The sequence below is a fragment of the Triticum aestivum genome, chromosome 6A, assembly GCF_018294505.1.
Source record: "Triticum aestivum cultivar Chinese Spring chromosome 6A, IWGSC CS RefSeq v2.1, whole genome shotgun sequence".
NCBI lineage: Eukaryota > Viridiplantae > Streptophyta > Magnoliopsida > Poales > Poaceae > Triticum > Triticum aestivum.
In genome coordinates, this window is record NC_057809.1 from 560,334,262 (window position 1) to 560,406,350 (window position 72,089).

Consider the following 72,089-nt stretch of genomic DNA (forward strand, 5'->3'; position numbering starts at 1 on the left):
AAAAGTGTACAGAAACATATTTTTTGAAAATGAGAAAAGGCACCCATTTAACAAAGGATGATTTTAGAAGCATCTAGGAATTGGTTTCACTGGATTTGGAGTTGAAATGATTTTCCTATGGATTTGCAAAGTTGACAAATATGAAGAAATAGACCATTATTTGAGGTGATACAGAAAGTATTAGTAAAAATGTTCAAAACTAAGTTTTGAATTTATAGACACCTTGGATTTTGAATCATGGAATTTGGATCAAAAATGGGCTCTCTGTGATTTTCTAAAGTTTTTCACAGAATTAAGAAAATTGGAATTTACTAAATAAGTGTGAAGGAAGGTTCTATGGAAAAATGTGCAAGCTCCTCTAAGAGGTAGAGCATGATTTATAGAGTCACTAGAAATTTGAATCGCTCAATCTTAAGTTAATATGAATATTTGGGAGATTTTACAATTTTCTGGAAAAAGAAAAAGACAAAGGAAGTGGGGGTTATACCTATACCGCGCACCGAGCGCAGCATAGCGCCACAACGCACTGGGCCGGCCCAGCTGCACGGCCACGCGGCTAAGAAGGGTCACGCCGAAGGCGTACTACCTAAGTACGCGTCCCTGCGGGGCAAGCGGCTTCTCTGGTCCCGCTTCCACTTAACCCGACCTGCGGGGCCGGCTCGGTTGCCGCTGCCGCCGACAGGCGGGGCCAGCGAGCTGACGCGGCATCGTCCTCAACCTCCCGCCCGAAGCAGAGGAGGCGAGGCAGAGGGATGTCGACGGCGACTGCCGGCGCTACCGGCCACCGTTTCCGGTGATCCGGCTACCGACGTGCTCGGGGAGACGAGCCACATCCGGGATGCCACACTACGGGCGCCAGCTTCCTCGGAGGGGAGCGGGCCTTCGCCCACGGCGGAGGATGGCATCGGCCATTGCCGGCTTCGAGCGCAGGGGCGTCCTGGGGAAGAATGGAGGCGATGGGGGCTTCGTGGTTGTGGTGAGGGAGTACTGGAGTGGGTAGGGAGAAGAGAGAGAGGCCGTGGTGCCCGAATCCGAGCGGCGGTCGGCGGCGGCACTCCGGCCATGGAGAGGGCAGGAGAGCACTAGGGGGAGAGGGATGTTGTCTGGGAGGTGCACGGGAGAGAGAGGGATCCAGAAGAGTCGAGGGAGTGCTTGGGGGGAGGCTCTATATAGGGGGCACCGGTGCACCATGGGCACGGTCCAGGCCGCGCTCGGGTGAGCTCGAGGAGGGAGAACAAGGGCAAGGGAGGAAGGGGCCGACAGTGTTGCGTGTCGTGGACTCCGAGGCGTCCTCGGGGGACACGATTCCGGAGCCCAAGGTCGACGGGAGGCCTTGGAATGGGCGTGCTACAGTGCCGGATAGCACTGTAGCGTGCTCCAGAGCGCGAGCTCTGCACGCCATGGCATTGTTTATGCGCCAGGGGCGTGTCCACTAGTGTTTGAGACTTTGTGAGGTGAGTAAACAAAGGGGAGGTGGACTTGGATGCCCTGGTGAACCACTAGGAGGGAGGTAGGGTTGAGACAGAGAGAGAAATGTGATGTCCAGAGAGAGAAAGTGGGGTTTTACCCTATTCCATGATTGATCTGAGAGCTGGCAAGACTTACTGGAGGTAGAAGGTGACCTGGGGCAGCTGTGGTAAAAACTTGGGCTCATGGAGATTAGTGGAAGAGGTAAAAATGATGATTTTGGGAAAATGACAGAAGGTGTTTGTTGTTGGTTTGGGCAAGAAAATTAATTCCACTTGCCATGAGAATTAACAGGATCGAGTGTCACACATAATTGAGGTTGATCACCAAGTTTGAGTCCATTTTAAGAAAGTTGCCAATGTAACTTTGGTAAACCCTAGAAATCAACAGAAATAGACTTTCCAAGATTTAGTCATGCAAATCTATTCTCCTTGATGCACCACTTAGTGTAGTGTCATCATTTGAGGTTCTGAACATGTCCAAAAAAGTTGAGATCAAAATGAGAAAGTTTCCAATGTAAACTTGTTCAAATTTGGTTCTGGACAGAGAGGGTTTTGGGGTACTTTGATCAAGATAACATTCTCTCCAACCTGTGCCATTTGGTCTAGATGCATTATTACACCATTTGAGAATGTGCACCAAGTTTGAGAGTATTTGGACATGTTTGACAGTGCAAAGTTGTTCAAACTTGAAAAAGGACAGAAGTGGTTTTGAGAGGGTTTCATGGGGTTATACTATTCTTGATGACATGATACTTGGCAAGATCATCAAAAATGTCATATGTGACATGTTAGAATTTTCTTGGATTTTTATGAAAATATTTCATGTAGAAATATTTCAAATCCTTGAAATGGGCAGAAAATGGTTTTGGGAGGTTTTGTCCAATATTTTGAACATGACCATGTGTTGAAACTCATATATATATGGAAAATATATGTCCACTGAGTTTCCCTGATTTTTGTAAAATATTTTTAAAGTTTTAAAATAATTTTAACCTATTAAAGACCATTTCCGGCCTTAAGAAAAAGCCTTTAAATCAAATAGGAAAATAACTTTTAAAATTATATTTTTATGGTTTCTGGGTATCCTATATCTAATAGGAGTCAAACATAATTTTGGAAAGATTTTTACTGCCCTGAATTAAGTACTTGCAGTACAAATCTTAATTCAGGGGTTTTTGGAAAACTAATTTTTGAAAATACTTTTTGGCCAAATTATTTTTGTAAGAAAATAATATATTTCTCTATACACATGGCATGATCATTGGTTCAAGAGTTTGGAGCAAGGAGATGAAGTATAGGAGTTGGAGGATTTATTTGATTTTTAGAGCACTTGCAAACAATAGACAAAATCCAAACAAGGCAAGGTCCAAAACACTCAAAAGTTTTTGTCAAACTACATTTTATCATGATTTATTAGCTTAAGTGTTGTGGCATGAAAATCAGGGTGTGACAGACCTACCCCCCTTGGATTTGGGGTAGTCTTCACGTCCTCATACTGCTTCTGCTTCCGTTTGGTGCTCCATTGAACCTTGAAGTACTCGATGGAATGGCTTCGTGTTTGTCGTCCTGCTTGATCCAGATTGCAATTGGGGTCTCTCTCGTAGGTCATATTGGGCTGGAGGTCGATGGCTCGTGGTCGATGTCCTTGTAGAGACCGGGCTAGTTAGGAAGTTGGAAACGTTTCCGGAGTGGTGTCGTGTGGAAAAATGTTGTGCACAGTGGGTGACTCAAGTGATAACTCTAGCTGGTAGCCGTCTATTCTTCGTCTTGCAGTGATCTCGAAGAGGGCCGATGAATCTTGGTGTGGGTTTCCTTGTCATGGGAATGCTTGGTTCCTTTGAGAGAAGTGGCTTGCAGATATGCCTGGTCTTCAATGCGGAGGTTTACTTCTTGACGATGGTGGTTGGTGTAGTTCTTCCTCCTGGACATGGCGATCTTCAGATGTGCCTTGACCAGCTCAGTGATTCTTCTTCCGTCTTCGGGTAGACAAGTATGTTACCAAAATAAAGATGACAACCAACTTGTCCAAGTACTCCATGAAGACTTTGTTCATGAGGTACATAAAGTAGGATGGGGGTATTGGTGGTGGTCACGGTTGAGTATGGTCCAAGGTATTCTCGATCTAGAGTCAAGACCCACGGTCATGGTCCGACCATGTTGTAGCTTGGTAGGGCTTAAGGGTTTCAAGGATTCTAGGGTGCGAGTGAACGTTTATCCTTGAGCACAATTCCTGAGATGCCAATTGTTCTATCTAGTCCTCCAAACAGATCACCTTATACCGCTGAAAGCATCATTTCGTATAGGTCAACTCCAATCATCACTCATGCTATTCATATCCTCATGACTCCCAAGAGGAGGTCACAAAATCGTATATGTCTACGATCCCCAAACTCATATGTGTGGCTACCCCTAAGAATCCATGGGTAGAGCACACAAGCTTCCAAGCTGGAATAAAATAGGACAATCCAAGTGCTCAGTCTATTGATCCAAGGTCCATGATAAAGCATCTCTATCCTAAGGAAACACGTCGTAAGCCACTCCAAGATCTTGTTTCCTTCCTATGAATCAACTCCAATAGCCCATTAACTTCCATTAATCACTACATAATCCATTAATTCTACAAATCCAATGTCTATGGTGTCTCACACGAATCTTCTAATGTCCTATAGTCCCCAAATACTTGAAAGGGCTATCTTTACCATAGTAAGTCCACCAATTTCCATTATCATGGTCAAGTAAACTCCAAGGTCAAGCTTATATCAACTCCGACAATTAATCCAATCTCCTAGTTTATTGTCCTCCAAGAAACATGGTATCGTGATCGAGATCATCAGTCTAAATCCGATTTACTCCGAACCATGTAGAATTACTCAACATCTATACTCAACTAGGATCACCTACTTAAATCCAAATCTCATGTCCAACGATAATTCCTACATGTTTCCACCAAGTCATTATCATAATGTCAACTATCTCCTATCAATATCCCCTGGCTAATTCAAATCCTCATACTTCCAAGAATTGAGCTTGCGATCTTAATTGTCCCACTAAATCCAATTTATCCAGGGGTAATGAAAGCTATGCTACTCTATATTAATGATCCCACCAAGTTCATCTACCAACATGAAAGCCTCATAATCCACCAAATAATCTCATATAATTTCTCAAAGTCATTGATGTAAACTCATCAAGTCATTTGTCCTCTATTCCTATATCCTCAAACTGGTCTTCCCTATGGCATCGTCAGTTCTAAACCTTATCCTACAAGCGAGTTAGTGACTCAATGCCCTTTTGATTTAGTTCATTCCGATGTGTGGGGACCGGCTCCCTTTTCTTCCAAAGGGGGCCATCGCTACTATATTATTTTTATAGATGATTTCTCTCGCTACACTTGGCTTTACTTCATGTCTTCTCGTAGCGAGGTTCTATCTATTTATAAGCGTTTTGCCGCCATGGTCCACACTCAGTTCTCTACACCTATACGTGTGTTTCGTGCTGATTCTGCTGGCGTTGTTGAGAGGAGAACAACTTGTATTATTAGGAGGTCAAAGCCAACATATATACACATACATGAGGATGCCAAAAGGCTACAAGAGGATGTCAATAGACTAGAATGCAAAAGGCCAAAAGACAATATTAATATAACTCTAACACAGCTGCCCAAGTGCAGTGATTAACTATGACCAGCGAACCTGTTTAGGTTGAGCGCTCTCATTTGTGTTTATATTATTCTTGCAACTTTCCACGTACATGCAATCCAAGTTTCTCTGTTTTTGTAACTTCGAGTGCCGTTGGTAGAGTATTTACAGAACATGACGTATTCTTTGCTAAATTTTCCTGTTATTTTCATCTTATTTTCCATGTAAAAGTCTGAAGTACGTAGTGCTGCTTGTTGCATCAATCGGCCAGTCTCGTCTTTGAAAAATTCAAACACGTCAAGCAATTGATATTTCCGTATATTTTCATCTGCCTTGTAGACTTAACCTTGGGGTGTCAGCTATTACACTTTTTCCTTTTTCATTTGTGTACTACTCCATTTTTAGTTTGCATATAAGTTTTGTCAAAAGTTCAAGTATCTCTACTTTGACCAAACATATAGAAAAAAGTAACAACATTCACAATGTCAAATCAATATTGCTTGATTCGTGATGAAATGTAGTTTCATAGTATATATATTTGGTATTGTAGATGTTGATATTTTTTAATAAAAAATTGGTCAAACTTTGCAATGTTTGACTAGTCAAAAATCTAATACGTGGAGTAAAAAGGACTGGAGGGAGTAGCACAACGCCGGTGCTTCGCGACAGAGTAAATCTCCACACGTAGTGTTAGGGCATCTCGCGGACCCCTAAATCTCCGGAACGCGTTGTCCGGGCCGTGAAAGCCATCCAACACCGACTTGTATCTATTTGCGGGGTGGTTCGGACGCGATTTTTCCCGCAAATGGGAGACAAAAGTGTGGGAGCTTTGCGGGAGTCCGGACACCCAAAACGTAGGTGTAAGTGCATCTAGTGCCACCCCTAGTTGGTTTTGGAGTATTGACGACAAACCTAGTTGAGGGACTAATGTGTTTGTGATAATTGCAGGATAACACAGGTAGAAGTCCCTCATTGATTCGGTTTTCCTACCAGAGATGACCCCTAAAAATGTATGAAGACATTGAAGTCAGAGGTGGTATGTGAAGACATTCACATTGAAGACTATGATAAGAGAAGACATCGCGTGAAGACTATGGAGCGCGAAGACTTAGCAGTTTCGTCGTTCTGTGTGTTTCTTTGTTGAGTCATAGGAACCACCGTACTATTAAGTGGGGTCCAAGAGAACCAGTCAGAATGAATGAAGTGATGCTTAACCAAAATCCTATGTCTTCGAGTGAAGATTATGAGAGAAAATCTTGTCCAGAGTTGGATAAGTCAGCTTTGCTTGTAGCCCAAGTAAAGTTGCTGTGTGTGTTTGAAATCTGACCGTTGGAACACGTGTCAGTTCCTTAGTGGCCAAGGGTCATTTCGGACAAATCAGGTCGGGTTGCCCAGTGGCTATAAATAGCCCACCCCCTACAACCATAAACGGTTGGCTGCTCAGAGTTAGAGTATGGTTTTTGTCGTTTGAGAGCAACCCACCTCGAAGCCTTTGAGAGAGAATTCCTTGCGAGGATAAAGCCCTAACCACCTAGAGCCAAAGAGTGTTAAGCATCACTGAAGTCTTCCTGTCTGTGTGATCTGAAGACTTATTACACTTGAGGACTGTGAATCCTCCAGCCGGTTAGGCGTCGCGTTCTGAGCATCCAAGAGTCATTGTGGATCGCCGGTGAACAAAGTCTGTGAAGGTTTGGAAGTCTACCTTGAAGACTTACCAGAGTGATTGGGTGAGGTCTGTGTGACCTTAGCTCAAGGGGAATACGGTGAGGACTAAGTGTTCTGAGCTGCGTGTTCAGGACTGGGTGTCCAGGACTGTGTGTCCTCAGGTTTAAATACCTAGCCGCCCTAACCATACGTACAACTGTCACAGCAGTTGGAACTGGTCTATCAAATCTTTGTCTTCACCAAGCTCACTGGTTCTATCCTTCCCATCTCTTTATTTATAGTTGGTCCTTGTGAAGTCATTGCCTATTTACATTGTCCATTTGTCTTCACTGTGTGACTGTTTGTTCAGATTGGTTTCATATTATCTTCCATCCTGATCCGTACTGCCTAACTGATGTTAGTCTTTGTGCTTTCACTTCATTGAATACTTGACTATGGCTTGTTTAGGGTAGTCTACCTGTCGCTGCATGGTTATAGGTTCATTTCTATCGTTTGTCTTCAAAACTCCCATGTTTTGAAGACTTTCATAAAAATCGCCTATTCACCCCCCTCTACTCGATATAACGCACTTTCAATTGGTATCAGAGCAAGGTACTCCCTTGTTCTATGTGATTCGATTTAACCACCTGGAGTTTTAGCTATGTCGACTGCAGGGATAATTAAAGTCTCCTCTACATGCCCCATCTTTGATGGAACTGAATATCCCTACTGGAAGAATAAGATGTGCATGCATCTTGAAGCCATTGTTGTCGACCTATGGTATGTCGTCAAGAATGGCGTAACCAAGGCTGGTGAAGGTGTCACCGCTGCTGATGTCAAGAAATTCATTCAACTAGACTCCACTGCCAAGAACATCATCTGTGGTCATCTGACCAAAGGACAGTATGGCCGCGTGAGTGCTTTGGAAAAAGCTAAGCTAGTCTGGGACTGGCTCTCCAAGGTCAATGAAGGCGTCTCAACCCAGAGAGATCAGAGAATCAGTGTCCTTCGCAACCTCTTCAACCGCTTCAAGACAAATGACAATGAGAATGTCCAGCTCATGTTTGATCGACTCACTAACATCACAAATGAGCTTCAAGCTCTCGGCGCCACTGAGATCACCAAGCATGAAGTCGTCAAGACACTCTTGAGATCACTTGACAACTCGTTTGACACCCTAGCCCTGATGATTCAAGAACGTCCTGACTTCAAGACACTCGATCCGTCTGACATACTGAAAGTGCAACTATCCCTAGGTGGTTTTGGTAATTCATAACAACATATAGCTCATTGAGGTAATGCTATTCCAAGATGACTATTTCAGGAAAGCTCAATGATTGGCATGGCATGGATGTGAAAGTGGAACCCTCAAAATGCTAAGGACAAAGGATTGGCTCAAGCTCAAAAGCTCAAGACTCTTCATTTTATATTTTAGTGATCCAAGATCACATTGAGTCTTTAGGAAAAGCCAATACTATCAAGGAGGGATGAGGTGTTGCTTAATGAGCCTCTTGCTTCATGTGCTTAGTGATATGCTCCAAAACCCTCAACTACTTTCCCATATCCACATATGACCTAAACCCTAAGCCAAACTCGGTCCTACCGATTCTTTCTATCCGGCGCCACCGAGTTTCACTTGTCATAAGCCACTGCCAAACCCTAGCAATTCGGTTCTACCGATAGGGATCTCGGTCTCACCGAGATGGGATTGCAAACTCTCTGTTTCCCTTTCGTAACTTTTCGGTCTCACCGAAAGAGCGAATCGGTCCCACCGAGATTGCAGTGTAAACTCTTTGTTTCCTTTTTGTAACTTTTCGGTCTCACCGAAAGAGCAAATCGGTCCCATCGAGTTTACCTGAGCAACTCTCTGGTTAGCTTATTACCAAACTCGGTCTCACCGAGTTTGTGTAATCGGTCTCACCGAGATTATGTTATGCCCAAACCCTAACCATATCGGTCCTACCGAGTTGCATGTCAGTCCCACCAAAAATCTCTAACGGTCACTAGGTTTACCTTTTCGGTCCGACCGAGTTTGTTGATTCGGTCCCACCGAGATTGGAAAACTGTGTGTAACGGTTGGATTTTGTGTGGAGGCTATATATACCCCTCCACCTCCTCTTCATTCGTGGAGAGAGCCATCAGAACACATACACAATTCCAACTCATATGTTCTAAGAGAGAACCACCTACTCATGTGTTGAGACCAAGATATTCCATTCCTACCATATGAATCTTGATCTCTAGCCTTCCCCAAGTTGCTTTCCACTCAAATCTTCTTTCCACAAAATCCAAATCCTATGAGAGAGAGTTGAGTGTTGGGGAGACTATCATTTGAAGCACAAGAGCAAGGAGTTCATTACCTACACACCATTTGTTACTTCTTGGAGAGTGGTGTCTCCTAGATTGGCTAGGTGTTACTTGGGAGCCACCGACAAGATTGTGGAGTTGAACCAAGGAGTTTGTAAGGGCAAGGAGATCGCCTACTTCGTGAAGATCTACCGCTAGTGAGGCAAGTCCTTCGTGGGCGATGGCCATGGTGGGATAGACAAGGTTGCTACTTCGTGGACCCTTTGTGGGTGGTTGCTTCTTCGTGGACCCTTTGTGGGTGGTTGCTTCTTCGTGGACCCTTCGTGGGTGGAGCCCTCCGTGGACTCGCGCAACCATTACTCTTCGTGGGTGGAGCCCTCCGTGGACTCGCGCAACCGTTACCCTTCGTGGGTGGAGCCCTCCGTGGACTCGCGCAACCGTTACCCTTCGTGGGTTGAAGTCTCCATCAACGTGGATGTAGGATAGCACCACCTATCCGAACCACGGGAAAAACATCCGTGTCTCCAATTGCGTTTGAATTCTCCAAACCCTTCCCTTTACATTCTTGCAAGTTGCATGCTTTACTTTCCGCTGCCAATATACTCTTTGCATGCTTGCTTGAATTGTGTGATGATTGCTTGACTTGTCCTACAATAGCTAAAATCTGCCAAGAACTAAAATTGGGAAAAGGTTAAGCTTTTATTTGGTCAAGTAGTCTAATCCCCCCCCCTCTAGACATACTTTCGATCCTACAAGTGGTATCAGAGCTTTGGTCTCCATTTGCTTTGATCTCCATAGCTTTTGGTGGTCATAGCCTTGGTTTCACAACCTAGGAGAGTATGGCGTCTAGCGAGGGAAATTATCACCGTAGAGGTCCTTACTTTGATGGTACTAATTTTGCTAGTTGGAAGCATAAAATGAAAATGCATATTCTTGGACATAACCCCGCCGTTTGGGCTATTGTGTGTGTTGGTTTGCAAGGTGACTTCTTTGATGGGAAAGAACCAAACCGTGAAGCTACCGCGGATGAGTTGAAGATGTTGCAATACAATGCTCAGGCTTGTGATATTCTCTTCAACGGATTGTGCCCCGAAGAATTCAACAAAATCAGCCGTCTTGAGAATGCAAAGGAAATTTGGGACACTTTGATTGATATGCACGAAGGTACCGACTCCATCAAGGAATCCAAGTTGGATGTGCTTCAAAGTCAACTTGACAAGTTCAAAATGAAGGATGGTGAAGGTGTCGCTGAAATGTATTCTAGGCTTGCTCTCATCACAAATGAGATTGCCGGCTTAGGAAGTGAAGAGATGACCGATAGATTCATCATCAAGAAGATTCTAAGAGCCTTGGATGGAAAATATGATACCGTGTGCACATTGATCCAAATGATGCCCAATTACAAAGATCTCAAGCCAACGGAGGTGATTGGAAGAATTGTTGCTCATGAGATGTCACTTAAGGATAAAGAGGAACTTCACAACAAATCAAGTGGTGCCTACAAAGCCTCATGTGAAGCCCCTACATCATCAAGTGAGAAACAAAACTTCAATGAAGAATTGAGCTTAATGGTGAAGAACTTCAACAAGTTCTACAAGAGTAGAAGCAAAGATAGAAGCTTCAAGTCAAGGTCCTACAATGACAAAAGATCTTCTAGTCGAAAGCGAAACTGCTACAGTTGTGGAAGACCCGGACACTATTCCAATGAGTGTACGGCTCCCTACAAGAGAAGAGAAGATTCTCCAAAACGAAGAAGCAAAGAATCACCACCAAGAGAGAGAAGGAGTAGAGATGATCGTTATGAACGAAGATACTCACGGAGAAGCAAGGATTCGGAAAGGAAGGAAAAATCATCAAGGAGCTACACAAAACGAAGACATCAAGCTCATGTTGGTGAATGGGTATCCGGCTCCGACTCCGACAGCCACTCCGAGAGAAGTTATCACTCCGACTCCGAAGATACTCAAGATGAAGGTGTTGCCGGTCTAGCACTTGTGTCAACCAACTCCTACGACATCATTGACTCACCAAATGAAGGAATTGGAAGATGCTTCATGACCAAAGGTCCTAAGGTAACACACCCCGAGTATGTTGATTTCAATAGTGATGAAGATGACTTGTTAGGTGATGATTTGCTTGTTGACAACTCTAGTGATGAATACTATGATGAAACGTCAATTAATCATGCTAATCAAGATAAAACGAATGACAATGATAAGGAGAAGATTGAGGCTCTAACTAAAGAACTAGACACTCTTAAGTTAGCTCATGAAACTATCTTCGAAGATCATCGAGAACTTTTAAGAGCTCATGAGAAATTACGCTTTGAAAAGATCAATCTTGAGCAAGAGCATGAGTTCTTAAAAGCAATCAATGATGATCTCCGCAATAAAAGTTCTCCTTACATTGCCAAGCGTTTACTCTTATCCACTTACATGCCTCAAGTCAAGTCTAGTAACAAGAACAAGAAAGATTCTTCCTCTAGCAGTAACAATGATCATGCTAAATCCAATATTGTTGCTTCTAGTAGTTCTCTTGATTCCACTAATGATTCTCTTAGCCAAGTTACACTTGAGCAAGAAAATAGCTTATTGAAGGGAATTATAGAGAAAGGAGTGTACAAAAGCCTTGCCGGGAGTAAGCAATTCGAGGAAATTGTGCGCAAGCAAGGAATGCACCGGAAGAATCAAGGTATTGGTTTTGAACGAAAGTTCAATGCCAATGGAGTTGAGTGGGAAGAAGATCAATACCCCAAGACAAAGTTTGTTCCTCAACAAGAAAAGTATGATACTTCTTTCAAGGGGACACAAGCTCAAGATGATCTTCCACCACAAGACTACAAGCAAAAAGGCAAGGACAAGCTTCAAGAGGAAATTGATGCATTTGAAGAAGCTCCTAAGACCTTAGTCAAGTGGATTCCCAAGACTACTTCAAGTTCCACTTCATCAAGTACAACTACAACTCCAAGGATTCCCATCAAGATGGTGTGGATCCAAAAGAAGAAGAACTAGAGAGTTCTTGAGGGTGACTCCGCCAACATACTTCACTCTTATCATTTTGGCAAGAACAAGTGCGATCAACTTCCACATCTTGCACTAGTTCAAGGAGTCACAAACCCTCTTGTTGGTAAGACAAGGGACAAGGTAACCTAAAAGTTTTCATGGACATCATCTTGTGTGTGCATCACTCTATGTCTATGGATATCCTTGTTTGTTCCTTGCGGGACTAACCCATGTAGGTATTGAAAGTGCAATTCACTCAAAGGGATAGCTCCAAGTGATCTACATCAACATTGAGCATCCACATCTTCAACATCTACATGAAGTCATCATCGACAAAACCCAAGGTTAGTTCATCCCTCTAAGGGGGGATATCACATCTAGGGGGAGCTTTACTCTAAGACTTGAGCTAAAGCAACTCTAAAGATGTGAACACAACAATGCTTTATGTAAAAGTGGTAACCCCACTTGAGCTTAAACGATGAGTATGACCTATGATCAAGTGTTCTCACTTGACTCCTAAGTCAATATACTCATATATAGATGACCTTGTCATCGCAAATTGCTTGGTAGATGCTAGAATTGGTTGTGCATGCCTTGTCACATATTTCATTTGCCATCTTATTGTGTGAGCATGCTGGTTGCATATTTTACTCATTCGAGGACATCCACTTGTTGTTTTGATTGTTCGGTTTTATTTCCTTTTGCCAAGTGGATGGACAAGAATGCCTAAGAACCTCCTCTAGCTATCTATGCTTTTCTTGTCTCAAACTCTATTCATGCTACATCACAAAATTTGATCAAGTCAGATTCGAACCACTCTGTGTGAGGAGCGCTTGGAGTCCCCGATTCGTCATAGACTTAAACTTCCAAAACCTCTTTATGATTCTCGGTCTGACCGATACCCTACTTTCGGTCCTACCGAGATCATTAAGTTGATCTATGTTTTCGATCTCGGTGCAACCGATTTGAACCATTCGGTCACACCGAGTTGCAATAACTGTGTACAGTTTTGCATCTCGGTGCCACCGAGTCTGTCGGTGTACTAGAGTAGGGGTACCCCAGTATCCCGAACTTGTGCACGGGCAGTCGCAGCATCCCGCGGCAAGGCTTACCGGGTGACCGCCAAGGTCCTCCGTGGTTCCTTTGGAGCCATTCAAGAACAAAGTATCCAAGCCAAGGAGACAAGACCCCGGCAAGAGGAGCTTGCTGGGAAGGCCAACAAAGGCATCTCAAGACCCCGGCAAGAGGAGCTTGCCGAGAAGGCCACCCGAGGCATCTCAAGGAACTTGCCGCGACGCATCGCACGTCCCGGCAAGGCCCGGTGAGCGACAAGCTCCCGGATGCGACAAGACAACGACCGCGGCAAGGCGCTTGCCGCGGGAAGCCACCACTCTGTGCCCGCGCTCCAGCACATCCACCAACGTGTCGCTCTGGGACCCTTCCAGGCGTGCGTGGCGGGAGGCTGTGCAGCCAGCGGTGCGTGGTGGCAAGCGGTGCTGACAAGATTGCCATCGTGGCAAGCGGTGGCGTCCCTAACGGTCCCTTTTACACTGTTTAGGCGATGCAGACGGGCATTTAATGCCCTTGTCCCCTGCCATCAGGGTTAGGTATGATACACTGTAGTAGGTAGCTGTACCTACCGCGGCACCTTTCCATTTTTACCCTTGTCTACGTTGCCACCTATCGGTGACCCCTTGAGCATATAAAAGGAGGCCCATGCGCAATGTAGAGGAGGAGGAGCTAGTCAGGAGAGAGAACACTCACGCTCGGTCTCGTTAGCTGCTGGGGTGTACTGTAGCACTCCGTGCTCCTGAGCAAGAACTCAATACAAACCACAAAGCAGGAGTAGGGTTTTACGCATCCGTGCGGCCCGAACCTGGGTAAATCGCTCGTGTGTTTCGCCTCGATCCGCTCTTTGTGCGACCTCCGCCCCCGCCGAACCGAAAGGGACTCGGTCCGCCGGTCCCATAGGTGCTCGTGGATTTAGAACCCCGGCAGAGTCGTTCCACTCGGTCACACCGACAGGGTCGGGCTATATATAGTCACGGGCAAAAAAAAATTTGGAAATTTCTCCGAACCCCTTCGCTCGCGCGATAGCCTGCTCTGCCAACTTGGTCTCCGGATCGTCTCCTCTCCGCCAGCCGCCTCCAGTCGCTGGTCTCCATCGCCGTCAATGGAATTCTACCCCGCCGTTGCTGCCGTAGCGAGTCTCCGCCGAACTAGGGTATGGACTCGATCTTTGTGCTATTCCCCAATCTGATTCTTAGCACATTGTGATCATCATGATTCTTGCCACGATTGAAACACTCCTGTCCAGTCAATGCGTTCGTAGATTAGTTTTGGTTCGAAAATTTTAGCGTTAGGTTTCCGCCGAAACCATCTCGGACCCATCGAGTTGAAAAACTCGGTCCCACCGATTTGGCTTATGCCATTGCACAAGTGAGACTCGGTCTGACCGAGAATTACTTATCGGTGTGACCGATTTTGGAACTCTGTGAAACCCTAGCAGTCTCGGTGCCACCGAACTGTGACTCGGTCTGACCGAGTTCACTAGTTTAGGTTCCAAAACTGCTTCGGTATCACCGAGTTTAGAAATCGGTAGATCCGAGATGCTTTCAGTGGGAAACTAAAACTAAGTTTTTGAATTATTCTTTTGCAAAAATCTCTGCATTTTGTGATGCTTATCCACTCTATCTCATCTATAACCTATTCACAGGGTCAGCAGTCAGAGTTTGCATCATGTCAGACCAAAGTGATAGCCAGAACTTGTCAGAGCAGCAAGTGCAAATGAGTAAGGGCACTAGTCCCTCAAGTTCCTCAGATGATGGCAGCAGGAGCACCCCTAGCAATCTGCCTAAAGCTGCCACAAGACAGAGAAAGAAGAGAACCCCAGACTCAGAAGATGAGGATTATGTGGCAGAAGAGGAAGCAACTTCCATGAGAGTTGAGCCAGCACAGGGCATAAAACCAGGGATGAAGATCAAAAGGCCAGCAGGCAGGCAGCCTATGTCAAAGGCTAGAGCTTCAACTGAGAAGCCCACTCCCATTGAGCCAGTTGCTGCTGAAGGCAAGAAGAGGAAAGAAAGGGTGAAGAAAACTGTAGCCAGAGTGCTTGGCAAGGCTTCCATCATGGAAGATGAGGAGGAAGAAGAAGAGGTAGCTGCACCAGTACCTAAGGCACCCAAGCTGATGGGTGATGCCATAAGAACAGGGGCAGCTGCTTCCAAGGCCAAGCCAGCTCCAAAGCCAAAGCCAAAGAGGAACACAAGAAGCATCCCAGCTACTGAGAAGAACAAGGCCCTAGTGCCTGAAGCTGCAGAAGAAGAAGAAGAGAATGTTCTTAGAAAGCTCAAGCCCAAGATCCCAGACCACAACGATGCTCATCCTGTGGCTGAGGATATGAAACTCAAGAGAGATTCAGGGCTCCGGAAGTGGAGAGAAGCAGACCCGTATGCTTCAAGGAGAAGGACTTCAGTGGAGCAGCTCCAGGATGACATGCAGGAGAGGAGAGGCAAGACTACAACTGATGCATTTGCTAGAGCGCCAAGAGCTCAGAGATCATATGTAGTGCCAGTTGCTGACACCAGATCCACCACTTCTGCACCAGCTACAGCCTCAGTTCCACCAGCTCCAGCGTCCACTTCAGCCTCAACTCCAACCACGTCTACAGAAGGCTTCGTCCTTGGAGTGCTCCGGACTTCACCACCACCTGAAGATCAAGCCTGAGTGTCGACTTAGCACTATGCATTTTCTAGGAACTTTTTGGTAACTTGTTGCCAAAGGGGGAGAAAATGTATAGATCATAGGCTTCGAGAGAGAGAGAGTGTTGTTTTTTCTCTCTTGCTTTATTTGGTGGTTTTTCGAACTTTGTTTGCTTTTGAGTGCTTGAGATACTATGTCATTGCTCGTGAGACATTGATGATCATGTGTTTGATCATAAGCTACACTTATGCATGCTTGATATATCTTATCTATCTTATGTGATCATTCACTATTCTTGGTGATGAGTGCATGTATTTCATTCTTATCATTTTAAGCGCTCCACCAAGATGTATGTGACATGGAAGAGTAACCCATGACTCTAACTCTTTGTGCATTTGTAGTCCAAAGCAAATTTTAAATATGCACAAATTTAGGGGGAGCTCTTACTTGTCACATACTTCTCAAAGCGACGATATATTTCATGCTTATTATCATTTGTCGAAGCTTTGATCTATATGTTGTCATCAATTACCAAAAAGGGGGAGATTCAAAGTGCAACTATCCCTAGGTGGTTTTGGTAATTCATAACAACATATAGCTCATTGAGCTAATGCTATTCCAAGATAACTATTTCAGGAAAGCTCAATGATTGGCATGGCATGGATGTGAAAGTGGAACCCTCAAAATGCTAAGGACAAAGGATTGGCTCAAGCTCAAAAGCTCAAGACTCTTCATTTTATATTTTAGTGATCCAAGATCACATTGAGTCTTTAGGAAAAGCCAATACTATCAAGGAGGGATGAGGTGTTGCTTAATGAGCCTCTTGCTTCATGTGCTTAGTGATATGCTCCAAAACCCTCAACTACTTTCCCATATCCACATATGACCTAAACCCTAAGCTAAACTCGGTCCTACCGATTCTTTCTATCCAGCGCCACCGAGTTTCACTTGTCATCAGCCACTGCCAAACCCTAGCAATTCGGTTCTACCGATAGGGATCTCGGTCTCACCGAGATGGGATTGCAAACTCTCTATTTCCCTTTCGTAACTTTTCGGTCTCATCGAAAGAGCGAATCGGTCCCACCAAGATTGCAGTGTAAACTCTTTGTTTCCTTTTTGTAACTTTTCGGTCTCACCGAAAGAGCAAATCGGTCCCACCGAGTTTACCTGAGCAACTCTCTGGTTAGCTTATTACCAAACTCGGTCTCACCGAGTTTGTGTAATCGGTCTCACCGAGATTATGTTATGCCCAAACCCTAACCATATCGGTCCTACCGAGTTGCATGTCAGTCCCACCAAAAATCTCTAACGGTCACTAGGTTTACCTTTTCGGTCCGACCGAGTTTGTTGATTCGGTCCCACCGAGATTGGAAAACTGTGTGTAACGGTTGGATTTTGTGTGGAGGCTATATATACCCCTCCACCTCCTCTTCATTCGTGGAGAGAGCCATCAGAACACATACACAATTCCAACTCATATGTTCTAAGAGAGAACCACCTACTCATGTGTTGAGACCAAGATATTCCATTCCTACCATATGAATCTTGATCTCTAGCCTTCCCCAAGTTGCTTTCCACTCAAATCTTCTTTCCACAAAATCCAAATCCTATGAGAGAGAGTTGAGTGTTGGGGAGACTATCATTTGAAGCACAAGAGCAAGGAGTTCATTACCTACACACCATTTGTTACTTCTTGGAGAGTGGTGTCTCCTAGATTGGCTAGGTGTTACTTGGGAGCCACCGACAAGATTGTGGAGTTGAACCAAGGAGTTTGTAAGGGCAAGGAGATCGCCTACTTCGTGAAGATCTACCGCTAGTGAGGCAAGTCCTTCGTGGGCGATGGCCATGGTGGGATAGACAAGGTTGCTACTTCGTGGACCCTTTGTGGGTGGTTGCTTCTTCGTGGACCCTTTGTGGATGGTTGCTTCTTCATGGACCCTTCGTGGGTGGAGCCCTCCGTGGACTCGCGCAACCGTTACCCTTCGTGGGTGGAGCCCTCTGTGGACTCGCGCAACCGTTACCCTTCGTGGGTTGAAGTCTCCATCAACGTGGATGTAGGATAGCACCACCTATCCGAACCACGAGAAAAACATCCGTGTCTCCAATTGCGTTTGAATTCTCCAAACCCTTCCCTTTACATTCTTGAAAGTTGCATGCTTTACTTTCCGCTGCCAATATACTCTTTGCATGCTTGCTTGAATTGTGTGATGATTGCTTCACTTGTCCTACAATAGCTAAAATCTGCCAAGAACTAAAATTGGGAAAAGGTTAAGCTTTTATTTGGTCAAGTAGTCTAATCCCCCCCTCTAGACATACTTTCGATCCTACACATACTTGAGAGGCTCAACACACACGAGTTTCAGCTTTCTGAGAAAAGAGACATCTACAGTCCCAACTATGGGCGAACTCATGCCTTGAAGGCAAAAGCTGTCTCCTCATCTGAAGAAGAATCTGACAGCAGTTCTGATGATCCTGAAGACATTGGAAAGTGTTGGAAATATGCCCTAGAGGCAATAATAAATTAGTTATAATTATTATATTTCATTGTTCATGATAATCGTTTATTATCCATGCTAGAATTGTATTGATAGGAAACTCAGATACATGTGTGGATACATAGACAATACCATGTCCCTAGTAAGCCTCTAGTTGACTAGCTCGTTGATCAATAGATGGTTACGGTTTCCTGACCATGGACATTGGATGTCATTGATAATGGGATCACATCATTAGGAGAATGATGTGATGGACAAGACCCAATCCTAAGCCTAGCACAAAGATCGTATAGTTCGTTTGCTGAAGCTTTTCTAATGTCAAGTATCATTTCCTTAGACCATGAGATTGTGCAACTCCCGGATACCGTAGGAGTGCTTTGGGTGTACCAAATGTCACAACGTAACTGGGTGGCTATAAAGGTACAGTACAGGTATCTCCGAAAGTGTCTGTTGGGTTGGCACGAATCGAGACTGGGATTTGTCACTCCGTGTAAACGGAGAGGTATCTCTGGGCCCACTGGGTACGACATCATCATAATGTGCACAATGTGACCAAGGAGTTGATCACGAGATGATGTGTTACGGAACAAGTAAAGAGACTTGCCGGTAACGAGATTGAACAAGGTATCGGATACGGACGATCGAATCTCGAGCAAGTACAATACCGCTGGACAAAGGGAATTGTATACGGGATTGATTGAATCCTTGACATCGTGGTTCATCCGATGAGATCATCGTGGAGCATGTGGGAGCCAACATGGGTATCCAGATCCTGGTGTTGGTTATTGACCAGAGAGTTGTCTCGGCCATGTCTGCATGACTCCTGAGCCCGTAGGGTCTACACACTTAAGGTTCGATGACGCTAGGGTTATAGGGAAAGTATGTACGCGGTTACCAAATGTTGTTCGGAGTCCCGGATGAGATCTCGGACGTCACGAGGAGTTCCGAAATAGTCCGGAGGTAAATATTAATATATAGGAAGTATGGTTTTGGCCACCGGAAGTGTTCTGGGCATCACCAGGACCACCGGAGGGGTCCGGGGGTCCACTGGGAGGGGCCACAGGCCCCGGAGGCATACATGGGCCAAGTGGGAGAAGGGACCAGCCCCTAGGTGGGCTGGGGCGCCTCCCCACCAAGGCCCATGCGCCTAAGGGGAAGAGGGGGCAAACCCTAAGGGCAGATGGGCTCTAAGGCCCATGCCTGGTGCGCCTCCCTCTCCCCCTCCACTTGGCCGCCACCCCAGATGGGGATTGGGGCTGCCGCCACCCCTAGGGTGGAAACCCTAGGTGGGGGAGCAGCCCTCCCTCTTCGCCTATATATAGTGGAGGCAAAGGGGCAGCCCAACACATGAAGTTCCTCCCCTGTTGGCGCAGCCCTACCCCTCTCCCTCCTCGTCTCTCGTAGTGCTTGGCGAAGCCCTGCTGGAGTCCCGCGCTCCTCCACCACCACCATGCCGTTGTGCTACTGCTGGATGGAGTCTTCCCCAACCTGTCCTTCTCCACTTGCTGGATCAAGGCGTAGGAGACGTCACCGGGCTGTACGTGTGTTGAACGCGGAGGTGCCGTCCGTTCGGCACTAGGATCATCGATGATTTGGATCACGACGAGTACGACTCCATCGACCCCGTTCACTTGAACGCTTCCGCTTAGCGATCTACAAGGGTATGTAGATGCAGTCTCCTTCCCCTCGTTGCTAGATTACTCCATAGATTGATCTTGGTGATGTGTAGAAAATTTTAAATTTCTGCTACGTTCCCCAACAGTGGTATCAGAGCTAGGTCTATGCGTAGTTTCTATGCATGAGTAGAACACAAAGCAGTTGTGGGCGTCGATATTGCCAATTTACTTGCCGTTACTAGTCTTATCTTGATTCGGCGGCATCGTGGGATGAAGCGGCCCGGACCGACCTTACACGTACTCTTACGTGAGACTGGTTCCACCGACTAACATGCACTAGTTGCATAAGGTGGCTAGCGGGTGTCTGTCTCTCCCACTTTAGTTGGATCGGATTCGATGAACAGGGTCCTTATGAAGGGTAAATAGAAATTGGCAATTCACGTTGTGGTTTTGGCGTAGGTAAGAAACGTTCTTGCTAGAAACCTGCAGCCACGTAAAAACTTGCAACAACAATTAGAGGACGTCTAACTTGTTTTTGCAGCAAGTGTTTTGTGATGTGATATGGCCAAAGGATGTGATGAAAGATATATGTGATGTATGAGATGATCATGTTCTTGTAATAGGAATCACGACTTGCATGTCGATGAGTATGACAACCGGCAGGAGCCATATGAGTTGTCTTAATTTATTTATGACCTGTGTGTCAACATAAACGTCATGTAATTACTTTACTTTATTGCTAAAGCGTTAGCCATAGTAGTAGAAGTAATAGATGATGAGACAACTTCAAGAAGACACAATGATGGAGATCATGATGATGGAGATCATGGTGTCATGCCGGTGACAACGATGATCATGGAGCCCCGAAGATGGAGATCAAAAGGAGCAAAATGATATTGGCCATATCATGTCACTATTTGATTGCATGTGATGTTTATAATGTTTTACATCTTATTTGCTTAGAACGACGGTAGCTTAAATAAGATGATCCCTCGCAATAATTTCAAGAAAGTATTCCCCCTAACTGTGCACCGTTGTTCGTTGTTTCGAAGCACCACGTGATGATCGGGTGTGATAGATTCTAACGTTTGAATACAACGGGTGTAAGCCAGATTTACACAGCAAAAACACTTAGGTTGACTTGACGAGCCTAGCATGTACAGACATGGCCTTGGAACACAAGAGACCGAAAGGTCGAACATGAGTCATATAGTAGATATGATCAACATGAGATGTTCACCGTTGATGACTAGTCCGTCTCACGTGATGATCGGACACGGCCTAGTCGATTCGGATCATGTTTCACTTAGATGACTAGAGGGATGTCTATCTGAGTGGGAGTTCATTAAATTAATTTGATTAGATGAACTCAATTATCATGAACATAGTCTAAATTGTCTTCGCAAATATGTTGTAGATAAATAGCTCACGTTGTAGCTCCCTGTTTTAATACGTTCCTAGAGAAAGATTAAGTTGAAAGATATTGTAAGCAATGATGCGGACTAGGTCTGTAGTACGAGGAGTGTCCTCACTACTACACAGAAGGTTTACGTCTTTGATACACCGCTCGATGTGCAAATCCCTACAACGTCGTCTATGGATGTTGTGAACACCTGACAGACACATCCTGATGACTACTTGATAGTTTAGTGCACCATACTTTACGGCTTAGAATCGGGATTCCAATGACGTTTTGAACGCCATAGAACATATGAGATGTTCCAAGAGCTGAAATTGGGATTTCAGGCTCATGCCCGTGTTGAGAGGTGTCAGACCTCTGACAAGTTCTTTTGCCAACAAGATGGAGGAGAATAGCTCAGCTAGTGAGCATGTGCTCAGAATGTCTGGGTGCTACAATCACTTAAAGTAGTGGGAGTTAAACTTCCAGATAAGATAGTGATTGATAGAGTTCTCTAGCCACTATCACTAAGCTACTAGATCTTCGTGATGAACTATGACATGCAAGGGATGGAGTTGGTCCCGGAGCTGTTCGCAGTGCTTAAGACCACAAAAGGTAGAAATCAAGAAGGAGCATCAAGTGTTGATGGTTTAACAAGACCACTGGTTTCAAGAAGGGCAAGGGCTAGAAGGGAAACTTCATGGATGGGAAACCAATTGTCGCTCCAGTGAAGGAACCCAAGGTTAAACCCAAACCCGAGACTAAGTGCTTCTATTGTAAGGAGAACGGTCACTGGTAGCGGAATTACCCCAAATGCATGGTAGATAAGAAGGCTGACAACTTCAACAAAGTATATACGTGTTATTAATGTGTACCTCACTAGTACTCCTGGTAGCACCTGGGTATTGGATACCGGTTCAGTTACTATTATTGGTGACTTGAAGCAAAAGCTACGGACTAAACGGAGACTGGCTAAGGGCGAGGTGACGATGTGTGTTGGAAGTGTTTCCAAAGTTGATGAGATCACCATCGCATGCTCCATCTGCCTCCGGGATTAGTATTGAACCTAGATAAATGTTATCAGGTGTCTACGTTGAGCATGAATATGATTAGATCATGTTCATTGCAATACGGTCATTCATTTAAGTTAGAGAATAATGGTTATTCTGTTTACATGAATGATACCTTTCATGGTCATGCACCCTATGTGAATGGTTCATTGAATCTCGGTCGTGGTAATACACATGTTCATGCCAAAAGATGTAGAGTTAATAATGATAGTACCACTTTCTTGTGGCACTGCCGCTTAGGTCATATTGGCGTAAGATGCATGAAGAAACTCCATGTCGATGGATGTTTAGAGTCACTTGATTTTGAATCACTTGACACATGCGAGCCATGCCTCATGGGCAGGATGACTAAGACCCCGTTTTCAGATACAATGAAACGGGCAAGTGACTTGTTGGAAATCATACATGCAGATGTGTGTGATCCAATGAGAATTGGAGCGTGCGGTGGATATCGCTATTTTCTCATCTTCACTGACGATTTGAGTAGATATAGGTATATTTACTTAATGAAGCACAAGTCTGAAACGTTTGAAAAGTTCAAGCGATTTCAGAGTGAAGTTAAGAATCATCATAACAATAAGATCATGTTCCTACGGGGATTTTCTGAGTTATGAGTTTGGCAATCACTTAAGACATTGTGGAATTGTTTCACAGTTGAAGCCACCTGGAACACCACTGGGTTATGGTGTGTCCGGACGTCTTAATCGAACCTTATGAGATATGGTGCGATCTATGATGTCTCTTACCGATCTACCGCTATTATTTCGAGGTTATGCATAAGAGACAACTGCATTCACTTTAGATAGGACACCATATAAGTCCGTTGAGACGACGCCGTGTGAACATTGGTTTGGCAAGAAACCAAAGTTGTCGTTTCATAATGTTTGGGGCTGCGATGCTTAAGGCTTCAGCCGGAGAAGCTCGAACCCAAAGCGGACAAACACATCTTCATAGAATACCCAAAGGTGACAGTTGGGTATACCTTCTATCTCAGATCCGAGGGCAAATTGCTTGTCGCTAAGAACGGGTCCTTTGTCGAGAAGGAGTTTCTCTCGAAAGAATTGAGTGGGAGGAAGATAGAACTTGATGAGGTTGTCGAACCTTTACTTCAACCAGAGAGTGATGCAACACAGAAAGATGTTTTCTGTGGCGCCTATGTCTGTTGAATAGGAAGTTAATGATAGTGATCATGAAGCTTCAGATCAAGTTGCTATCGAACCTTGTAGGTCGACAAGGATATGTACTACTCCTAAGTGGTATGGTAATCCTGTCTTAGATATCATGTTGTTAGACAACAATAAACCTACAAGCTATGGAGAAGCGATGGTGGGCCCATATTCCGACAAATGGTTAGAAGCCATGAAACCCGAGATAGGATCCATATATCAGAACAAAGTATGGACTTTGGTGGACTTGCCCGATGATCGGCAAGCCATTGAGATAAATGGATCTTTAAGAAGAAGACGGACGTGGGCGGTAATTGTTACCGTCTATGAAGCTCGACTTGTGGGAAAGAGTCTTTTCACAAGTTCAAGGAGTTGACTACGATGAGAATTTCTCACCCGTAGCGATGCTTAAGTCCGTCGGAATCATGATAGCATTAGCTGTTTTTTTCGATTATGAAATCTTACAAATGGATGTCAAAACAAGTTTTCTTACCAGTTTTCGTAAGAAAAGTTGCATGTGATACAATAAAAGGTTTTGTCGATCCTAAGGATGCTAAAAGATATGCTGGCTCCAGCAATCCTTCTATGGACTAGAGCAAGCATCTCGGAGTCGGAATATATGCTTTGATGGAGTGATCAAAGCTTTTAGGTTTATACAATGTTTGCTAGAAACTTGTATTTACAAGAAAGTGAGTGGGAGCACTACAACATTTCTGATAAGTATATGTGGATGACATATTGTTGATCCAAAATAATGTAGAATTTCTGGAAAGCATAAACGGTTGTTTGAAGAGTGTTTTTCAAAGGAAGACCTGGATAAAGCTGCTTACAAATTGGGCATCAAGATCTATAGAGATAGATCAAGACGCCTGATGATACTTTCAAAGAATGCACACCTTGACATGTTTTTGAAGGAGTTCAAAATAGATCAGTCAAATAAGGGGTTCTTACCTAAGTTGTAAGGTGTGAAGTTGAGTAAGACTCAAAGCTTGACCACGGCAGAAGAAAGAGGAAGGACGAAGGTCGTCCCCTATGCTCTTGTCATAGGCTCTATACGGTATGCCATGCTGAGTACCGCACCTGATGTGTGCCTTGCCACATGTCTGGCAAGAGGGTACAAAGGCGATCTAGGACTGGATCACCAGATAGTGGTCGAAATTATCCTTAGAGGAATAAGGAAATGTTTCTCGGTTATGGAGGTGATAAAGAGTTCGACGTAAAGAGTTATGTCGATGCAAGCTTAACACCTATCCGGATAGCTCTGAGTAGAGATACCGGATACGTATAATGGAGCAATAATTTGGAATAGCTCCAAGTGGAACGTGGTAGCAGCATCTACGATATAAAGTTTTGCGAAATACATAGGGATCTGAATATGGCAGGACCCGATGACTACAACCTCTCTCACAAGCATAACATGATCAAACCCAGAACTCTTTGAGTGTTTATCACATAGTGATATGAAGTAGACTCTTGGATGTTGGTCACATGGCGATGTGACCTGTGAGTGTTAATCACATGGCGATGTGAACTAGATCATTGAGTCTAGTAGACTCTTGGATGTTGGTCACATGGCGATGTGACCTGTGAGTGTTAATCACATGGCGATGTGAACTAGATTATTGACTCTAGTGCAAGTGGGAGACTATTGGAAATATGCCCTAGAGGCAATAATAAATTAGTTATTATTATTATATTTCATTGTTCATGATAATCTTTTATTATCCATGCTAGAATTGTATTGATAGGAAACTCAGATACATGTGTGGATACATAGACAACACCATGTCCCTAGTAAGCCTCTAGTTGACTAGCTCGTTGATCAATAGATGGTTACGGTTTCCTGACCATGGACATTGGATGTCGTTGATAACAGGATACATCATTAGGAGAATGATGTGATGGACAAGACCCAATCCTAAGCCTAGCACAAAGATCGTATAGTTCGTTTGCTGAAGCTTTTCTAATGTCAAGTATCATTTCCTTAGACCATGAGATTGTGCAACTCCCCGATACCGTAGGAGTGCTTTGGGTGTACCAAACGTCACAACGTAACTGGGTGGCTATAAAGGTACACTACAGGTATCTCCGAAAGTGTCTGTTGGGTTGGCACGAATCGAGACTGGGATTTGTCACTTCGTGTAAATGGAGAGGTATCTCTAGGCCCACTCGGTAGGACATCATCATAATGTGCACAATGTGACCAAGGAGTTGATCACAGGATGATGTGTTACGGAACGAGTAAAGAGACTTGCCGGTAACAAGATTGAACAAGGTATCGGATATCGACAATGAATCTCGGGCAAGTACAATACCGCTGGACAAAGGGAATTGTATACGGAATTGATTGAATCCTTGACATCGTGGTTCATCCGATGAGATCATCATGTAGCATGTGGGAGCCAACATGGGTATCCAGATCCCGCTGTTGGTTATTGACCAGAGAGTTGTCTCGGCCATGTCTGCATGACTCCCGAGCCCGTAGGGTCTACACACTTAAGGTTCGATGACGCTAGGGTTATAGGGAAAGTATGTATGCGGTTACTGAATGTTGTTCGGAGTCCCGGATGAGATCTCAGACGTCACTAGAAGTTCCGGAATGGTTCGGAGGTAAAGATTAATATATTGGAAGTATGGTTTTGGCCACCGGAAGTGTTCCGGGCATCACCGGTAGTGTACCGGGACCACCGAAGGGGTCCGGGGGTCCACCGGGAGGCATACATGGGCCAAGTGTGAGAAGGGACCAGCCCCTAGGTGGGCTGGGGCGCCTCCCCACCAAGGCCCATGCGCCTAAGGGGAAGAGGGGGCAAACCCTAAGGGCAGATGGGCTCTAAGGCCCATGCCTGGTGGGCCTCCCTCCCCCCCTCCACTTGGCCGCCACCCCAGATGGGGATTGGGGCTGCCGCCACCCCTAGGGTGGAAACCCTAGGTGGGTGCACAACCCTCCCTCTTCACCTATATATAGTGGAGGCAAAGGGGCAGCCCAACACATGAAGTTCCTCCCCTGTTGGCGCAACCCTACCCCTCTCCCTCCTCGTCTCTCGTAGTGCTTGGCGAAGCCCTGCTGGAGTCCCGCGCTCCTCCACCACCACCACGCCGTCGTGCTGCTGCTGGATGGAGTCTTCCCCAACCTCTCCTTCTCCCCTTGCTAGATCAAGGCGTAGGAGACGTCACCGGGCTGTACGTGTGTTGAACGCGGAGGTGTCGTCCGTTCGGCACTAGGATCATCGGTGATTTGGATCACGACGAGTATGACTCCATCAACCCCGTTCACTTGAACGCTTCCGCTTAGCAATCTACAAGGGTATGTAGATGCACTCTCCTTCCCCTCGTTGCTATATTACTCCATAGATTGATCTTGGTGATGCGTAGAAAATTTTAAATTTCTGCTACATTCCTCAACAGAAAGGAGCTTGCTATGCTTGTGAAGAAGTTCCAAAAATTCACCAAGAAGAAAGGCTTCAGAAAGTCTTCACAATCAAGCTCAAGGAATGATGAAGCTTCTGCTCATGACTACAAGAAGAAAACATGCCACAAGTGCAAGAAACCTGGCCACTACATCTCTGAGTGTCCGAAGTGGGACAATGAGAACAAGAAGAAGAAGAGCAAGGAGTATGACTCTGACGACAAGAAGAAGAAGAAATACTCAAAGTCTTCTTCCAAGTCTTCCTCAAAGTCTTCATCACACAAGAACAGCTCATCTGGCAAGGCACGTGCGTTTGTTGGCAAGGAAATGGATTCAGAGGAGGAGTCCGCTTCTGAGGAGGCGGAGGTGGAGTCTGAGGAGGAGTCTGATTTTGCCGTTGCGAGTCTGGCTACAGCATACGTTGCCAAGTCCATCTTCAACACTAAAGACAATGACTTCATCACCGACACCGATGCAAATGACAAGGACTACTCTGCTCCTACCTACTGCTTCATGGCACGCGGTGCCAAGGTAAACACACGCACTACTCACTATCAAACATCTAGTGAAGATGACTCTGATTGTGGTTCCAAACCCAGCTACAAAACACTTGCTAAAATTGCAACTGAACAACAGAAAGCTATGGAACATATTCAAAAACTGTTAGACAAAAGCGATGATCTGTTAGACGCTGAAATGACTCAATCTCAGTCCTTAATTGAAGACATAAAAAATCTTCACGTTAAGTATGAGGAACTTGAAAGTCGTCATGAAACGCTCTCAACAACTCATGAAAAGCTTTCCTATGATTATCTTCAAAGGAAGCAAGATCTTGAGAAATTGAGAGCAACTCATGAAGATCTTCAAAAGGAAAATGAGTCACTTTGTGCCGAACAGATCAGTTCAGCCCAGGAAGGATTTGAACCACCATGTCTTAAATGCATCGAGCGTGACAACGCTACTTCTGTTGTTGGGTGTTCTACTGCTGCTACTATTGCAATATCTTCAACTGTTGATGTGGTAACTAATCCCTCTACTGAGGATACCACTGCTATTGCTGATGAGAATGCTAGGTTGAAGACATTGCTTGAAACAGGGATGTGCAAAAATCTCAAAGGGCATCAGACACTATGTGATGTCCTCAAAAGGCAGATCCTGAACCAAAACCCTAGGAAAGAGGGTGTTGGGTTCGAAAGGAAAATGAATGCTGATGGCTCTTACTGGAAACCTGAGCAGTACCCCAAAACCACATGGGTTGCTGCAAAGGAACCTTCAGCGGATCCATCCACCCTATCTGGCTTCACTTGCGCTAATCCCATTGTTATTGATGAATCCTTTGATGCAAACTATAAACTGTTTAAGAATCAGAATGGTGAAGTGTTTGCCAGGTATATTGGTACTAACTGCAGGAATGGGCCGCCTATGAAGAAAGTCTGGGTGCCGAAAAGGTGTTTGGAGAATCTTCCTGTGAATGTCGTCATGACACCACAAGTGAAGAAGACAAACCCCAGACCATAGGCTTCATATGGTCCAAAGGCTTCATACAGACAGAGGACTCACCTGACTCGCACTAACGCAAATGTTTTGCAGGGAAACCTTACTCAGTCCTATGAATATGAGCGTGTGTCATCAAACCGCCATGTTCATAAGACCAAAAACTATTCTGCTTATCCTTATGAGTACTATTGTCCACCTGCAAGACTTTTTGCTAGGGCTCCAAAGCCAAAGTTCTCAGATGATGCACTTAGACTCATTGCTTCGAAGCCACCCTTGAAGATGTGGGTGGCTAAGAAAGCTTAACTCTCTTTTGCAGGGAAAGGTCTCCAGCCGAAAACCAAAATCGTCTGAAGCTATTGCTGGGGACCTTAAACATCTTGTAGGGCGCAAGATCAAATGCCCAAATGGTATTATTATGTATTTTGTTCCTGAGTCGCTTGCTACTTGCCCTATCAGTCCTAACCTTGATCTAAGCTTTCATAATCCACTTGCTCGTCAAATGTTTATGCTTCACAATTCTCTTCGTGAAGCCTATCCCCCTAACTGCACTGTAGGGTACGACACCAGCTGCTTCAGAATGGATTATTGATAGTGGGTGTACTAATCACATGACTAGCAAGCGAAGCCTTCTCATGCACTCAACCTTACGTCCATCTGACAAAAGTCACATCACATTTGCTGACACTGGTAAAAGCAAGGTATTGGGTCTAGGTAGAGTTGCAATCTCAAAGGATCAACACATGGATAAAGTCATGCTTGTTGAATCCCTTGGTTTCAACTTAATGTCTGTCTCAATGCTTTGCGATTTAAACATGATTGTGATGTTTGGAGAATATCGTTGCCTTGTTCTAATGGAATCTGACAAGTCTCTAGTGTTTGAAGGGTATCGGAAAGATGATTTGTACGTGGTAGATTTCTCAGCAGGACCACAACTTGCCGTATGTCTTCTAGCAAAAGCTTCTGAATGTTGGCTTTGGCATCGGAGGCTAGGGCATGCTGGCATGAGGAACCTCCACACCCTTGCAAGGAAGAAGCATGTCATAGGCATCGAGGGCGTCAAGTTTAAGAAGAATCACTTATGCGGTGCCTGTGAAGCAGGAAAGATGACGAGGGCCAAGCATCCCTCGAAGACAATCATGACAACGACTCAACCCTTCGAACTGCTCCACATGGACCTTTTCGGTCCCACTCATTACTCAACTCTTACTACTACTACTTGTCTCTATGGCTTTGTCATTGTTGATGATTATTCAAGATATACCTGGGAGCATATAATCCTCTACAAGACTGAAGTGCAGGATGTCTTCAGACGCTTCGCCAATCGAGCCATGAACAACTATGGCGTCAAGATCAAGCACATCAGAAGTGACAATGGCACTGAATTCAAGAACACTAGTCTATACACTTATCTTGATACTTTGGGCATTACACATGAATTCTCAGCTCTATACACACTGCAGCAGAATGGCGTCATGGAACGCAAGAACAGAACACTTATTGAGATGGCCCGGACGATGCTTGATGAATACAAGACTCCAAGAAAGTTCTGGCTTGAAGCCATTGATACTGCATGCCATATCATCAACCGTGTTTATCTTCACAAGCTTATCAACAAGACATCCTATGAGCTCCTTACTGGCAAGAAGCCAAATGTCAGTTACTTCAGAGTATTTGGTGCCAGGTGCTGGATCAAGGATCCACATCACACTTCAAAATTTGCACCAAAAGCACATGAAGGTTTTATGCTTGGATATGGAAAGGATTCGCACTCCTACAGAGTCTTCAACCTTTTTCACTATAAAGTGGTTGAAATAGTGGATGTGCAGTTCGATGAGACTAACGGCTCACAAAGAGAGCACCTGCCAAACGTGCTAGATGAAGTTCCATCCAGTGAATCAATCAAACTTATGGGAACTGGAGAAATCATACCATCCAGCCTGAAGAGGAACTTATCATCTCCGCACCTGATCAAACTGAAGACAATGCTTAGCCTGAAGACAATCCTTCTAATGATGACAATGATCAGCAAGAGCAAAATCTTCGTCCTGTACATCCTCGTGTTGCAAATGAAGTACAGATTGAGAGAATAATTGATAGCATCAATGCACCAGGTCCACTCACTCGTTCGAGGGCAACACAGCTAGCAAATTTTTGTGGGCACTTCGCATTCGTCTCAATATCTGAACCCAAGAAAGTTGAAGAAGCCTTCATGGAATCTGAATGGATTCAAGCTATGCAAGAAGAGCTTCAACAGTTTGAGCTGAATAATATATGGGAACTGGTTAAGCGTCCTGATCCTCGCAAGCACAATATAATAGGCACCAAATGGATATATCGCAACAAGCAAGATGAGCATGGTCAAGTTGTCAGAAACAAAGCTCGTCTCGTTGCTCAAGGGTACACTCAAGTTGAAGGGATTGACTTCGATGAAACATTTTCTCCTGTGGCTAGACTTGAAGCCATACACATACTGCTGGCCTATGCAAATCATCATAACATTTTTCTGTATCAAATGGATGTGAAGAGCGCTTTTCTCAATGGCAAGATTGAAGAAGAAGTATATGTTGCACAACCGCCTAGCTTTGAAGATCCAAAACATCCTGACATGGTGTACAAGCTCAACAAGGCACTGTATGGCCTCAAACAAGCCCCTCGGGCTTGGTATGACACACTCAAAGACTTCCTGAAGAGCAAAGGCTTCAAACCTGGTTCCCTCGACCCCACTCTCTTCATGAAGACATATGATGGTGAACTGTTTGTGTGCCAAATATATGTGGATGACATTATCTTCGATTGCACCAATCAGAAATACAGTGAAGAGTTTGGATATATGATGCAAGAGTAATATCAGATGTCCATGATGGGTGAGCTGAAGTTCTTCCTTGGTCTTCAAATACGTCAGCAACGCAACGGCATCTTCATATCTCAAGAAAAGTACCTCAAAGATTGCCTGAAGAAATTTGGGATGCAAGACTGCAAAGGCTTCATGACGCCAATGCCAGCCAAACATCATCTGGGTCCTGACGACAATGGTAAAGAGTTCGATCAAAAGGTATACCGCTCCATGATTGGTTCTTTACTTTATCTATGTGCATCTAGGCTAGATATTATGCTTAGTGTTTGCATGTGTGCTCGATTCCAAGCGGCACCAAAGGAATCGCATCACTTAGCTGTGAAGCGAATTCTTCGATATTTGGCTTACACCCCAACATTAGGATTATGGTATCCAAAGGGCTCAGAGTTTGATCTGGTTGGATTCTCGGATGCTGATTATGCTGGTGACAAGGTGGATCGCAAGTCTACATCAGGCACTTGTCATTTTCTGGGACGATCACTTGTATGTTGGTCTTCAAAGAAGCAGAACTGTGTATCTCTCTCCACTGCTGAATCTGAATACATTGCTGCTAGATCTTGCTGCGCTCAGCTTCTATGGATGAAGCAAACACTCAAAGACTATGGCATTCATCTGAAGCAAGTGCCACTCTACTGCGACAACGAAAGCTCCATCAAGATTGCCAACAACCCAGTTCAGCACTCGAAGACAAAGCACATTGAAATTCGGCATCACTTTCTCAGAGATCATGTTGTGAAGGAAGATATTAATATTATACACGTCAACACTGAAGAGCAATTGGCAGATATCTTCACCAAGCCCTTGGATGAGAAGAGGTTTTGCAAGTTACGGTGTGAGCTAAATATCTTGGAATTCTCAAATGTCCTGTGATCAGGCACACATCCTAACACTTATGCATGTTGATGACTTAGATGTGCAACACACGAAGTAAAGTATATCTTCAATCAATGAAGACTTACATTCTGAGTGTGAATACATTAACATGGAATTTGACTTCGGAGCGCCATGATAATTGTGCGCCGTGTCTGGGTCTAATACTTCCTATACGGTGGGTAACGCCACCACCAAATTTTTATGTTTGAAGTGTTTCACTCATGGCGTTACGTTTGGTATGTCTTCACATTTGATTTGGCTTCAATCTCAACTTGTCTTCATGATTATCTTCACTATGTTGATTTGATTGTCTTTCTCATATATATATATATATATATATATATATATATATATATATATATACTAGTGTTCTGTCCTCTACAGCATTCACTTATAGCTATGTCTTCTTGTTGAATCTTTTGAACTAAGTGAATGTGATCGGACCTTAACCTCTCTATGCTTTCTATCTCAAACTCTATCTCTCCAAATCATATGCATTCTATTGAAACTGTCGAATATCTTCTCTGCGTCCTTGTCAGCAGAAGATACAGAGACAAACATTAAGTCTGTTTTCAATGCTAAATCATTTCACCTGAAACCCGGAGAAGTGGGAACGACCACCCGGCAATCCAGGCGTGCGTGGGAACATGGAACAACCTCCGATATGTTGCATGATAGCCACGTGCCCTTCAGATATGAATCGCCAGGGGCACCTATGTAATAACACTGTGTCGTCCCTGTCCCTATAAATACACACCTCACCACAGTCATTGTCCTTTTTTCCACTCTCGCACAAACCCTAGTGCCACCGCTAGCCCTCGATGACGCCGGCGACGAAGCGCTTAGCTGCCGCGACCTCACCGACGCCGCCTTCACGCCGGCCGCGGACATCGTCTTCTCCGCCGTCGCCGTAGGTGTCCTCCGTCGTCAAGTTAGGGCACGAACGATCGAACTGCTCGGACTCCTCTCCCACTCCATCTAGCAGTTCTTCGTGTGGTAAATAAAACTTCCTTTTTACGGCCCCTTTGATCCTATAGATTCATCACTTTCTACCACAAGCAGTTTCTGTTCACACAAGTTGGATCTATTTCATACTGCATCTCATAATATGCCTAGTATGTTCACTTATGCTTCACAAAGTAGTTAGATTCCTCACTTGTACTTATTCGTGGATTCGTACAAATCTGGAACCAACTCTCTATCTATGAGTGAATGTCTTCGCACTATGAGGTCAATGTCTTCTAAACTGATTTATCTTCAACATCTTCTGAGAATGCATATGACCTCTTCCCCTTCCCTCGCACCTTAATGCTGTCACAGGTACATGTCCGTGGGAGAATTCCTTGGTTCTCATAGTCTGCATTCATTTGCAGAATTCCTACAACATCATATAAATTCTCCCGAAGCCAGTTCCTGTTTGACCCGCAGACGGAAGCCTTTGAAACCTTTGAACATGTTGAAGCCATTCAGTTTGAAGTTCATGGCTACAGAGAAATCTACAAGGAAGGGAGGCAGACAGCGCTGTGGAAACACTGCTAAGGACCTGCCACCAGATCTCTATGAGCTATACAAGTCAGATCCAGAAGAAACCTATGGAGAACGTAAGAACTGAATCCAATGAATTCGAAGACATTGGGCAGAGGAATGGTTCAAGTACAGATTCGTCGCCGACGAATATGCTGAGAAGAGTGCCATCAAGGGCCCATGGGGAGATATCATATACAAAGGTCTTCATCCCAAATCACAGTCCGACGCTATTGCTCAAGGCTTTTACCCCTGCATGCTTCGTGGACCTTAGCCTGCTAATGCCGACCCATCCTCTCTGTTATGGTGTCGAGAAGACAATCTCTTCAAGCGCAACTATCAGTTTGCACAGAACTCTGCCAAGGAAAACAAGAAGTCATTGGGATTAGACTTTAACCCAGGCCCCTCTGCGCCACGTGCTGATGGCACACGAGAAGCGGAACCCAATCTGGTTGGGCCCTTCTACAACCTAGAAGGTCTCATCACTCATATTATGGTTCAAGGGGCAGTCGTGGATCAACCTGCAGATGATGCTGAATCTGACGAAGCACCTGCACCACCGAAGCCAACGAAGCTGAAGAAGCCTAAAGCTTCAAAGTCTGCCTCAGCACCAAAGGTCTTACAGGCGAAGCCTCTGGCCACTGCACCTCCTGAACACAGTGTGCAGTCTAAAAGTTTGTCACGCATCTCCAAGCCCTCGAGAGTAAAGATGCCCTTGCAACCCACCAGCCAAGAACTGACTACTGCTGCTATTCTGCGCAACGACGCCATTGATCTGTCCAGCAATGAAGATCTTGCAGATGACGCTCTTGAGCAACTGATTAAGAGCAAGGAAGAAGCAGAAATCTTCAATGATTTGCCTCTCTTTGACGTGGCAATCATCCACAACTTCATTGATGAGTGGTTTGAAACCCCCAATCTCAGCTTTGAAGATCTGCAACTTCCAATTGGCCTCAATATCGCCTTCACTGGCGCCATTGCTTCTAAACTAGCTCTAGCTTAGCGCATCGTTGAACTGAAGCAAAATATCGACTATGAGAAAGCTCAGTTCAAGAAGCACATGGCCAAGCTCAGCGTGCAAGATGTGAAAAACTTCAAGATTATGCTGCACGAGCTCAAGGAAGCCTTTCTCAAGAAGCGTGAAGAAGCTAAAGGTTCACGTGAGCGCATGAAGAGCCTGGCTGACAAGTGTGTACAAGCCTACAATGAGGCTGAGAAGCACAAGGCTCTTGGTCGTCCTGGCATCGACCCCAGAATGGCTGCAAAGAAGAAGAAGCCCTCAACTGACCAATCTGCACCTTCAAGGCAGGAAGAACCTCGCATAGTCTTCCCAAGCAGCATGACTAGCTCGAAGCCAAAGGTTAGGTCAACTGCTTCAGAACTGAAGAAGACGAGGACTGCCGAGGTTGAAGCCAGAAAAAGGAAACATCCTGAAGCTTCTGATGTCGCTCCCTCTAAGAAGAAGCACAAAACCAAGAAGGATCGGGCTGCTCCCACAAAGCCCTTAGTTGTTGAACCTATCTCAATGGTTCGCCCTGCATCTGAACACCACGAGCGCCAACTGATTGTTCATGAGCCTGCTTCCATAGAGGCTCGTGAAGCTGAAGACATTCCAGCAGTTGATCCCACCGCTGCTAAAGACATTGGTCACCATGACAATGTTGAAGATGATGTAGTTCTTTCTCAGATCGAGCACAACTTGGTATCATCGCCTGTTCTCACGAATAGCGAACTCATCAGCATTGGTCGTCCTCTGACGCCAATTGCTCAGGATGCATCATGGGCTGATCACCCACAACAACAAGACACCCCGAGTACTCCCCAACAGCAAGTCACACCACTCATGCAAGAAGAAGAAGATGACTTTGAGGCCCAGCCAACTCCATCTCCAAAGGCGTCGCCAGCGTTACGCAGACTTCGCAAAGGACCAAGGCCTCAAGTCCCCCTTTCGAGTGTTCCAGAAGGAGAAGTGCCCCAATATGTTGCACGTCAAGTGTTCCCGGAAGCCACTCCGACTATGAATGTCTCTGTGTCTGAAGCCAAAGGTGCTGAAGACAATCCGACTGCATCAGTCGATGACAAACAAGAAGAAGATCGTGTCCCTACACCCGCAATCTCTGAAGAAACTGTTCCTGAAGTGAACGTGTCTGTGCTCGACCCTCCAGCTCATCAAGTGGAGGTTGAGAATCTTGAGGCTGCCACCACCAACACAAATGAAGCCAATGACGTAGTCATGGCTGAAGCAAATGTGGAGCCTGCACCAACCAATGTGCCAGAAGCTAATGAAGCCAATGATGCACCTGCAACAGATGTGCAGCCTGGCGCCTCTGTTGATGCCACTGCTCATGTTCCGCCACCAAGGCCACACACTATCGAGCAAGCATTCAACTATGGCCAACTTATCACTGTCAAATGGCCTTTTCTGACTCCTCCGCTGCTGCTGGTCCTCAGTTTGACTATTACGTTGAGCACAGGCCTCAGGTTCAGAAGCCAATGCCAAGGTTGCCTAGGTTTCCAGGTACTGCATCTGCACCCGGATCTTTTAATATCAATGGCTTCAAGGCACACAACACCTTCTTTGATAGCGCAAAGAACCCCTACACTAAGGCAAGAATATCTTCTGATCGGTTCTGTAGCTATCAGCAGCGCAGTTATTACTCATGCATTCTGTACAATCAAGGTTGCATTTTCCCACATATGCGTCTTGACACTGAAGCCATAACTGGTCTGCCTTGTTTGGAAGAAGCTCTGGATTGCTTCAGAGAGTCTGGATTGTTGTCGTTCGTCACTGACAAGGAGCACTGGAACGAAGAATTGCTGCTCCAATTCTATGGCACTCTTCATATTCGTGGCTACAATAGAGATCCGAAGATTTGGGTATTTGAGTGGATGACAGGCAATGTTCATCAAGAAGCCAAAGCCTTTGATATCATTGAGCTCACTGGTCTGCCCACTCCAGGAGATCTTTATGAACCTGGTTGTCAGCTTCACAGTGCAGCTATGGAGAGCATTTTTCACAAGCCTGAACCAAACATGAGTCAGATGCTTAGCATGATGAAGCCTTTGCCTCCAGATGCCGCATATCCTAAGGAGTTCTTTGTTAAAGACCTTGAGTATCTGCCACACACTATCTATCACATTATAAGGCGAACTCTCTGGCCCATCAAAGGACATTCTCCACATGCAAAGCTGGAAGGTGCAATGAAGACTTTGGTCTTCCATATTCTTCACGGCAAATGCTTCAATGCACAAGACTTCTTCATCCGCCAACTTGCTGCATCAGGATCTGATCTCTTTGGCTTGAAGTTTTACGCTCCATGGATTATGCGGCTGATCAAACTACACTCAGCTGTCACCTATCAGCCCTCTGCTCGCAATCATCGGATCTTTCTGCCTGACGTCGATATGTCAGTTGAAGCCATCTATCCAGAGCCTGCCAAGGAGCCCCTTAGTCTTCAGAATGCTGATAAGCAAAGTTTCTCTCAACACATTGAAGGCGACCCAGCAGTCACTCGTGTTTATCCTCTGGCTAGTACTACCCGTGCACCTCATCATGCCCTCACTGAAGCCACTGAAAGCACCATTGCACAACGGCCCAAGAAGCGATCCCGTGTTCTCAATGACCGAGAGCTTCTGGTTGCCCTTCATCAGAAACAGGATAAGCATCATGATTGGCTAAAGCGCCAAATGCAAAGCCTCTTGGTGGACGTAAATAGGATTCGCAACCTTGCCACCAAGAATGCCTTTGTTGCCCATGAAACCTGTCGACGTACATGGAAAGGGCTGACGCTTATGTGTTCTGAAGATGATCTTCAAGAGGATGGCTTCTCTGAATGCTTCAAGTTTGACTCAACACCTCCAAGAAGGATTGTGCTGCGGCGTACTCCGTCTCTTGAAGACTCTGAGTTCTCCTCCTCTGCTGCAACAGTGAATGCACGTGTCATCGATGATGAAGACGATGCTACTTCACCACCTTCAGCGCGAATCAACACTGCGCCGAGTTCGTCTGCACCGCCAACCAACACCGAAGACCCTGCTGCTTCACCAACTCCTCATGGGGACGAGTAGGTGCTCTATGTCTTCAAACCTTTTTGGTCCTTACTGGCAACAGGGGGAGAAGCATATGAGTTTGATAGTCTTCAAGCGGGTTCATATGGGCGGTGGTTTTATATTTTGCCTAGTGTTTACAACTCTCGCGTTTTGATACATTTGGTTCTTTGAGTTGTAACACTCAAACTCGATGGTCGTCTGCTACTTATTTGCTTTTTGTGATGCGATGATAAATTCTGCATGTGCGACGATAAATTCCACACTTAGATCATTTTGCAGACGTCCATTTTTCATTATGCATGTCATTATCTTCACATACTTTTCATGCATGATGAATTGTCATCATAAGTTGAAGAGGATCTCCAGAAGTACAACCTGCCATGTGCATTTGCATACCAAAAGCAAATTACTTATATGCACATCTTCAGGGGGAGCCCTTGCAACTTATGAAGACAATCCCCTATCCTTTACAATTTCACATATTATATTCCCCAGTTGAAAACTTCAACTAGTTTGTCATCAATCACCAAAAAGGGGGAGATTGTAAGTGCATCTAGTGCCAGCCCTAGTTGGTTTTGGAGTATTGACGACAAACCTAGTTGAGGGGCTAATGTGTTTGTGAGAACTGCAGGATAACACAGGTAGAAGTCCCTCATTGATTCGGTTTTCCTACCAGAGATGACCCCTAAAAATGTATGAAGACATTGAAGTCAGAGGTGGTATGTGAAGACATTCACATTAAAGACTATGATAAGAGAAGACATCGCGTGAAGACTATGGAGCACGAAGACTTAGCAGTTTCGTCGTTCTGTGTTTTTCTTTGTTGAGTCATAGGAACCACCGTACTGTTAAGTGGGGTCCAAGAGAACTAGTCAGAATGACTGAAGTGATGCTTAACCAAAATCCTATGTCTTCGAGTGGAGATTATGAGAGCAAATCTTGTCGAGAGTTGGATAAGTCAGCTTTGCTTGTAGCCCAAGTAAAGTTGCCGTGTGTGTTTGAAATCTGACCCGTTGGAACACGTGTCAGTTCCTTAGTGACCAAGGGTCATTTCGGAGAAATCAGATTGGGTTGCCCAGTGGCTATAAATAGCCCCCCCTCAACCATAAACGGTTGGCTGCTCAGAGTTAGAGTACGGCTTTTGTCGTTTGAGAGCAACCCACCTCGAAGTCTTTGAGAGAGAATTCCTTGCGAGGATAAAGCCCTAACCACCCAGAGCCAAAGGGTGTTAGGCATCACTGAAGTCTTCCTGTCTGTGTGATCTGAAGACTTATTACACTTGAGGACTGTGAATCCTCCAGCCGGTTAGGCGTCGCGTTCTGAGCATCCAAGAGTCATTGTGGATCGCTGGTGAACGAAGTCTATGAAGGTTTGGAAGTCTACCTTGAAGACTTACCAGAGTGATTGGGTGAGGTCTGTGTGACCTTAGCTCAAGGGGAATACGGTGAGGACTGAGTGTCTGAGCTGCGTGTTCAGGACTGGGTGTCCGGGACTGTGTGTCCTCAGGTTTAAATACCTAGCCGCCCTAACCAGATGTACAACTGTCACAGCAGTTGGAACTGGTCTACCAAATCTTTGTCTTCACCAAGCTCACTGGTTCTATTCTTCCCATCTCTTTATTTACAGTTGGTCCTTGTGAAGTCATTGCCTATTTGCATTGTCCATTTGTCTTCACTGTGTGACTGTTTGTTCAGATTGGTTTCATATTATCTTCCATCCTGATCCGTACTGCCTAGCTGTTGTTAGTCTTTGTGCTTTCACTTCATTGAATACTTGACTATGGCTTGTCTAGGGTAGTCTACCTTCCGCTGCATGGTTATAGGTTCATTTCTATCGTTTGTCTTCAAAACTCCCATGTTTTGAAGACTTTCATAAAAATTGCCTATTCACCCCCCCTCTAGTCGATATAACACACTTTCAGTAGGACTCCGACACCCCGGCCCACCCAATCCCCCTTCCCGGTCCCATTTTCTTCCACTTCGCCCCTTCTCCCCCTTACTTTGCATCCGCACCCTCCACCTCCGTAGCCGCTGTTGTTTGTCTCCGGCCGCCAAGGCATTGTCGGACATCCGCAACCAGCACCGACGTGCCCGCCTGCTGTTCCGACGGAGATTTCAGCCCTAGAGCCGTTTGTACCCAGGTACACTCCGTCCCCTATCGACGACCTCCATGACTGACACCACGCTTGGCAGGTTTTCAATCAAATGTCATTGAGCTTATTTTCAAATGTTATATCATTTTTTAGAGTATGAAGGATGGTGAGCTACTCGACCATGGAGGATGAGTGTTGTGCGATGTGTGGCTGGTCGTATCCACGTATTTCATAGGCAGGACTAGAGGGCCGCCTTTTTGGGAGCAAATGCATGAAAAGTTTCATGCAGGAAAGCACATTGCGTCCTATGACGTGTACATTATCTGACCACGCAACGTGAGGTCATTGTCGTATCGCTGACACGCTATCCAGGTCAGCGTCATCAAGTACTATCACTGACACGCTATCCAGGTCAGCGTCATCAAGTACTGCAACTTGGCAAGTCAGCTCGAGGCAAGGTGACCATTGCACGCGGGCATGAAGGAGATGGTAAGTTTGACTTCCTCTTGCTAAACTTGTTGATTGATTCGTTCACTCAATGTTGGTCTACACATTATTTGCAGCCCGCACGCGCCGCCGTGATGTACTACAGATCAGCAAGACACCCATTTACAGGCACACACTATTGGATGAAGCTCAAGGGCAAGAATGTGTGGGAGGACATGATCAGTTCCTGAAAAATTTATTGGACATTCGGGATCTAGTAGAATTTTAGACTTTGTTGTACTGGACTTAATTTGCATGCTATGTGTGGATGATTTGTGCTATTCTCTATTCGAACTTTGATGAATATCGGCCGGTTTGCATTAATTTCGTTCGGTTTGTTAAAATGCGGTTTGAAATGTATGCGGGTAGCGTTGGATGGCTACCTCCCGCATCCGTGTCCACGGACTGATCCTTCCCTGCACGCAGACACGGATGTGGAAGGTTTTTTGTAGGTTGCCCTTGGATATGCCCTTACCAACGCATGCTCCCCTGTTGCAACGAATGTGATCATTTTGGGCTGTTGGAATACTTGGATGCAGCGAAGTGGCAAAATTGGCCTCCCCTTCTTTGCATTATAGAAGCGTCAGTTTAAAGAGGATTTGATCCAGCTAATACTGTAGTAGTATGTAATAGTACTATCATGTTGGGTGCATGCCGACCAAAAAACTATTAATGATTGAACCGTGAAGAGGCATACGGTCGCATTGACTGACAATCACTACTTATAACCGAGCAGTCAAGGTCATACACTCACATTGGCTGTCAACATCACATAAGTGCATCAGAATTCTCCAAAGGAAATGGTCAGGTCAGGAGGTCAGCCCAAGTCATCCCTGGGAAGTAACTTTCACTGAATATTCTTTGGCAAGTGCAAACCAAGCACAACTGCGCAAGTGTACTGTTTAACTATGGCCAGCGAACTTGTCTAGGTTGAGCTCGTTTTTGTGACTATTCATGTTCTTTTCCAGGTATACCTGCAATCCAAGTTTGTCTCCTTTTGTGACTTGGAGTGCCGTAAGCAGAGTATTCACAGAACATGCCTTGTTCTTCGCTGAATATTCCTGTGGTTTTCATGTTCTTTTCCTAGTAAAAGTCAGGGTAGGAACACTAGTTATCCAAACACAGTCGCTTGTGCGAGTGTGAGTGAGTGTGTGGCCTCTATAAACCTGCCCTTGGTAGTTCTGCCTATTGCATCAATCGGCCATGTTCCCAGTAATTTCCCGGTTCATTAGAAATAAATTTTATACAGATCATGGCTAAACGGTTAAGCATAGGAGTTCACAACTGAAGTTTAGTTTGCATAATGATAAACCTGTCCCGGAGCCAAATGTAGTTTTTGTTGGACATCCACGACTCGTTCTGTACATGCAAGGTACAGTAGTATACGGAGTAGGTCACATGCTAATTAAGCTAATGGCTGACAAATGTCACTGAAGTTTCTGCTACTGAACAACTTTTCAAGTTCAAGTTCTGGAATCGTTCAGTCAGTCTTCGCTGAATATTCGTCTTGTGCCTCACTAACTTTTCCTTGTGATATCAGTGTCTCTCCTTGCTCACAACGAAATTGCTGCTTGCCGAAGGGCGCAAGGCCTATAAATGGACCAGCATGTCTGTCTTCAGTTCTGCACCAGAGCACGGAGCTTGTCTAGCTGAATTTTAGAGTTGTTCCTTTTCAGGTATGCTACTAGGTTTCATTCCGAAGTTGTCAGGATGCACCGCTGTCCGAGGTTTCTGCCTATGATTTCTCATACAATCTACTCCTCTTATTTTCAGGGTCATCTTGGTGGAACATTTCAGCTTGCAGCCTTCAGCGATCTCTGGAAGAAGATGGGGCGTAACGGTGTCAAGAAGAGCATCTGGGAGCTCCTCTGCGGCTGTTCCTCGCCTAAGACCAACAAATGATTAAGACAGAAATGCGAGAGGTTAAGTGTGTTATGGTTCCTAATAGGTGAAATTCTTTCGAATAGGTCTCTATAAAGTTGGTTTATGTTAAATTTAAAAAGGTGTATGTGGTCGATATTGCTATGTTCTTTGGTTAAATTGGTTTTTAGTCTTTCGGTTGTGTTGGGCTAGCTTCTTCCGCGGCAAGGAGCATGTAAAAGAGTGTTATGTGTAACCATATTCGTAAATAAATCTCTCTCGCACATTTGTCCCTCAACTTGGGCGTCTTTCACGTAAAACTACTGATGTTCATCTTTGCTGATTTTCTGCTGCTATTCTGTGTATTTTCGCTTGACACCAGACACTCTGAGATGGATGTCTGATATGCAGCCCGTGCTGGAGAAACTTACAGAAAGAGCTTAAGTTTTGGCTGGCAAAAAAATACTCTATTTCGTCGTAAGGTTTGGCTTCCTTGACCAAGCAACGATTCGTGAGTTAGTTGCATTGCATAGAGATGATACTGTATATAGTATACTTAATCATGTAACGTGCAAGCCGGCAAAAAAACGGTTGACTGATTGAGACTTGAAGAGGCAAGAAACCTCAAAGTCTGTTAAAATTGGATTACAACCTAGCAGTCAAGGTCATACGCTCACCCTGACTGACAGCCTCACATAAGAACATCAGAATTCTCAAAACGAAAGGGTCATGTCAGCCCAAGTCATTCGAGAGCCATTTCCCTTCATTGCAAGCAACCTTTATTTGACCCGCAAAAAAAGAAAAGCAACCTTTATTTATTTACTTGTCACCGAACGTTCTATGACAAGTGCAAACCAAGCACAACTGCCCAAGTGCAGTGATTTACTATGACCAGCAAACCTGTCTATGTTGAGCTCTCATTTGTGATTATGTTATTCTTGCAGCTTTCCAGGTACGTGCAATCCAAGTTTCTCTGTTTCTGTGACTTGGAGTGCCGTAGGCAGAGTATTTACAGAACATGACGTATTCTTCGCTGAATTTTCCTGTGATTTTCATGTTATTTTCCTAGTAAAAGCCTGATGTACGTACGCCTACAGGGCACGAACACTAATTAACTAAACACAGTCAACTGCTTGTTCGAGTGTGAGTGAGTGTTTGTCCTCCATAAATCTGCTCGGTAGTGCTGCTTGTTGCATCAATCGGCCAGTCTCGTCTTTGCATAATTCTCTCACATCAAGTAATTGCTATTTCCGGGACGTGGAGTATCTACACCCGAGCTCAAATGAGCTCGGGTGAACAGTAAAATCAAAAGACATTTTACAAATGTTCAAAAAATTCTGAATTTTTTTGTGATAAATTTTGACAAATGTTCTAACTGCTTGCAAAATTTCATCTTCAGATCACATTCGTAGAAGGCGTGACAAAAAAAACAAAATCGATGCTCTGAAAATGCTACTTTCAAAGCATGTCAGAGCACTGATTTTGTTTTTTTGCCACGCCTTGTACGAATGTGATATGAAGAGGAAATTTTGCAAGTAGTTAGAATATTTGTCAATGTTTACCACAAAAAAATTTCAGAATTTTTTGAGCATTTTTAAAATACTTTTTGATTTTACTGTTCATCCGAGCTCATTTGAGCTCGGGCTGAGAAAGGACTTTCCGCTATTTCCGTTTATTTTTCTCTGCCTTGTGGACTTAACCGCGGGGGTGTCAGCTGTCACATTTTCTTCTTTTTCATTTGTATACTAGCACAGTGCCCGTGCTTCGTTACGGAGTGAATCTCCGACGCGTAGAGTTACCAGCACATGCTCCTTTGTCTGCGTACAAGCCAGCGGGCGGCCGCTGGACGATGAAAAAGGAGGTACGTGAACAGGAATTGGTCGAGTCGAACAAGCTAATTGTCGATGATCGACATTCAGTTCATGTCATGTGCATGAGAGATCCTGGCAGATTTGATTGACCGGAGGCTCACTGATTTAAACATATTCCCCAGCAATAGCATCTAGTGGAGTACATAAACCCTATAATATTTCTCTGCATTTTCAATTCGTTACAAGATAATTATTTGGTAGTTTTACACGCAGCTCCCGTATCATCTAGACACTTGTTTACAGCCCATATACATACACCGCACCGTGATAATATATGAGGTCAGCAATCCAGCGACCCACGTCCACAGATATGCATCTTCCAGTCAATCAATCTAGGAGTTGACGACGTTGCACTTGTTCCTGATCTGGCCGCTGGCGCCGGTGAGGACGCCGATCTGGCCCATGCGCTTGATGGAGTTCTTGAAGTGGTCGAAGAAGACGCCGTTGTCCTGCAGCTTGTCGACGAGCGCGGCGGCGCGGCCGTTGGTGAGCAGCGTGGCGTCGGAGGTGAACATCCCCTGCCGCGCCTTGAGGTTGACGAAGTAGTGGCTGTCGAAGGAGGTGCTGCTGGCGGGGTCCATGGGCACCACCGTCGTGTTGTCGTTCGGGTCCTGCTGGTTACGCCTGCACTGCCCCTGCAGCCCGCACACATAAAATGTCATGTAATGATGATATGATTACTTACTTAGGATGGTAGGTGCTGATTAGTAGGAGTAGTACGTACCTGGAGGAACTTGGCGTAGGGTGGGTTGAGGGAGGGGTCGGTGTCGGTGGGGTTGTTCTTGCCCGTGAAGTTGAAGAGCCTGGAGCTGAAGAGGTTGCAGTTGCCTATTCCGATGGTGTGTCCGCCTAGAGTGGTCACATGTTAAAAAAGGGTTAAATTATGCAGCATAAAAATACAAGCACTCCGAAAGGGGAATTAGTATATTTAGTCTACTACTCTCTTCGATCCAAATTTATTGACCTAACTTTAGTACAACTTTAGATCAAAAGGATTATATAAACACATTTAAGCTATGCAGTAGTAGATCTTTTCTACCACGCCATGTTTTTCTCTCCGCTGCTGCACTGGTCGCCACCTTTTGCGCGTGACCGTTCATTCCCAAACGGCCTCACTGGATTCAACTGTGCCAACTACCAGGAAAGTACCTCCAACTAATTTTTTTTGGAGCAACCCTCCCAATATGGATCGTCCCCAGATCAGTAGCCCGGTTTTGTTGTTAACGAACTTTGTGGTCTTGTCACCTTCAGGAATCATTTCAGCCCAGCTAAGCAGAGTTCTGGCTCGATTTCTTCACTTTACCATTTTTGAAAGAAAAATATCGACCATAAGATGATAAGGTAGAGGTACACACTCACATGTCGTCCATAGAAGACTAGAGTCACGGAACTTCAAGACTAGAGTCGTGGAGTTCAAGATTAATGAAGTCATCATTGGCATTATTCCACTATCGGTGGAACATCATCCACGCTAAGATCGGGCTAGACCAAGAACTTCCTGAAGGTTAGGCAAACCGGCAGCAAGTCGAATATGTTTAGGATGACAACTTTTCATGAAAGAAAAATCACATGAGGTAAGGCGTCGAATGACCAACAACTCCATGCAGCTGCGGGAGAAAGCGGGATGCGATTTGCCCATGACCGAAAGAGAAATCCAATTTAATGAGGCACATTTTTTTTTGAATGAAAATTTAATTTAATGAGGCACACGATGTTAAATCAGGGGTTTGATCTCTAGTGGATTTGTAGGTGCAACCGCTCTGGTAATCATTCTATTATTCACTTAATTTCCATTTACTTCATGTCTGAATGTGACTTTTCTACCCTATCCGTTAGGATTCTTTTAGTCCCTCCGTCACGGTTTAGAAGACGCGTTTGAAAATTCTCTATGACCTAGGTGGTTATCTATTGGTTGTGGGATGAGCTAAAAAATAGTATTCACACTACGCATGCATATAGAAATACTATACGGAGTACTAATTAGCTACTAGAAATAAATGCAATGCGCCCTAAACCTTGTCTATTATGAAAACACACGCAAATTTAATTGTGCCTTCTAAACTGTGACGGAGGAAGTACTACTCCTAGATAGCACGAAGTAGGATACACCATCATAAGCATGCATGTACATGACACTAATGGACTTTCCGCTGATAAAAATCCACCAAGTCACCACAAGCTTCTTATCATGGACAAGCACTCCACAGCCACACAAGCAACACCGTGATGCTTTAAAACTCTATACTTGAAGTGTGAGAATCTCACGTTGGCACGGTTACTTTTGGACATTCCCACAGTTACACGTCATAACGTAAACTCACGATGCTCCAACGACCTCGTCTAGCAACGGTAACACCTCTACTACTTGTCAACATAGGTCTACAAATAGGGACGTGCATTGCTAGCACCACACACCTATCATCATTAAGGAATCCGTGATTTATGGCGAGGGGCAAGCCGACGTGTTTCGCAGTTGCAATCAATCAATCGAATTTGATTGTAGAGCTACGCTGCCTGCAACACAAGCACAACTGACCATCGATGGTACGTACGAGAGGTATGGGAGAAAGAAAAAGGAATCAATTCCGGGAGAAACGGATCGGCCACCGACGGCTTCGTCCGCTTTCCAGCGGAGCTAGCAAGCAGTCGTTCTCAAACACTGTGGTGATATTAATTAGTCGTCGTGTTGCATGCAACTGCACATGATGTGTCACGAGGCATGTCCTCTTTTTGGCGCAATAGCAAAATTTCAGTAATAAACACTAAGCTTAGCACTATACGTACATTCTTATTCTATAAAAAACACTATACGTACTTTCGTGAATAACAACAAGAGGTGGGCAGTAGCAAAAGAAAAATCAAGAGATGGACAGTACTTCCTCATTATACGTACCACTACATGAATGACTTATTCACCTAGACAGAGGTAGATCGAGCAAGCAAATGCATGCATGATCATTTATGGCCAGCAGCTGCATGTGCCAACGCATGGTCGTCATCGCAAAATAGTGTTGTGCGTACGTACGTGTACCTCTCCAGCATAACTGTATGCACGCATGAACTCTGCATCTACGTACGTTAACGACCATGCCACGTGGATGTGGTACGCACCTGAGAGGACGACGAGGTCCTGGAGGCCGAGGCCCTTGCCGGAGAAGTTGGTGAGGAGAATGTCGAAGGTGGAGGACGGCGCCGGGATCTCGTTCAACGCCTGCGTGTCGCTGGACACGGTGCCGTCCCGCCGCCCCGTCTCCACCTCCCACAGCTTCTTCCCGTACTGGAACGACACCGAGTCCCGCGCCGCCAGCGCCACGATGTCGGCGCACGAGACCACCCCCGGGCACGCCCGCTCCAGCGCCGCCTTCACCTCGTCGATGACCTCGAACCCGGCCAGCGACAGGTTCGGCGGCGCGTCCTTCTCCGCCGTGTTGGTCGGCGAGTCCAGAAGCACCGACGCATCGCACCCCTATACACCAGAAAACAACGTGTAATTAAATTGGTCGCATCAACTTGCCAAACAAACATAGACATGCACTGACTACTGCGCCTACCCTGACGAAGCAGTCGTGGAAGAACATGCGGAGGAACTTGGCGGCGAGCTCGCGGTTGCCGGCGACGTGCTTCCACACCACCTTCTGCGCGATGTCCTCCGCCTGCGGGCAGCTCTTCTTGTAGAAGCCCTTCTTCAGCCCGGCCGCCTGCGCCGCCGCAATGCTGACGCTGCCGGCGAGGACCAGTGCCACGGCCACCAGGCACACCATGCCCTTCATCATGTTATTACCTAGGCTACCTCCGAACAAATGGTCTTTGGTGTGAGTTGACGAACGAGACCTCTAGATAGCAAGCTCTATATATAGCTCCCCTCTCTCTAGCTAACTTTATGTGAATCGGTGAAGACGTGCACATCACACATGACACACATGCATCTACCTGTATTACTTAGTATAGTACCATCGCTGATACGACAACTATATACTTGCCTAAGCGCATCTCCAACGGCAACCCATAAATTTCCTCCCGAATCTGTCCGCGGATAATGAAGACCAATCCACAGACATAGATGCAGGAGAACGTCATTCAACCGTAGCCGCATATATTTCAAACTCTTTTTCAACAAACATGATGAAATTCATGCAAACAAGGCCGGATTACATATAAATATGACGGATTTAATACAAATCGGGTGAAAATGATTCAACTAAAAAGCAAAAACTATATGCACATACAGCTTCACTCCCACGACACGGATACTCTACGGCCGGCCGCGGCGGATCCCTTTGTCTTCCCACTGTACAGCAGCCCGCTAACCGGACTGCTGGGAGTCCCGGATGCATATTCTTTATGTCAATTTGGTGAAGACATACGCATCACACATGACACATGCATATACCTGTATTACTTAGTATAGTACCATCGCTTACACGGCAACTACATACTTGCCTAATTAAGATAGCAAACACACCTCATTAATAGATGTACTAGAAGAACGCCCGTGCGTTGCAACGGGGCCACATTAACTTTAAGAGTTCAATATTACGACATTGGCGACCTTTTTTTACCATCAAATCGTCACACACACACAGACACACACTCTCCCTCCGTCTTCCTCACTCTCTATCCCCCTCTCCCTCTCTCTCTAACACACACATATCCATCTTATTGGGTACGGGACCATAATCCATCTATTTCACACATACACGCTAGTGCATAACAATATGGATTATGTGTATTATATTTGCCACCAGAACTGAGGGAATTAATTTCATGTAAATCGACCAGCCACAGCTCCAAGAATACGCGGACGAGGTGGCTCGGGTCGGCGTCGGCACCGTCCAGCGCGGGCCACGGGCCCGCTTCCAAGTGCACGTGCAATGCATGTCTTCACAAATATTATAACCAGATGTGAGAAATCACATGCATAGAAAAGACATTCTGATAGCAATCCAAATACCATACTCAATTGAATACCTAACCTGGACAATACTCTTATTTCTATGCGCCAAAAAAAATGGAATAGCAAAGCTAAGTATGCCTACATACGCTCAGATTATATATAAGAATCTTGCGTGAACAATTGCAACAAAGCACTAAGCAGCGATAAATTTAAATAAAAAATCCATTAACTATGCAGGCAACAGGCTTGTTACAACATAGAGAGATAGGAAAATGTCACCTCCAGTAATGTAGCGCAAAGGAGTGGAACGAAGCATGAATGAGCGGTTGTCTGTTCTTCTCCATGTACATGGATCAGCAGTAGAGGCCAAGTATATAAGTACTTGACCGAACTCCACACTCCACTCTTCGTGTACGGAGAGCCATGTCACCTTCTCGCCGCTGCAGCATGGGAGGACGGCTGGTTCACGTGACCCTCCAGCTGGGGGATCCATGGTGGCTGACCGTCGAGCTCGAGGCAGAGAAGTTGAGGGCAGTAGTGGCGAGATCCATGCCGGCCAACCGGGCGAAGAGGAGGTCGTCGGGGAGGGACACATCGGCAAGATCCGGTCACCACGCGACCTGAAGAGCAACAGTGATCTCCACAAGCTGTAGGCCGACGGCGTGCTCCATCCCCTGCGATGGGGTGACCATGGCGGTGGCCACAGCTCCTCATGCTCGCCTCGATCTTGGCGACACACCCTGAGTGTAGGAGGCAGCAACGACCTCGACGAAATCATGGCCTCCATCCCGGAACGCAATCATGTCGCTCTAAATAAATGGATTCAATCATGTGACTCTAATTACTTCGGATTGTTATGTGCACACTAAGCGGGGTGCAGTTAGGAAAGAAAATATTCTCTAATTAAAGTGATTGAGTGATTTAAGGTAAGATTAATTAATTTAGATTTGATTTTTAGTGATTGTTAGTAAAGTACGATGCGTCTTTAAAATCTTTTATTTGTTTTCTTAAAATATATTATTTGTTTCCTAAAGAAATTTGCAATAATGGAAGATATCGGTTGATTTGGATAAGTTAGTAAATTTAAATCCGTGATTGCGTGCACGTTTGGAAAGTGCTGATCTCCACAAGCTGTAGGCCGACGGCGTGCTCCATCCCCTGCGATGAGGTTACCATGGCGGTGGCCACAGCTCCTCATGCTCGCCTCGATCTTGGCGACACACCCTGAGTGTAGGAGGCAGCAACGACCTCGACGAAATCATGGCCTCCATCCCGGAACGCAATCATGTCGCTCTAAATAAATGGATTCAATCATGTGACTCTAATTACTTCGGATTGTTATGTGCACACTAAGCGAGGTGCAGTTAGAAAAGAAAATGTTTTCTAATTAAAGTGATTGAGTGATTTAAGGTAAGGTTAATTAATTTAGATTTGATTTTTAGTGATTGTTAGTAAAGTACGATGCGTCTTTAAAATCTTTTATTTGTTTCCTTAAAATATATTATTTGTTTCCTAAAGAAATTTGCAATAATGGAAGATGTCGGTTGATTTGGATAAGTTAGTAAATTTAAATCCGTGATTGCATGCACGTTTGGAAAGTGCTGATCTCCACAAGCTGTAGGTCGACGGCGTGCTCCATCCCCTGCGATGAGGTGACCATGGCGGTGGCCACAGCTCCTCATGCTCGCCTCGATCTCGGCGACACACCCTGAGTGTAGGAGGCAGCAACGACCTCGACGAAATCATGGCCTCCATCCCGGAACGCAATCATGTCGCTCTAAATAAATGGATTCAATCATGTGACTCTAATTACTTCGGATTGTTATGTGCACACTAAGCAAGGTGCAGTTAGGAAAGAAAATGTTTTCTAATTAAAGTGATTGAGTGATTTAAGGTAAGGTAATTAATTTAGATTTGATTTTTAGTGATTATTAGTAAAGTATGATGTGTCTTTAAAATCTTTTATTTGTTTCCTTAAAATCTATTATATGTTTCCTAAAGAAATTTACAATAATGGAAGGTATCGGTTGATTTGGATAAGTTAGTAAATTTAGATCCGTGATTGCGTGCACGTTTGGAAAGTCCTGATTTGCAAGGAAAGAGCTGAGGGGTAAATAAACCGGTGAATAAGAAACCATCATCGAAAAAAATCTACGACGGTTAACCTACGAAAAAACCGGACGAAAGTGGTGGAACGAAAAAAAACCTGAAAGCGAGACTACCAACTGCTCCATTAGGAGTAGAGATTGTTATGTTTGATTGGGTTTATGTTACATACTTCGGTATGCATGGGCATGCTTTAGGTCTAAGTCTCTCTCTCCAATGGAGAATACTTTATAGGTACGTACTGCGTACCTATGTGTGTGTGTGATTGTTGAGCGTTTGACCCCCTTGTCGTGGGATTAATGTGGGCTTTATTAGTTTCTCAACCACCACCCGTTATCGGAGGCGATCATGATATGACGTGAACATTTCAACGTCGATCTCTAGCTAGCTACTCTAGTACTACGTGCCTACACCAGCTTCATCACTTTATTTCTCGATTACGTTGCAAATTTACATCCATTTTATCACCTCTTCTGTGCTTGCCCACATTATCGGTGCCATCAACATATCCGAGGCAAGCTGTTGTGCGTAACGTGCATGTCACAAAATTGGTCAACAAGTGATTTGATCGAGCAGTGCAGGACAATCGATCGTTGCCGCTCCCCAGCATGCATTAAACTTTGTTGTTAGAGGTTGTGAGCGTAGTACAGAGAATAAAAATAATAGTATGGTGTGATGTTACGTGGACCCGCTAAGAGATACTAATAGTTAATTGGCCCATGCACGAGACTTGTATGACTTGTGGTTGAAGCATGGCAAGGACACGAGGCCTAGCTAGAGGTTGGTTTCATGCATGTCCATGGCCAACCACCTGGTAGCCGTGCAGCATCTCTAGCCACAGCCCACAGCTAGCACGCCCTCGTTAGAGGCCGCCAGGCCGGACATATGTGTTAACCCAGGTGCAATGTGCTTTAAGACACAGATGGTAGATTAGCAGTGTCGGCGAGCGTACGGTCATAGTGCACTGTTGAGATGAACAGACAGATCTGAGCGAGGCTCGTCTTGTTCGCGACGGTACATGGCCGCCCTGATCCAAAATTTCACGGGTACTGTACATCACTGGACGTGTTGCAAAATACTCCATTGACTGAACCACAATGAGTATTATGAATCAGATAGAGTAGTAGTCAGCTCAAGCATACTGTACATAGCTCTTCACGGCTCCTACAGAAGACTTGAGGTCATGTACAACGCTAGCTGCTTACGAAGGTGCTTATACCAAAATAAATTGGTTTTTTCTTAAGCATCAGTGCTTAATTTTACAAGAGAGACGCCTAATTAAACATCTACTCTCTACAAATAAGCACTGGGTGCTTAAAGAAACACTGATTTGTTTTCCTAAGCACCGATGTTCACTTTCATGAGCTCCTTCGTGTCCGTTGATTTTGGCTTCCATGGATGGATCCTTTTTGGCTACACTCCTAGCGACCCCAAGGCCCCATCCTATTTAGGATTAAGGCGCTACTTATAACGTTAAGCATAGGTGACTCACACCCTTGATAGCAATGGGCCAAACCATCTAAGGCAGTTTTGGTGAGATGCTAGTCCCAGTTTTTGGAAGCTTCTGGAAGCTTCCTAGATTGGTTTTGGGGAACTCCTGGAAGCTTCTTGGAGGCTTTTCCTTTTTTCGTTTCTTGTTTTATGGATCGGTTTTCACGGATTATTTTTCTTTTTCCCTTTCCTATTTGTTTTATTTGTTTTTTCAGTTGATGAACCTTTTCAAATTCATTTTTTTAAAATTGGTGAAATTTTTCTCTAATTTATGAACTTTTCAATTTCGTAACTTTTGGGAACTTTTTTCAAATTGACAGAAAAATCAACTTCATGTTTTTTTCTAACCTTTTCAAATTCATGAACCTTTTTAAAATTGATAACTTTTTCAAATTCTGTGAACTTCCTTTTCAATCTCATGAATTTTTCTCAATTTTTTATTTTTTTAAATCATGATTTTAGCTTTGTTTAAAAAAAATCACGGATCTTTTCCAGTTTGTCGGGAGAGGCGTGTGAGTCCTTCGGTGACTAGCGGGCACAACACACAATTGTATATATTGCTTGTAAGAATCCTTTCCATAGCAATCCATCACAAGGGGTACGTAGACAATCCAGCACATCATAAATCAAGGCGCAGTGAGCGAATCACACTGAACGGTTTGGGCAACCTCTAAAAGGTTCCCGAACTATTCTTCTCTTTTACTGCTCTGTCTGGTTTGTCTTGTTTTTGTTTTCTTCCCTTTTTATTTTTTTTCTTCTTTGTTTTTCGAACATTCATAATTTTTTTAAAAACATTTGACATTTTAAAAATTGTTCATGTTTTCGAAATTTCTTTATGTTTTTAGAAAATGCTTGAAATTTCAAAAACATGTTCGAGTTTTACAAAAAATGTTCAGAGTTTCAAGAAGTTTTCACAATTTTGTAATTCGTTTTTTTCTTTAGATCAGCAAACAATTTTTTAAATCATGAACATTTTTTAATATCAGATTTTTTTTCAAATCCATGAATAATTTTGGAATTTACATAAGGTTTTCAAGTTCAAAAAGTTATTTTGAATTCGTGAACATTTTTTGAATTCAACGACTTGGTTTCAAATCCCTGAATTCATGAATATATTTTTTAATCCATGAGCATTTTTCAATTTTTATAACTTTTTTAATTATCAAATATTTTTTTCCAATTCACAAGCATTTTTTAAATCTGCAATCATTTTTATGAATTTGGATGGATATTTTGAATTCCTGAATTTTTTGAACTTCAAATAAACATGCCAAAAAAAGACACAAAATGTAAACACGAAAAAATAGGCATGAGCTTCGGTCTCTAGCTCTAACTGGGCTTGTTGGATCATGCCGATGTCACATTCAACATGAGCGACCTACTCGCTACGAGAAATACAGTTGAAATCACTAATTAAGGGGTAGACCTTACAAATGTTGCTCTCACCTTCTCTGTTGCTGACAAGTGAAACATTGCATGTGCGTTACTTGTCAAAACTTAGGAGCTTTTACCTTCTTTCGAAGATTTGAGTTTTATAAATGTTTTAACTCTTGAATAGTGCATTCCAGGAAGCACATTCGTCTTTTTTTTTTACTTTTTGGGGAAGCACAACTATCCTTTTTCTTTTTCGGGCCGTGGAAGCATAGTTGTGCTTCTCGCGGAAGCACATGCTGTGCTTTTTCATTCTCTGGAAGCACAACCGTGTTACTCATGGAAGCACAGGTTGTACTTTTTCCTTTTTTGAGAAAGCACAATGGTGTGTTTTCCCTTTTATGAAAACATAGATTGTGCTTTTCATTTTCGGAAGCACAATTGTGCATCTCGTGGTAGCACATGCTATGTTTTTCTCTTTTCAGAAAGCACATATGTTGTGCCTCTCGTGGAAAAGCACCGCTTCTAAAAAAACAGTTTTTCGCCAAAACCTTGGGAAACCCAAGCAACAACCAAAAAGCCGAAAAACCCCAAAAAATTGAAAAGCCAAATAAAGCTAACACCCCCCCCCCCCCCTCAAAACCTAGGAAAATCCAAGCAAAAAACAACAATATGAAAAACGCAAGAAAACAAAAGGCTGGTAAATCTCGCATCTCTTGTGATTCTCATGGCTCGTTCCATCTTTCTGTGGGTTTTTTCTGCAAGAAAACTTCCAATCTATTAATCAACTGTAAGGTAGTACAAAGAATACCAGAAGTAAAAAATACATTCAGATCTGTAGACCACCTAGTGATGACTACAAGCACTGAAGTGAGCTGATGGTGCGCCGCCGTCTTCGCCCCTCCCACAACGGAGCCGGGCAAACCTTGTTGTAGTAGACAGTCAGAAAGTCGTCGTGTTAAGACCCCATAGAACCAACACACTAGAATAACAACCACCACCGATGAAGAAAACATAGATAGGAAGGATCCAACCTGCAGACACGAGATCATAGATGAACGAAGATATGATCCACGTGGATCCGCCGAAGACAAATGCTGACCGAATCCCGCGAGATCCGCCGGAGACAAACCTCCACACGCCCTCCGGCGATGCTACAAACACCGTCTGGACAGGGACTAGACGGGGAAAATCTTATTCCATCTTTGTCGCCGCCTCGCCTCTTTGAGCAGGACACAAACCCTAACAAAACTTAAAATACCATGAAAAAATGGGGCCCTCCCGCCAGCAAGAGTCGGGGTCCACCGCGCCTTCATGGATATAAGACCACAGGAGACGAGGTAAACCGACGGCGGCACCGGCGGGAGGCACGAGAAACCCTAGCCAAAGGGTCCTCTTTCTTCCCATCTTCCCGCGGGTTAGATGCGCTGATTCCGTAGTGCAATCCTTGTTTCTGCTCATGCGCTCTTAGTTCATGTCGTTCGTCCTATACATAACTTAGAGATGTCGTTTTAGCTTGTTTTCTTCCTACTATCAATTAAATGGTACACACGCTGAAAGTCTTATTCTGACCGCGAGCTCAAATACACCCTCATGAACAGTAAAATAAAAAAGTAGTTAAACTTTTTAAAAAAATCTGAATTTGTTTGGTGGTAAACTTTGTAAAATATTTTGTATGGTTGCAAAATTTCAGCACGAAATGACATCCGTGGAAGCCGTGACAAAATAACAAAATCAGTACTCCAAAATGCTTTCCAAACTAGCATTTATGGAGCATCCATTTTGTTTATTTTTTGCCACGACTTTACACGAATGTCATTTTGTGCTGAAATTTTCAAGCATACAAAACATTTTTCAAAGTTTACCACCAAAATTTTTAGATTTTTTTGAAGTTTTTTTTGGTTTTACTGTTCATCAGTGTGCTTTAATTTGAGCTCAGGAGCATATACTCACAGCTGCACTAAAACATTTCTAAGTTTTGGATTCTTCTTATGCTGACTATGTGTGTAGACGATGCCGAACTCCCTCTAATTAAGCTGGGGATCTCATTAAGCAATAACCCCTGGTAAGTGGTAAGTGTCACTGAAGTTTCTGCAGGTGGTCCAAATTTCAAGTTCAAGTTCTGGACTCATTCAGTCATTCTTCAACGAATATTCTCATGGCTTGCCGGTAAGTTTTCCAAGTAATCTGACCAGGAATTTGCTAATACTTGCGTAATTCCTATAAATAGGCCTGCATGCCTGCACAGCTGCACCAGAGGTACCGAGCTGGTTTCAGAGTGGTTGTTTACAGGTATTGTACTAGGTTCAGAGTGGCAAGATTGTACAGCAGTCTGAACTTTCGGCCAACCATGGCTTATGCTCACCATTTTACTACTTGTTTTCCAGGATCGTCATCTTGGAGCATTTCAGCTTGTGGGCCTCGGAGTCGGAGATCTGTTGAAGAAGAATGGGAAAGCGCAACCCCAACAATGTCAAGAAGAGCATCTGGCAGCTCCTCTGCGGCTGTGGGTCGCCTCACACCCGCAACTAATCAAGATCGGAATTGTATGGACGACAAAGCGATAGGTCGCCAGAAGTTGCTTGATGTCGAGTTTAAAAAGTGTATGTGATTAGATATTGCTGAGTTGTTTGGTTAAACTGGTTTGTAGTCGTGTGGTTGTATCAGACTAGCTTCTCTCCTGCAGAAATTACGGAGCCATGTAAACGAGTTTCATGTGATGAGATTCAGAAATAAATCTCCCAAACTTGTTTTGTTTACTTGTCATGCGTGTGAATCCCTGCGAGATTAGAACCTTGTGGCACCTGGCGAAAAACTTTCAAGTTGAAATGAACCGCGTAAGTTTAGTTTGCGTCAAACATGGATTTCCGTTACGTGCACCATTAGCAGTGGTTGAAGTTGAACCGTTCCAAGCCGATGTGGAGACCTTCCATGCTTCAGTCATGGGAGCTTTGCTAGCCTTCAACGGACAGCCAGACACACGGACCATTCTCAGTATTTCAGTCTCCGTGTACGCGTACGATATGTGGCCTAACGAATTGTGTCACACGGGTGCCGACCAGCAAATCCTTGAATGATTGAACATTGAAGGCATCAAATCTGGGGGAGCCATGTTAAAATTAGAGGTAATAGCATCCTAGGTAACCTAACTTGCACGAAATGTGATGATTTAGTCCTAAACTTGTAAAATGTAACCCTATCATACCCTAACTTGCATTGTATGTGACGTTTTAATCCCAGATCAATCACAGCTCCACAATTGGCAGCCAGGTGGCTGGCCCGGTCAGCGCACACACTTTTGCAGAACCCCCTGCCGTTTTCTTTAATCAACCTCAGCTACAGCCATTTCGTGATCCCGCCGGAGTTCGGCGGCATTCCCGTGGCTGTCAGCCTTGACCTCCGGGGGAACGACCTCGCCGGCGTGATCCCGCAGGTGGGCTCGCTCGTCAACCAGGGCCCCACCGCCTTCGACGACAACCCGAGGCTCTGCGGGTTTCCGCTCAAGATCGAGTGCGCCGGAGAGAGGGAAGAATCCCGCAGACGAACAGTGGAATGAACCCTGGTGCAGCGGCGCAGGTTGGAAGGCCGCCGAAGCGTCGGTCGTCGCCCACGGTGCCGATTCTGGCCGTCATTGTGGTGGCGGCCATCGTTGCCGGGCTAGTGCTGCAGTGGCAGTGCCGGAGGACTGCTCGTCGGCCGCTTCCGAGGACTGGTTCCGGCAGGCGCGCCTCGCCGCCGTCAAATGGATCCTTGAAGTGAGCACTCACTCAGCTCCTCGCTCTCACGATTATTGGTGCGAGCATCGATCGATCGGTCACTGACGCCTTTGGAACCGGCATCTGATTTGCATTTGCAGACTCGGGGCTGCTTCGGGTTCGGCCACCGCACGGCGTACCTGGCCATCGCCTACTTCGACCGCTTCTTCCTCCGGCGACGTGTCGATGTAATCAATCACCGCACCGCCGCCGTAAAACAAATTTAGCCTCTCTGCTTCTTAGGAACGGGAGGATGATGTGATTGTGTGCGTGCAGAGGGCGGCCATGCCGTGGGCGGCGCGCCTCCTGTCCGTGGCCTGCGTCTCCGTGGCGGCCAAGATGGAGGAGTACTGCGCGCCGGCGCTGTCGGAGCTCGACGCCGGCGGCGTCTACGAGTTCTGCTCCGCCTCCGTTCGCCGGATGGAGCTGCTCGTGCTGTCCACGCTCAGCTGGCGCATGGCCGCCGTTACGCCGTTCGACTACCTCCCTTGCTTCTCCTCCCGGGCTCCCGGCTCGACCGGCACGACGGCCGCGGCGGCGGCGGGCATGACCCCGCCCGCGTCGCCCTCAAGTCCATCGGCTCCATCTTTGCCACAGCCGAAGGTTCATCTTCGTCCTGCACACCTTCTGAAAAGAAATCTTGCGAACTTTCTTGCATTTTGTCTGATTGATTTGCGCTGTGTTCATGCAACCGGCAGTGTGCTGGATTACAGGCCATCTACTGTGGCTGCAGCTGCAATCTTGGCTGCATCCTATTAAGCTCTACTGACCAAAGAAGCACTGGAGTCCAAGATGGACAATCTATCTCCATCATGCCCCATTGAGAAGGTTTCTTGCACAAACTAAATAAATAACCCTTTTGCATCACTTTGATCATAGTAATGTTTCATTTGGATGATGAAATGAGCATTGGGTTTGAACAACCTTTGTCTGTTACATTGATCAGGAGCATGTACATGCCTGCTACAGCATGATGGTTGGCGACTTGAAAAGCAGAATGAGCCATGGCAAGAGATCATTGCCACGTCCAGACTCCAATGAAGTTGCCACCAGTACATATGATTCTGTTCTTGTTGATGATGTTGCCGACACCGCCGCCTTCATCGCAGCTGTGTCGGAGATGAACAAGCAGATCAGACTGGCAGCTGGATGGCGGCATCGTGTACAGGGTCGTCCCCGGCCGCGGCACCGACGTAGCCGTCGCCGTCTCAGTGAGCCCAACGACGGCGATGGCACTGAGTCCGGGTGGCGCCGGCGCCGTGCCTTTGAGGCCGAGGCTGCACCCATTGCCTATGTTGCCACTGCCGAGCACGGAGACGCGGCCACAGCCTTGCATCCGCAGAAGAGATGGTTGCGTCCAGCGGGATTCCTCGTCGTATTCCGTGGCTGGTGTTCATCATTTGGTGGAGGCTCAGGACAGAGTAGCGCCGCCCGCTGCAGCTCGACGGGTGGCACAACAATGAACGAGAGACCATGAGAACACTGATGAGGCCATGGAGTGGAGGCGCTCGAATGCGCAGCTCGGCGACATCGTCGGTGCGTAGAAAACCAGTCTCAGCGACGCGACATCGTCGCCGGTGGAACTGAGAAAATATTGATAGCGGCCATGCGGCTTCTACTTGACGACTCGGTGCGATGGCCGCGGCCGTGTGGCTTCCCTCGGCGACTCCACAACTCGGCGCGAAGGCGGCGACGGCGGCTTCCAGTCGACAACTCGGCGTGTGCGCTCGGCGGTGGCCACTTCCCTCGGCGACTTGGCACGCATGGACGGCGGCGGCCACTTCCCTCGGCGACTTGGCACGCATGGACGGTGGCGGTTTCAACTTGCCGACTCAGCTCGCTTCCGCTACTGCTTTCGTTCGTCGAGTCGGCGAATATCAGTTGCGATGAGTATCCGTATATAATCGTGTTTTCATAAAAACGTGTATTAGTAGTTTTTCATAAAACGCATATTCCTGGCTTAGTGGAAACTGAATCTTGCTAATCCACGTTTTTACTGCGGGGCCCAAACATGGTTTAAATTTGTTACACGGTTATATGGGTTCACGGAAAACTAGTTCTGCGAAAACTACTTATCCAAAGAAGGCCCTAGTGTTGCACGGATACAACACTAGCCTAGTTTATGACTCAGACTTTGACACGACTTGGACTACAACACTAGCCTAATTTATGACTCAGATTCTGACACGACTTGGACTAGTACTCGTACATGTACTAGCTACAGGTAACGGCTAGCAGCCGGACTCATGCACGTAGCACTAATTGCATGTGGACTAGTTTTGCATCTAACTCAAACTCAAGATTATACTAACAGGCCCGACGGCTTCGCCAACTCCATTACCGTTGTCGGTGAGGCTGTCCATCGTTCAGGGCGCGGCGAGGGGACTGGCATACCTGCACGAGTGCAGCTCTCGCCGGTACGTGCATGGCTGCATCAAGTCATCCAAGATCCTGCTCGAGGACGAGCTTCGTCTGCACGTTTCCAGCTTCGGCCTAACCCGCCTCGTCGCCGGCGCGCACAAGACGGCGCAGTTGAGGAAGCTCGGCAGCAGCGTGGCGTGCGCGCTCCGCAGCGGCGCCCTGTCGGCGCTGTCGTACCTGGCGCCGGAGCTGCGCGCGCCGGGGGGCACGGCCGCGGCGGTGACGCAGAAAACCGGGAAAAAGCCTTGGCTGGTGGCTTTCTTGGGGTAACTTGCACTGACTGCACAAAAGTGCGGGTTAATTAGGGGAAAAGGCAGGTTTTTTTTTTTGCAAAAGTGTGTGTGCTGACCGGGCCAGCCACCTGGTTACCAATTGTCGTCCTCTGATTGGCCTGGGACTAAAACATCACATGATGTGTAAGTTAGGGTATGATGGGATTGAGTTTTACAAGTTTGAGAGTAAAATGTCACATTTTATAAAAGTTAAGGTACCTGGGATGCTATTACCTCTTAAAATTATAAGTTATCAATCGTGGTCATACGCTCACACTGACTGACAGACAGCGTCACACGAAAGCGTCAGAATTGTTAAAAGGAAAAAGTCAGGTCATCCCGAGTCCTTCAGAAGTCATTGTCAGTTAGTTTTCATTTCTAACACTGGTCGCTGGTCAAGCACCGGAGAAAATAAAGTAGCCAGCGTGAGCAGAATATACTTGGCAAGATTTAGCAGGCATCTTTCACTGAACATTCTATGACAAGCGCAAACTAAGTCCAATTTAGCTTTTTTATTTTGTGATTGTTCATGTACTTTTCCAGGTACGTGCAACCCAAGTTTCTCTGGTACGTGCAACCCTGAATTTTCTTGTGGTTTCCCATGTTCTTTTCCTAGTAAAGTCTACTAGCTGCAGGTAAACTCCCAGACCGACATGTGGGATAGAGGTGCTAATTAACTAAGCGTAGATAACTGCTTTGTGTCGGTGTGAGTGTGGGAATTCTTTAAGCGCATCTACAGCCGGCATTCTATATTCATCTCAAACGTCCGGACAGGCCGTCCCAACCAAATTTCTTAAACGTGCCTCAAACGTCTGAATTAACCGGTATCCCTCATATCTGTCTCGAATGTAGGGCGGATGTGAGGCGGCCCGTGCATGCCCGGGCACGTACGCCACGTCAGTTGGCCCACCCCGACCCCACAAAATCCCCCGTCCGAAAGAAACCCTAACTCACACAGCTCTGCTCCCCGACACTCTCATTTTTCCAATCCGTCCAATCCCTAGCGCTGGCGAGCATGTCCAGCATTGGCAGCCACTCCGACGACATCTCCAGAGACGAGGAGGAGCTGGCGCTCCGTACCGCGCTCGAGCGCTCACAGGTAGATACGGGCGGCAGCTTCGGGTCCGGTGCGACACCACCTGTCACCCGTCACCGCAGCGCCAACTCCGGCGCCAGCCCTTCCTGCCCCGCGTGTGGATCTGCAAGGCCTGCCCGATCTGCTCCTCCCGCCCGACGGCCTCCTCCACCTCCGGCCGCTGCTCCGCGGGGGCAACGGTGGGTTGTAGTAGTGCCTGCTCCTTCTTTTCAATTTACACGCCGGCATCCAAGTTTAGAGTTTTTTTATGGGGAAATTTCCCAGTAATTAACCAGTCAAGTACATTTGTATCATAGAAATCGTGGTTAAATAGTACTTCCTCCGTAAACTAATATAAGAGCGTTTAGATCACTAAAATAGTGATCTAAACACTCTTATATTAGTTTACAGAGGGAGTAACAATTTTGCATCCTTGTGCGAGTTTATCACCTAGACAAGCAATCAATAAATATATTTCTTTTCCATTGTTGATTGTTTTTTGAGACAGCGAACTGCTCATACCAAGCGGTAAATATCTTTCTTTTCCAAATAAAATTATATGTAGGAATTAACAACTGGAATTTGACTTACACAAGCATGTGCTGCACTAAAACATTTTTGGACCGTCTCAGAATCGTTTTATGCTGACTATGTGTGTACACGATGCAGGAGCAGGACTCCCACTAATTAAGCCAAAGATCTCATTAAGCTATAGCCCCTGGTAGGTGTCACTGAAGTTTCTGCTGGGGTCGAAATTTCAAGTTCAAGTTCTGGACTCATGCAGTCATTCTTCACTGAATATTCTCGTGGATTTCAGGTAAGTTTTCATAGTAATCTGACGACCAGGAGTTCTCCTATGAATAGGCCCGCATGCCTGCACGGTTGCACCACGGAGCTACCGAGCTTGTTTTGTAGCTTAACTGATTCCAGAGTTGTTATTTTCAGGTAGGTTCAGAGTGGTGAGACTGTACAGTTGTCTGAACTTCCGGCCACCGTGGTTTATGCTTACCATGTTGCTACTCTTGTTTTTCAGGATCCTCATCTTGGAGCATTTCATCTTGTGGCCCTCGGTGTTGAAGAAGAATGGGAAAGCGCAACTCGAACAATGTCAAGAAGAGCATCTGGCAGCTCCTCTGCGGCTGTGGGTCGCCTCAGACAAGAAACTAATTAAGATCAGAAGAGCTCCTCTGTTGTTGTGGTTCACCATATGTGAAGGTCTTTAATATAGGTCGCCAGAAGTTGCTTTATGTTGAGTTTAAGAAGTGTATATGTGATTAGATATTGCTAAGTTCTTTGGTTGAATTGGTTTGTAGTGGTGTGGTTGTGTCATGCTAGCTTCTTCTGCAGCAAGGAGCATGTAAACGCGTGTCATGTGATCAGATTCAGAAATAAATCTTGCAAACTTGTTATGTTTACAGGTCATGCGTGTGAATCCCTGGGAGATTTGGAATGAACCAAACGGAGACCGAAGTAGCGAAGCTCGGCTTCCTGAGGCTTCGTGTAACCAATCAAGGCAGAGGGGTTAAGACCTCCTTTGGTTCATAGGATATAGGAGTATCATGCAAATAGAAAAACCATAGAACATAGGATGACATATATAGCAATTTTCATAGGAAAAGAGATGTCATTCAATTTATTGGATAGGAATAGGAATTTTTCAATGGGTTTAGCTATTTTTTTTTCCTTTTTTACTTTAAAATGTGATGCTTGGTTCCTATCTTACCTAGGAATATAAATTAATTCGTACAAACCAAAGGGCCCCAAAGAAACTTTTTCTGTAAATCTTTTATTCTTGCAGTCCCATGCCTCCCCTCTCCTCTCACACACACCGCCAGCTTCCATCTACTTGCCGTAGCCGCTAGACATGGCTCGGCAGAGGATCACCACCTACCCGTGTTGACGTAGGAACACCAGTTGCAGCTTGAGGAGGAGATCCGGCAAAGGCAGGCTGCTCGTGTTGCAGCCAACTTGCATCCGAATTCGCTGGAGCAGGAGGAGGAGGAAAAGGAGGTGGGGGGAGGAGGGTGAGCTGCAATCGGAGGCGGAGCAGGACTCTCAGCCCATGGAGGAGGTGGATCCGAAGGAGGACGACGCGGCGGAGCCCGAGGAGGAGGCGGAGCCGACTGTGGGCTTCGGCATGAAGGACGCCATGGCGGAGTTCGAGGTCGCCCAGGCGGAGGAGATGAAGAAGCAAACCGCCATCCTCAAGTCCATCCAGAAAGAGGCTTATGTGGACTTGTGAAGGTCAACCAGTGCTTCATCCGGCAGCAGAGGGTGGAGATCGACGAGCCGAAGCTGACGCACGTGCCCATCTACCTGTAGCCGGTCATAAAGATAATGGACGTCTCCAACGATGGGTAGATAAGGTACCTACGAAGTACGTAGGTTTCGATCTACATGACTTGTATTGAATTAGATGTTTCAAGTCTAAGGTGCATAGATGCAGCGGACAAATTTTATGTGTTTTCCGGTCACTCCTCGCAGACGCGCCAATACACAGGTGTTTAGGGTGATGGATTTTGGTACTTGCAGATGCTTTGTTTTTTTTTTCCGATAAAGGACATTTTATGGAATTGATATATCGAGGTGATACAATCGCATCGAAAGAATGCTCGGCCTCTGCATAACTCGATGCACACAGTCAATAAGTCCAACCGACCCAAAAATAAAATCGTTTTACAACTTACAAAAATCAGTCCAGCCTATAATGTGGCAGATCCTATCCAGAAATCACACCGCCATCCATGGGGAGAAAACCTCCCTGTCCGTACGCTCTAGCCGCGTAGACTCCATCGTAAAAAAGTCCCTGTCCTCCGGCCTCTACAGGATAGACCAAGTATGAAGCCATCGCATACATACATGAATAACCTGCGTAGGAGATGAAACACATTATTTATTAAAACCCACATCATTCCTGGTAAGCCACAATACCCATCATAAGGTAGCCGCCCTCACAAGAATATGTGCAAAAAATTGATTATCTATACCCCTCAACCAGTTGCCGAACATGTTACGTGCACTACGTGGGGGGTATAAATTTGAAGCTACTTGAACTATGGCCCAAACCGCCCGAGCGAACTTACACTCAAAAAATAAGTGCTTAGTAGACTCGTCATGTTGGCAAAAGACACACGCCTTGGTCCTTGTCAGTTGGTTCGTGCCAGATTATCTCTAGTTAAGATAACCCCTCTGTTTAGAAACCAGAGGAATATCTTCACTCTTAGAGGGATTTTAAGGTTCCACAATTTCCTGTTATCAACCGAAACATCACAATGAACCATTGCATCCAGCGAGGTCCTAAAAGGTCCCTACGGAAAGAAATATCAGGGTTTTCTTGTCCCAAAACTTGTTTGATGGTGACAAATTTATGTCTAACAATCCTATACAAACTCGGGTATTGCACCATGAGTGGTGTGGTCCCTAGCCAGGTGTTTTCTCAGAATCGAACTTGGAAACCATCCTTAACCGAGAAAGTCCCAAATTGAAAAAATAATTCCTTGGCCTTCATGACGCCACACAAAAATTGTGAGTCACCAGGGTTCCAATGGACTTGAGAAATGGCTTTGGATTCCATGTACTTGTTATGAATGATTTTTTCCTACCATACCCCATTCTCAGTGAGTAGTTTATAAACCCATTTGCTGACAAGAGCAATATTTTTAATCTCAAGGTGCTGAATTCCAAGTCCTCCTTGACTTTTAGGTCGACATAATACAGTCCACCTAGCCAGTCGATATTTCTTTGATTCATTATCACACTGCCAAAAAATCTGAATCTAAACACGATGCCATGATGAACAGTGTGTTTGCAGATGGGTCATTGTGGCACCTGTAAAAAAAAAAGTTCATCCTTTTCCCTGTTCGACGCTGCAAGGTGAACCGCGTCAGTTCAATTTGCGTCAAACATTGATTTCCATTACTTGCATCATTTGCAGTGGTTGAACTTGAACCGTTCCAAGCTTATGCGTAAACATTCCATGCTTCCGTCATGGGAGCTTTGCTAGCTTTCAACGGACAGCCACACACACGGACCATTCGGTACTTCAGTCTCCGTTTACGTGTGCTATATGTGGCCTAACGAATTGTGTCGCACGGACTGGTGCCGACCAGCGAATCGTTGAATGATTGAACATTGAAGGCATCAAATATCGGAGCCATGTTAAAATTATAAGCTAGAAGTCGTGGTCATACGCTCACACTGACTGACAGACAGCGTCACATGAAAGCGTCAGAATTGTTAAAAGGAAAAAGTCAGGTCATCCCGAGTCCTTCAGAAGTCATTTTCAGTTAGTTTTCACTTCTAACACTGGTCACTGGTCAAGTAACGGAGACAACAATAAAGTAGCTAACGCAAGCAGAATATACTTGGCAAGATTTAGCGAGCATCTTTCACTGAACATTCCATGACAAGCGCAAACCAAGTCTAATTTAGCTTTTTTATTTTGTGATTGTTCATGTACTTTTCCAGGTACGTGCAACCCAAGTTTCTCTGGTTATTTGACCGGGAGTACTGCTGTGAGCGAAGTACTCAGAGGACATTGACTCCCCTGAATTTTCTTGTGATTTCCCATGTTCTTTTCCTAGTAAAGTCTGCTGTTGGTACACTCCCAGACCGACATGTGGGGTAGAGGTGCTAATTAACTAAGTGTAACTAACTGCTTTGTGCCAGTGTGAGTGTGAGACTTCTATAAAGAGGCGTTTGGAAGTGCTGCTTATTCGCATCGATCAAAGGCACAAATCCTGATTTGCTTGATTAGCTCTTCAAGCAGTTGTCATTCTTCAGGTATGTTCCCTGCCTTGTTGCACCGCCGCATATAAACTTTGTTTGTTTTCGTAGATGGTAAGCTGGTAACTTATGCCAGGAATTCTCTGTTGTACCAGGTACAATTTTTTGGAGTATTTTTCAGCTTTGTGGAGGCACCGATCGATCTCGGGTGGAAGCAAGGCGAAATGGCTGGTCGCAACGGCGTGAAGAAGAGCATCTGGCAGTTTCTCTACGGCTGCTCCTCGTCATCTACCATGGATGAATAACTTTTAGAGCTAGTGCAGAAGAGGTGTTTAACTTGTTTCCTGTCTTGCGTGGGCTTATGCTGTAATGAAAGATTGTAATAACATTTAATTAATTAGTATATGATGATGTTTTTCTAACAAAATTGTATCTCCTGCTGCACGTAATTGTTGGACGTGGTTAATTAGGATATTAGATTTTCCTGTCTGGTTCAGTTGGTATGTGGTTGTTCATGTGATTAGTTGTCCTGTCATGTAACTAGACTTCGTGGGAAGTTTGAATATTTGATATTCAATATGCCAAAATGTTGCAGAAAATATTGTTTCCATGCCAACCAGAAATCAATACAACATTTTTTTACGGGTATACAACATTTGTTTGCCCACTTGCTAAATTCTTGTGGCGTTCTATTCATGTTGCTTTTTTAACCAATTTATCTTTTTCATTGTATAGTTGCATCTCGTAGTACTACTTCACCAAGTCGATCTACTCAGCACTTTTTTTTGCGGGGATCTACTCAGCACTACACCATCCTCAACCCAATCTCGAAGTTGTCATCTAGCACACATGTATTTGTCCAAGTATGAATCTTGGCCTTGGACGGTGTAATGTACACACTCTTATTGAGGCATTTCTCCTAAGACAAGATCAAGATCAAGGACGGTGTAATCTTCGCACTCTTATTGATCCTTGTACTCCAAATCTTATTGAGACGAGTCTACTAAATCACGACATTGCATATTTTATTTTTGGGGCAACAGATCATATTTGGAATTAAGCAGTGATGTAGGAGGCTCATCTCTACTACTAAAAGGAGTTAGTATTTATACGTCACCAAATGTGGTTCCACCTCCCTCTCTTGGTTTGGAATAATCTAAACCAAATTGGTACTTTGTTTTCCTTGTTCTGCATTAAATCAATTAAATCTTACCAGAACCATGTCCTGCATATTAACACAATTAAATCAAAACAAATCTTACCAAAACTTCAACTAAATAAAAACTTTCCTTGCCTTCTCCTAACCATACCTAAATCAAATCTTACAAAAATCTCAATTAAAACCAAATTTTTTTTTCTTCCCCTACCCATACTCAATCAAATCACATCTTACAAGAATCTACAATATGGTGGGTGCAACATATATTTTTTTAGAAAAGAAGGATGACCCCCGGCCTCTGCATCTTGATGATGCATACGGCCACTTTATTAATTATTCTCACAAGATTTACAAAGTCATACAACAGTAAGACTAAAGCCGCCGTCTAAGAGCATCTCCAACCGCGCCCCCAGAAAGGCCTCCCCAGGCGATTTTTTTGCGCCGGCGCAGAAAAATCGGCTCAGTCGCGCCCCAGGAGCCCGATTTTCGCCGGCCTAGGCCGAAATTAGCGCCGGCGGTCCCAGGCTGAACCCGGCGCGCTGGGGGGCGCTCGGGGACGCCGGGGCAAGCGGTTTTGGCGCGAAAGAGCCGCGGGCCCGCCGCGTCAGCGACACCGCGCGTCGTCTTCCCCCCACGCCTCGGTTTCCCGCGGGGAATCAATGGCAAGGATGCCGCCGGCCGGTTAGCCTTACCATTGATTACTCACGGGCGGCACGTCACAGGACGTCGCCGACGCCTCCCCTCCCTCGCACGCATACACACGGGCGCGGAGCGGCTATATAAAGCCGCGGCTTCCCTCGCCTCTGGCCACACTAGCCCTAGCCGCCCTAGCCGCCGAGCTCTGCCTCTCCCGAGAGCCGCCGCCGAGCCCCCCTCTCCCGAGCGCCGCTGTCAAGCCCTCGCTCTCCCTCCCCTCCTGATGGCCGAGCGTTTCCCCGGAGATGAGGCGGCGGCCAACGGCTTCGGCCGCCGCTCGCTCCGCGAACAGGAGTATTGGCTCCTGTTCCAGGCGAACATCCCGGCGCCGCCGGGCCGACGGGCTGGAAGCTCAGCAACGGGGGAGTGCCCATTCCCCCGCTGCCTGACGCCGTGGCCAAACCCGGGTAAATGGTCAAAGAATTAAACATTATATCTCAGGTAATCCCCCGCTGCCAAACCCGGGTACTTCGCCGAGGAGGTCGACGTCGTGCGCGTCTCCCTCACCGACGCCCAACTCTCCCCTCCAGTACGCCGCCGACAACCATGCGGCTTGGGCGGCGTACTTCGAGCGCCGTCAGCAGCAGCGGCTGGCGTCCACCAACGGCGCGGCGGTGGTCACCGGCATGAAGAACAGCGAGGGGCGCCGCCTGTGGTGGGGCGTCCCTGGACGTACACTCGAGGGCGTGCTGACGCATCTCGAGGGCGGCAACGACCCGCCGTTGGCATACCCCCCGGCGAGGGCGGCCGCCCAGGCACACCACCGACGCGACGGGCCATGGGCGCTAAGGAGGTTCGGCTCCTCCTCTTCTTCCTCCTCCTCGCGCTCTTCCTCGCACTCCTCCGGCACTCCGGCACTGCTCGGCGTCAAGGCCGAACCCGTGGCGGAGTCGCCGCTCGGCCGGCGCACTCGCAGCGCCGGCATCGTCATCAACGAGGGAGACCGACGCGCCTCCTCGTCGGCTCCTCCTCCGCGCTTCGTCAAGCCAAAGACGGAGCCGGGGCTCGCGCCGGTGAAGGCAGAGCCGGGACTTGCCGCCGTGAAGACGGAGCACGGCGAGGTCGAGCGCGACGATGACGCGGCCCTTGAATGGGCACGCCGGGACTCCCTCAAGATGGTGATGGAGCGCCAGTGCGCCGCTCTGCAGCGCTTCGCGGAGCGCCGTCGGGGCCGCGGCGAAGGAGGAGTCGTCCTCATCGACGACAGCGATGACGACGACGCGCCGCCGCCGCCACCATTCCGCCATGGCGATGCCGGGTCCAGCAGGGGCGCCCGCGTCAAGGAGGAGAAGGTCGACGACGAGGATGGCGGCGACGACGGCGACTACTCGGTGTTCAGCAAGTTTCTTTTAGATTAGTTTATTATATATTTGCTATGTAATGAAAATCGGCGAACTTTGTCCAAATATATGCCCAAGTTGACCGAAATGTGTTGTGTTTAGCCGAACTTCGCCCAACTGTGCCGAAATTTGCTATACTTTTTTTTATTTAATCGCGCCTGGGGGCGGCCCTGGGCCCGGCGGCTAGGGACCAACTCGCCGCTAGACCCATTTTTTGCGCCGGCTCACCTCCAGGTGGTGCTTTTAGGCGCCCCCTGGGGGGCCAATGGCTGGAGATGATCTAAGCAACAAACTGTCACTACACCTATCCAGTTGATGAAGGGGTGCAGATAGCCTGGGCCTAATACCAAATAGACATCGCAGCCAATCCTAACATCTAAGACCTGAGACTCCAACCTAGCCACTTGCCGGGTCTAGGGCACACACTGGTCCGGCGTGTTCTCAGAGGCCGCCGCCGCCAACTGACACCGCTCCATCCTCAAAACTGTACTAATGCATCAACCTTGCTCGGTCCAGCTATCGTCGACGCCACCACGGCGCCCAACGGCACCTCCTCCCTGCACGCAAACAGTTGTACACGTCGCGGTCGCCACTGATACACCTCAGCGCCATGCTGCCACATACCACCAGCCGGCACATCCTGACGCCCATGGAGGATCTGTCGTGCGTAGCACCTGCCGACCAGGCATGACCAAGCTTAGCACAAGTCGGTCAGGCATGACTTGACATCTCCACTGAAGCTCCATGCAAGACGAAGCCGCTCCACCTCCCGCCTCTAACTTCCAGCGCTGCTCCACAAAACGACGTTCCTAAGAGAGAAACGACACCGCAGTGCCGCCATCGTCCGGTCTGGAACACCAGATCCTAGGGTTTCCCCCGGAGGAATACGAGTGGGTCGACGAAAGTCACATGACGATGCCTTCATCAAGGTAACAACGTGGAATGCCGCCGTCGCCCGCCGTCGGCTCGGTTTTCACCGGCAACTACGTCTCCCCGACTCGCAGCTGGTGCCTGATGACGGATCCTGAGATCCGAACACCCAGCCCCAGGCCGACCACCTCTGACGGAAGAGATGACCACCACCGGCGGCTGCACCGATCAAAACAAATCTGATCGGAGGTGCCGCCGACGAGACCACAAGGCCCTCCACGCCGCCGTCGCTGATCTGAAGACAGCATGCACGCCACCGCAGCCAAGCCGGCCGCCGCCAACCGCAGCCACCACCGCCGCCCAATGGGCCATCCGCAGCACCCGTAGCCCTGGCCTCCGCTGCGCCAAGCCGACGCCGTCCGAGGATGGGCCGGCCTCCCGCCGCATGCCGCCATCCGCCGCGCCGCAGATCTCAGATCGGTCGCGCCACCACACGCCTTGGGGTCTGCCCCACCCCGGAGACGCGCGAGAGAGGAGATCCTCCGCCACCGCCGTCGGCCCCCGGGCTTAGCCCGGCGGCGGAGGGAGGGGAGGGGGGAGTTTGCGGCGGCGGCGGCTTGGTTTCTGGCCGCCCGAGTCGCCCTAGGGGGTGCAACATATATGCCAGACAAGATTGATGTTGAACCACTAGATTATCTTGCCCCCATTACAACACATGAGCAATTAGCTAGAACTGTATAATTGTCATGACATATTTTTTCTATTTTTTTCATGAGTTTTTTCCGTGTTTGGAAATACCAGGAGAACCTTTAGGGCCTCATCGATTCACAATATAGGAGACATGACAATAGTAAAAAGGAAAAAAAAATGCAACAGGGCACGTGCAAAATAGAGGATTGTGAAAACATAGAATATGCATAGTTGAGTGTTTGATTCGCAAGAATAGAACAACTCGATGGTTCTAAAAAGTAAGGTCAACTTCAGGTTTTCCATAGAGATAAGTGCAAAGGCAAGTGAAGTTAATATTACTATGCTACTTATGTCTTTTGACTCGTTCTTCGAGCATACTGAATGTAAAATAGAGGTTTCAGTGGATTATAAAATTTCTTTGTTTTTCTATGAACCTCAATTCAGAGGAAAAAATTCTCCATTTTTTTCTATGGACCATACCTTCTAATTAAATGCATGAATAGTGTCATCATAGGAAAATTTTCTGTTCCTATGGGTCCCTAAATTTTTGCTATGAACCAAATAGGCCAAGAGGGGAGCTCCGTATACTTTCAAGAATGGAATATGGAAAAAAAAAAGCTTGATTAGTAGTAGTAGGTCGAACAGTTCCGGTGGTCATAATTAAGCCAGGTTGTTTTGAATTGAAGGCTAACGGGTGTTAATTCCAGTCATGGGCAGTACGTACTTACTGTACACTACTCGCCATATTGTCCTTTTGACGAAGATTACTCGCCATATTGTCTTTTTGACGAAGATTACTCGCCATGGATTTGACCACGGAATCCAGTCCCACCACCAGTAATACGCGTACGACGCTAATAGTTTACCATATTCCATCTGCTTGTTGCACACGATGGAAGGGCATCAAGTTAACTGTCGAACTTAAGGTCAGAAGTCTGAACGCCTTCAAAATTCACACTTGACAGTGCTCGTTCTGACACTGTCACAACGGGACGTGACACCTGCAAGTCATTTTTTACTCTTTCCAGTCACCGATCGCCCCAGTTGGAGTGTTGGACTGTCCCTTGCTAGGACCTGTTCTCAGTCCACTCAACCTTTTCCCGGTCATGCATGGATGCAATTTTTTCCTACTCCTTGCACAGCAAGCAAGCCAGCTAGTCAGCTTCTTCAGCATTATACGTGCGAACCAAGTACTGGTACTAG

The 72,089-nt window shown here is 45.9% G+C and overlaps 1 protein-coding gene and 1 pseudogene across 1 annotated transcript; one reads left to right on the forward strand and one right to left on the reverse strand.

The window, feature by feature from the left end:
- Positions 1–44,080: 44,080 nt before the first annotated feature.
- Positions 44,081–47,880, reverse strand: LOC123128512 (peroxidase 56). The gene is made up of 4 exons (XM_044548537.1): positions 47,573–47,880; positions 47,133–47,487; positions 44,746–44,870; positions 44,081–44,656 (listed from the first exon to the last, which is right to left on the reverse strand). Exons 1-4 carry the CDS (start codon positions 47,792–47,794, stop codon positions 44,354–44,356), a joined length of 1,005 nt encoding a protein of 334 aa, XP_044404472.1. The 5' UTR covers positions 47,795–47,880; the 3' UTR covers positions 44,081–44,353.
- An 8,239-nt stretch (positions 47,881–56,119) lies between these two features.
- LOC123129694 (cyclin-D5-2-like) lies at positions 56,120–58,602 on the forward strand (annotated as a pseudogene).
- The last annotated feature ends 13,487 nt before the right edge of the window (positions 58,603–72,089 follow it).

Excerpts from the sequence above, each read along its gene's own strand:
- LOC123128512 (XM_044548537.1), bottom strand. The coding sequence starts at position 47,794 with ATGATGAAGGGCATGGTGTGCCTGGTGGCCGTGGCACTGGTCCTCGCC. Across the intron at positions 47,488-47,572 it reads TCCACGACTGCTTCGTCAGG|GGGTGCGATGCGTCGGTGCT; the intron begins GTAGGCGCAGTA and ends TCTGGTGTATAG. Across the intron at positions 44,657-44,745 it reads CCTACGCCAAGTTCCTCCAG|GGGCAGTGCAGGCGTAACCA; the intron begins GTACGTACTACT and ends TGCGGGCTGCAG.